Source organism: Dasypus novemcinctus, chromosome 26, assembly GCF_030445035.2.
Source record: "Dasypus novemcinctus isolate mDasNov1 chromosome 26, mDasNov1.1.hap2, whole genome shotgun sequence".
Lineage (NCBI taxonomy): Eukaryota > Metazoa > Chordata > Mammalia > Cingulata > Dasypodidae > Dasypus > Dasypus novemcinctus.
In genome coordinates, this window is record NC_080698.1 from 6,939,193 (window position 1) to 7,011,281 (window position 72,089).

Here is a 72,089-nt window from a genome sequence, read left to right on the forward strand (position 1 = left end):
CCGTCACCAGAGACCCGCTGTGGGTCTGAGTGCTCTGCTGAGCTGGGGCTTCTGGACACATGGCGCCATAGTGGACAGCCCATCTACTTTTACTCTCTGGGTACCTGGCTCCTGGCAACAGGAATCGAGCAAATCTGCTCCCTGGTTTCACCCCTGCCTGCCTCTGCCAGGGGCCATGCCCACCTCACCTCCTGGATTAGGTAAATCTACTTCCCTTCCCTGGACGGTCTCCCTTTCTCCTTTCACGTGGCAAAAATTCTGTCCTTCCTTCAGGGCCCTCCTCTGCCATGAACCTTTTCCAAATCCTTTTGGCCCATGTGGATCTCTTTTCCAAATCCCACAGCGCTCGCATTTGCTGTCCCACACGCTGGTGTGAACTGTGGGGCCTGATCCGTGTTTAAGGTTGGCTCAGTGCTAAGAAGATGCCCGTTTCTCAGTCAGCAGAGCTGTCGTATCAATGAAAGTAAATTTTGCCGTGGTGCTGTCCCCATGCCACGCACTGGCCTCCACATGTTCCTGTTCATTTAATCCTCACACAAATCCTGCAAGCTAGACATTGCCACTTCATTTTACAACAGAGGAAAGTGAGACACGCAGAGGTCAAGTAACTTGCCCAAGGCCATAAAGTCTTAACTATTACGTGGCAAAGCTGGGTTTTGAACCTAGGTATTCTGCAGCAAAGTCTGGGCACTTATTACCCCTCAAAATAATTGTTTTAGTCAATTTGAATGTGAGAACACTTAGGGCGTAGATTAAATAGTTAGGATTTTATTTTGCTCTTACTAAATTATATTTGAGGAGGAGAGTGTAAATTAATCCTTGCTGTGCAGCAGTGCTCCAAAATGTATTCATCAAATGCAATGAATGTGCCACACTGATGAAAGAGGCTGTTGATGTGGGAGGAGTGGGGCGGGGGAGTGAAGTGGGGTACATTAAAAAACGTTATATTTTTAATGTAACTTTTTGTGTGATCTTTGTATCTTAAAAAAAGAGAGACAACAAATTAAAAAATAAATTTAAAAAAAATTATACTTAAGCATACTTTGGTCTGTTGCCTCCACTCACCAACAGGTTAGAAACTTCTTAAGGTAAGAACGGGGCCCCTTGCTGCCGTCTTCTCCTCCCTCCCTCCTCTTCTCTCTGTGTCTCTCTGTCCGTCTCTCTCCCAAGCTCTCTCTCTCCCTCCCCTTTCCCTCTGCCTCCCTCCCTTCCTCCACGCCTCCTTCTCCCCATCTTTCCTTCTTCTCTCTTCCTATCTTTTCTTTACCCTTTGCAGCATCTGGTGCAGTCCGTGGTGAATTTCACTGACTTGTCCAGGTGGTCAGTTTATCAAAGATGACAGCCCGTAGAGCTTTTCACACAAATATAGTTGGACCCCCCACTCTACCCCCAGCACGCTGCCAGATCTCTGGGACACACCAGAGCAGATCAGGCCCTCGGCTGTGCCCTCGTGAAGTCTACATCACTCCATACGTTCACTTAGCTCTGTGTATCTTACGTGGTTCCCTGACAACCCTGTGAAGTAGGTATCACTGTTTCCAATTTAAAGGTGAAACATTAGCCCAAGCATGCAGCTGGGGGTGCCACAGCTGAGCCCCAAGCCCAAGTCTTCCCGGGTTGCCTAAAACCATGCGACCACTTGTCTCACGGACAGGCGACGTCTCCCCTTGGGCCCTGCAGAACAGTGAGGTTACCCCCTAGTCGTCCTCCTTCCCTCGCGCGGAAATTCTGACTTCATTCTTCATCTAGCTTCCACGGGGTCGAAGGCAGCTTGTTCCAGAACCCCCTGTAGCAGGCAAGCGGCGCTGAGGGCGTGCAGACCCCAACACTGAGCTTCTGCTGCGCACACCGGGTTACTCAACTATTTAGCGTAGCCTCAATAAGGGAAAAGAAGAACTGCACCAAACTCAATAACTTTCTGAACTTGCAAAATCTGAGAAGCTAGGCCTGCTTAAAACAGGAAGCTGTCGTGTTTCCTACCTTGCCGATGTTTGCGAATCATATGGTATCTGGGTTCCATGGTGACAAGACCGAAGCTCCCACGGATGCATGAAGGACTCCACTGAATTCGCAGGTACCGTCCTCTCTGTGCTGGTCTGGGTGAGAACTCACTGAAATGCAGCACAAGCTGCTTATTGAGAAGAGATTTCCAGGTAGACTGCCAGGCTTCCTGGAAAAGGGTGATGGAGCGGGGGGTCTGGGCAGGTGGTAAGCAACTACTCAGAGCCCTTAGACCACGGAGGGAGAGCCCCGGCGGTTGAGTTGGTAGTGCGGGGCCAAAGTGGCAGAGCGTGTTGCTAAATGTGGATCTTCATTTTCTTCTTGCTTTCTCCCATTTTCTCTTTATTTCTCTCATCCATATCTATATGACCGATATCTATATTTAACTCTATCTGTATAATCTCTACCTGTATCTATCATCGGTCTCCATCTCTATCTCAACATCGATGGATAAATATACACTTGAAGTTTTCATTGAAAATCCACGCTCAGACTGCTGGATGAATCAACTGATCGTTTCGTCCAGATCCAGCGCTTGGCTGGTTGCTTCTTCTGGAGCTCTGTTAGAGGGTGGCGACTGAGATCCTTCCCTAATCTTCAGGGAATCCCTGGATCAGGTGCTCATGGATGTTAGCCCTTGTTTGATAAGTGCTTCAAGCGAGGGCGGCGCGGGGGGTGGGTGTCTTTTGTACATGGGCAAGATGGGGGCTAAAGGGCATCGGTAGCTGTTTTCAGGAAGTGGTGATAATTACATTGCACCAGGCAGGCTGGGTTATTCTCCTGGCAGAAGAAATGTGAGCCCTCCATATGAGTCAATAAGAAAAAAGCAGTTATACTCTGCTCAGAGCACAGACTGATAATACAAAGAAAAGGAGATCTGAATGACTAATAACTCAGTGAAAAAAAAACAACCACCCTCAGTTACGATTAAATAATTAACTACAACAAAGACTTCGTTTTGCCTATCCAGGCGGCCAAGTATTGCTTTCTTTGAGCATTTCGCCATATTGATGGAGGCCCGTTGAGGACAGCGGCACCACCTGCTAGTGCCGAGTATGTAACAATGTTTTCCTGAAAACAATTTGACAAAATGGTATCCAAAGCCTTAGAAATAGGACTAGAGGGAGACACTATGTTTTGGGACATCTGCTTGAAAGAAATAACAAGAGTGCAGACAAAGATGTTCATTGCAGTCTTATTTATAATAGTGGGTATTGGGAGCAAGTTAATCACAGTAAGACAATGATTAAATAAATGGAATGCCACATGATAGTCATGACAAATTATGGCTTTGAGTAATTTTATTCACAAGGAACTAATGCAGGATGTAAAATTTAAAATATCAGAATACAAAATGATACATAGGTGTGGTACCAATTATAACATATGGTAAATGAAAAAAAGAGCTGCAGGTCTGTCTCGGGGACACAAGTGGAGGTGGAATACCAGGACCCCGCAAAAGGCAAGCTGAACCCGCCGGTCATGCTGGCCACCCCCCAATTTCAACTGCAGAGACTTACCTCCCTATGAAAAATTATTCTTCATGATCATCTCTCTCATGGAGAATCACCTTTCATCAAATAACATATCAGCTTTTATTTGTAAAAGTAAAAATCAGCTACATTTGTAGCACCTGCTATTGAAATACAAAGGGCAAGTCTAATTTTCCGAGGAGGAGATAGATAAAAATATCCACAATTACATGGCAGGTGTATGAAACCAAGTTACTTAAAACAAAGAGACCACAATTCAAGAATAAGTTGTAACCTTTGCTCTGGTCATTAATACTGATGATTGGCAGATGTGGCAGTCCATCTGCCACCCTAGGAAATGAATGTTGGGCAACACTTACGGCTTGGCCGAACACTGCATCGTTCGCATTTTCCACTTAGACAGGTTCTTCTTGGGAGGCCACTTTCTAGCCCACAGGGCAGCCGATTTGGCTCCTACTCCACAGTGGAGTTCTCAGAAAGCTCTTCTCCCTGTGTGGCTGAGTCCAGTTTCTACCAACGTCATCAAATCCTGCTCTCTGGAGAGTCTGTTCCCTCTTCTACAGGAAGAGCTATCACATCATAGACTTTTCTATCAGGAAGAAACTTAAAATACTGCCTAAGCCAATTCTCTAGTATAATATACTAGAAAGCTCTGGTCCAAGTCAAAGGCGTATAAGAAGTGGCAAAATTGAACTAAAATGAATTACTGCACACACAATTCTGAATCTCATCTACACAAGCAGTATCTTGCCTTGGCTTCTCCCCAAAGTGTTCCTTCCCCAGGGTGGATAGCCCTGGCTCCTCCACTCATCTTTTTTGGGCTAGGGTTTCCTCTTGACTGCATTTTAGTTTGTCAGTATTCACATTTATTGGCCTGCCTGGTATCTAACAAAATGTTCTGGAGATAGTCTGTGAAATGATCACTTCCCATAATCTGAAACAATACTTTTATTAATTAACCTAAATTCACATGCAGGAAGTTTTAGGTTTTTTTTTTTTTTTTATTTTAACCCCATCACAATTGAATCTTATGCAGTCAACTAGGATTTCAGGATTTTTTTTTTTCAGGAGTACTGATGGCCATTGTGGGTAACCTAAATGTCTATTAATAGGAAATTGATTAAAGTGTGGTCCATCCAGCTATTAAAAAGAATGGGTTCTACAAGTATTGATATAGAATGATGCCCAAGGTGCTTTGTATAGTTAAATGAGTCACAGAAAAACAGGTGTTTCATGCTTTTATTTTGTACAAAGGCTATCATACCCATTTATGTATATAAATGTATAAACAAATATCTGTAGGAACAGACAATAAACTCTCCTCTGGGGAAGGGAGGGGTTTGGGGGAGGAGAGAGAAAAGGAGACTTTACCTTTTATTCAATATTTTTGTATGAATTCTTTAAAACTAGTATATATTCATTTATTACTTTGGTAATTAAAAAACAATAAAAAGAAATACTGCTACCCTTCCAAAAAAAGAATAACCAAGAGTTTTCCAGGGAAACTTGTTGAGCTAATAGTCATATGGGAAAAGTATTGGGAAGCAGATGTGGCTCAAGTGATAGATTTCCGCCTACCATATGGGAGGACCTGAGTTCAATCCCTGGGGCCTCCTCGTGAAAAAGAAGAAGAGAAAGCGTGCCTGTGTGGCAAGCCAGTACCCACGTGGTGAGCCAAGTGCCTGCACGGTGAGCCGAGTGCCTGCATGAGTGCCCACATGGAGAGCCAAGTGCCCGTGCGGTGAGCCGAGTATCTGCATAAGTGCCTACACGGTGAGCCAGTGCCTGCACAAGTGAGTCACACAGCAAGATGATGACGCAACAAAAGAGAGACAAAGAGGAGAGTCAAGGTGAAGCACAGCAGAAACAAGGAACTGAGGTGGTGCAGCTGACAGGGAACCTTTCTCTACATCAGAGGTCTCCAGGATCGTATCCTGGTGAATCCTAGAGGAGAAAAAATGAGAAGAGAAGACAAAAAGAGAAATAGATACAGAAGATCACACAGCAAATGGCCACAGCAAAAACATCAGGGCGGGGGAGGGGGAAAGGGAAAATAAATAAATATTTTTTAAAAAAAGAAAAAGTATTAAAGTATCAGGAGTGTGTGAAAGAAAGGAAAGAGTGTATTAAAAAAAAAAACATAGAGGGAAACGGATGTGGCTCAACCAGCTGGACTCCCGTCTACCATATAGGAGGTCCTGGGTTCAATACCCAGGGCCTCCTGGTGAGGGCGAGCTGGCCCACTCAGCGAGCTGGCCCGTGAGGAGTGCCGGCCCATGCAGGAGTGCAGCGCCACACAGGAGAGCCGCCCTGCGTAGGAATGCCACCTTGCACAGGAAAGCTGCCTCATGCAGGAGTGCTCTCCCGTGTGGTAATTCGTTACTCCTCCTTCCCGTGCGCCCAGCAGCCTCCTGGCTGATCTCCTACCTTCTCAGCTGGTGCCTCCTCATGTCCCAGCCTCTGGCTTGGACCTGAGAACTTGGTCCTTTACGATCTACACTCACCACCCCCACCCCCCAGCCGTGATCCTGTCCAGCGTCACAGTGTTGATCACCATCACGAACTGACAAGGATCAAACTTAGATATCCAGCCCGGAGTTCTCCCCTGGGGCCATCTGTCCAGCTGCCTGCTGGATATTTCCACCCGAATGGCTTATAAGCATCTCAAACTTGACACGTGCCTAAGCAGGCTGGTTTTCCCACAGCCCTCCTCTTCTCAGCCAATGGAAAGAATTCTTCCAGCGGTCCAGGCCAACACTCTTGGAATCTTCCTTGACCACCCCCCCCCCCCCCATTTCTCATTTACCCTCCTCCTCTCTGTCAACAAATCCTGTTGGTGCTACCTACAGAACCTGTCCACTCCTCACCCGCTCTGCTGCTGCCCCCAAGGTCCAACGCAGCCCCCATCTGGGGCCTGGATGACTTTAACAGCCTCCTGTCTGGTCTGCTAGTCTCTAACGGTGCTTCCTCGGTCTATTCTCAACATGACTAGTGATCCTTTCTGTCCATATGTCAGAAGACATCGCTCCTTTAATCAAAACTCTCCAACGGTCACCACCTCGCGCAGGGAAAAAGCAAAGCTCTTCCACGACTCCGTGGCCCCCTTCGCCTGAACCTCCTGCCCACCCCCACCCAATTCGATGGACAAATTGGGCTGCTTCTGTTCAGCAATTGTGAATGATGTCACTACGCACATCCGTGTACAGGTGTCTGTTCACCGTATCTTTCTGATGCTCTCCTACCCCTCACCCCTTACTGCTTCTCTGACCACACTGGTCTTTTTGCTCATCCAGGAACACAGCCAGGCATTCTCCTATTCTGGAATATTTGCACATCTGTTCCTCTGCCTGGAACTCCCATCCCCCAGACGCCTTCCTGGCTCCTCCCCTCATCTCCATCAGGTCTTCGCTCTAGTGTCACTCAGTGAGGTCCTTCTTGATGACCCAATTCAAAATTGCCCCTCTCCAAACCCACCTCACTCCCTCTCCCACCTCCTACTTTATCTTTCTCCACAACGCTCGTAACCATCTGAGACACTGTACTTTTTGGGTATTTATTATCTGTTTCTCCTGACTATTAATAATAATGGTAATAAAAACTAAGCTCCATCAAACAGGGAGCTTTGTCTTCTGTTCATTGATGTGCCTTGTGCTCCCGGCACATCACACTGGTAATTAATATGTGTTAAACCACATCTGGGCGCTTGTCAGCCCCACCCAAGACTGAAGAGGAGACCAAGCAACCACCACCTCTAAACTTTGAAACAAAATTCAAATGCTTTGCCCCGTGCAGCTTTCACTTCAGCTTCTCAGGTCACGTGACAGTTGCAGTTTCGAGTTCTGATGTGCAACTCCTTCATCTTGTCATTTGCCTACGTTTTCAACCCAATCCCCTTGTAGAAAATGTGGTTGCCAAAGTCTTCCAGCTGTCCTGACTTGAAAGCACTTGCTTCCAGTTATGGTCTAATTGATAAGGGAATGCAGCAAAATGAAAAGTTTTATAACTTTAAAAATCACCAAAAACACAAAATATTATCCTTACCAAAACTTTTTTCATTTTTTGCCTATTGCTTTTTCTTTGTATATATTGTTTCACGTTGTTGCAGTCGTAGTTTATACACTTTATGCTCTCTTTCAGTTTTTTAAAATAGACTTTATTTTTCGAGCAGTTTTAGGTTTACAGAGAAATTACTCAGAATGTATCAAGGGTTTCCATACATTATCTCCTTCCCCTCAGTTTGCCCGATTATTAATACCTTGCATTAGTGTGGTACATTTGTTAACAACTGAGAAACAAATACTGATATATCATTATTAACTGAAGACCATAGCTTACAATAGGGCTCACTCTTTATGTTCTATAGTTTCTTGGGTTTACACAAATCATCATTATGGCATCATAAAGAATGCTTCTCTACCCGCAAAATAGCTTGTGTTCCAACATTGTGAATGTACTTAATATCTCTGAATTGTATACTAGAAAACGATTAATAATACATTACCATCATATACTTGAAAATGGTTAATAATTAACTACAGTTAATAATATAACTAATAACATTATTTCATAAATTGCAACAATAGTACCATATTAATACAAAATACTAATAATAGGGAAAATTGTAAGGGGATATATCAGGAACTCTGCTTTCTGCATGGCTTTTCTGTAAACCCACAACTATTCTAATTTTTTTTTTTAATTCAGTGCCCGTGCTTCACCTAGACATGCCTCCCCATCCCGCTTGAACCCCTGGCACCCACTGATCTTTTTACTGTTTTGGTAGTTTTGCTTTTTTTTCCAAAATGTCATATAGTTGGAATCATACAGTATGTGGCTTTTTTAGACTGGCTTCTTTTACCTAGCAATGTGCGTTTAAGATTCCTCCTTGTCTTTTTATAAATTGATGGTTCATTCTTTTTATCATTGAGGAATATTCCATTGTACGGATATACCATGGTTTTTTAATCCACTCACCTACTGAATGATATCTTAGTTGCTTCCGATTTTGGCTATTATGAACAAAGCTGCTATAAACCTTTGGTTGCAGGTTTTTATGTGGATATAAGTTCTCAACTCATGTGGGTAAATACCCAGGAATGCAATTGCTGGATAGTATGTGTAGCAGTTGGATATAATTGATGAATTCCAAAAAGAAATATTGGATTGTGCTTGTAATCTGATCTGTACCTGGGCATGACTGAGTTATGAGTAGGGCGTTGAGTCCCCATCCAGTCCCCTCCCCTTGGTGGGTAGGGCTTACAGATAAAAGGCATGGCAAATAACAGAGTTCAGGGTTTCTGATGCTGAAGACTTAAGCTGAAGCTCCAGGAAATAAGCTCGCAGAGGAAAGAAAAGCCAGCCCCAGGAAGGAAGGAACCTTGAAGCCAGAGAAAAGTAAGTCCCAGGAATGTAGGAACCCAGGAAGCCTAAACCCTTGCAGACGTCGGCAGCCATCTTGCTCCAAACAGACTTTGGTGAGGGAAGTAACTTAGGCTTTATGGCCTGGTATCTGTAAGCTCCTACCCCAAATAAATACCCTTTACAATGCCTAGCAGATTTCTGATATTTTGCATCAGTACCCCTTTTGGCTGACTAATACAGTATAGTATACCTTTGTTTGGCTCTTTTAGAAGTTTTTAAATTGCCTTCAAAGTTGTACCATTTGCATTCTCACCAGCATTTAGTGTTGTCAGTGTTTTGGATTTTAATCATTCTAGATCTGTGGTCATATATCATTATTGTTTTAATTTATAATTCTTTAATGACATATGATGTTGAGCATGTTTACATATGCTTATTTTCCATCTGTACATCTTTTCTGATGAGGTGTCTTTTTGGGTTTTATTTCTTCATTTTGCAATTGGGTCGGTGATTTTCTTATTGTTGAGTTTTTTGTTTTTAGGGATTTATTTTTTATTTATTTCTCTCCCCTTCCTTCCCCCCGCCCCCAGTTGTCTGCTCTCTGTGTCAATTCGCTTGGTGTTCTTCTGTGTCCACTTGCATTCTTGTCAACGGCACCAGGAATCCATGTCTCTTTTTGTTGTGTCATCTTGCTGCATCAGCTCTCCGTGTGTGCGGTGCCACTCCTGGGCAGGCTGCACTTTTCTTACACGGGGCAGCTGTCCTTGCAGGGCACACTCCTTGTGTGTGGGGCTCCCCTACGTGGGGAACACCCCTGCATGACATGGCACTCCTTGCACACATTAGCACTGCAAATGGGCCAGCTTACCACACGGGTCAGGAGGCCCTGGGTTTGAACCCTGGACCTCCCGTGTGGCCAGTGGACGCTCTATCAGTTGATCCAAATCCACTTCCCCTTATTCTTGAGTTTTAAGAGTTTTGTATATTTTGAATGTGAGTCCTTTACCAGACACATTTTACAAATGTTATTTCCCAATATATGGGTTGCATTTTCATTCTTTTAACATTGTCTTTTACAGAACACATTTTTAATGAGGCCCAACTGATCAATGGTTTTCTTTCATGGATCGTGCTTTTGTTAGTGTATCTAAAAAGTCATCTCCAAACTCAAGGTCATCTAGATTTACTACTGTGGTAACCTCTAGAAATTGTACGGTATTATGTTTTACATTTAGGTCTGTGGTCCATTTTGAGCTAACTATTGCGAAAGGTTTAAGGTTTGTGTCTAGATTCTTTTTTTTTTTTCCCACATGTGGATGACCAATTGTTTCAACACCAATTATTGAAAAGACTATCCTTTCTCTATTGAATTGTCTTTTTTCCTCTCGTCATGGGTCAGTTGACTATATTTGTGTGGCTCTGTTTCTGTACTCTCTATCCTGTTGTATTGATCTGTTTGTCTGCTCCCTCATGAATACTAAACGGTCTCAGTCACTGGAGTTTTATAGTAAGCCTTGAAGTCCAGTAGTCGACCAGTTTTGTTCTTCAGTATCACGTTGATACTCTGGATCTTTTTGCCTTTCCATATAAACTTTAGAATCAGTTTGTCAATATCCATAAAAGAACTTGCTGGGATTTGATTGGAATTGTGTTGAATTCATTGAGCAAGTTCAGAAGAACTGATATCTTAATAATATTGAGTCTTCCTATCCATGAACATGCAATATCTCCTCATTTAGTTGGATTTTCTCTGATTTCTACAATCCGAGTTTTGTAGTTTTATCATACAGATCTTTTACATATTTTGGGAGAGAGCATCTAGTTTCTCACCATTAAGTATGATGGTGGTTATAGGTTTTTTATAGGTATCCTTTATTGAGTTGAGGAACTTCCTTCTATTCCTAGTTTGCTGAGATTTTTTTTTATTATTATTATCATGAATGGATGGTGGAATTAGTCAAATTATTTTCTGCATCTATCAATATGATCAAATGATTTTTCTTCTTTAGTCTGTTGATATGATGCATTACATTAATTGATTTTCAAATGTTTAACCAGCCTCACATATCTGCAATAAATACTATTTGGTTGTGGTATATAATCCTTTTTATACATTGTCAGACACAATTTGCTAGTATTTTTCTTAAGAATTTCTCCACCTATATTCACGAGCAATTTGAATCTGTAATTTTCCTTTCCATTGCTCTAATGTCCATGGGATCAGTAGTGATGGTCCCCCTTTCATCTTCAATTCTGGTCTTAGTAATTTGTGTCTTCTTTTTTTTTTTTTTTTCCTTTGGGTGAGCCTGACTAGAGATATGTCAGTATTACTGATCTTTTCAAACAACTGGGTTTTGGCTCACTTATTTTCTCTATTAATTTTTTGTTTCCAATTTCGATGATTCATACTATGATTTTTATTATTTATTTTTATTATTTATCTTCTTCCATGTACTTTTGTTCTTCTCTTTTGAGTTTCCTAGGGTGGAAACTTAGATTATCGATTTTAATCTTTCTTCTTTTCTCGTATATGCATTTAATATTATAAATTTCCCTCTAAGGACTGCTTTTGCTGCATATCATAAATTTTGATAAATTGTACTTTCATTTTCATTTAGTTCAAAATATTTTAAAATTTCTTTTGTGACCTCTTATTTAAATCATGTGTCATTTAGAAGTGTGTGGCTTAATCTACAAATATTTTTATATTTTCCAGCTGTCTTTCTGTTGTTGATTTCTAGTTTAATTCCATTTTGATTTGAGAACTCAGAAAAGATTTCTATTCTCTAAAATTTGTTAAGGGGTATTTTATGGCCTAGGATGTGGTCTGTCTTGGATGTGAACGTGAGAAGGATGAAGAAGCTTGCTCGATCTGTTAATTACTAACAGAAGGATGTTGAACTCTTCAACCATTGTAGTGTATTTATATATTTTTCCTTGCAGTTCTCCCAGTTTTTACCTCAGGTATTTTGACATTATATTATTTAGGAGCATACACATTAAGGATTGTTACGTCTTCTTGGGGAAATTGACCTTTTTATCATTATGCAATGCTCCTATTTATCTCTGATAATTTTCCTTAATTGGAAATCTGCTTTGTCTGAAATTAATACAGCTATTCCATTCTTGCTTTTATTGGCATTAGCACAATGTATCTTTTTCCATCCCCTTACTTTAAATCTATCAGTGTCATTATATTTAAAGTGAATTTATCTATGCAGTCAACACAGAGTTGGATCTCAGGGTTTTTTATCCCCTTTGATAATTTCTCTTAATTATTGTATTTAGACCATTCACATTTAAAGTGATTATGGATATAGTTGGATTAATATCTACCATATTTGTCACTGCTTACTATTTGTTGCCCTTGTTCTTTGATTTCTCTTTTGTCTTTCATTGTTTTTCTGCCTACTCTGTTTTTGTTTTTTGAGGTAGCAGGAGCCAGGGATTGAACACGGGACCTCGTATGTGGGAAGCTGGTGCTCAACCACTGAGCCACACCAGCATCCCTGAGTTGGATTTTTCATTTGTTTTGCTTATTGTTTGTTTTTCAGGAGGCATCAGGAACCAAACTGAGGACCTCCTGTTAGAGAGGCAGATGCTCAACTGCTTGAGCCACATCCATTTCCTCCTCCGTTTTTTTTTTAAGATTTATTTATTTATTTATGCCCCACCCCACCCCATTGTCTGCTCTCTGTGCCCATTCGCTGTGCATTCTTCTGTGTCTGCTTATCTTTTCTTTAGGCAGCACAAGGAACTGTTCCTGGCACCTTCTGGTATGGGAGAGAGGTGCTCAATCTAATTATCTAAGAGCTATCTTGCACTCTTCATTATAGAGATCTCCTTCTTTAATGGGGTATAGATTGTTTTCTTTGTATTGTATGGGCATTTCTTAGTTTAGGGCAGTTTTAATGAGTCTTTGAACTAGCCCTCAGGTACATGGAAGGATGTAACATCCGACTGTTGTAAGCACCCCAGCTGAGATAATGAGGGAAGTTAGGATGGATAGTGCAACCCCTTTGCATTTTCCACACCAATTTTTTAGCCATCTCATGAGTGGGTTGCTAATGCCAGAATTCTCTGCTAATTCCTCAGATAGGGCTGATAGGCCTTGTAAAGCTTTAGTACAGTTCTGTCAGGGGCAGTGTTGTTGGAGATGAAGGTACAGCAACTATCTCCAATCATAACGCAGACTCCCCCTTTCTCAGCTAGCATCATATCTAAGGCCATTCTATTTTCCTATGCCATCTTCCTAGTAGCGTTTAGTTGTCCTGCAATTCCCTTAATTGTGTTTCTCATGTCATTAATAAATTTCTGTTGATTATAATAGATGTAATTAATGCAATCTACATTTTTATTAATGCTGATTCACCAGAACAAGAATGACTCAAACTCAGCTACGACTTGATTTTTAGCCTTAAATTCATCTGGGACTCTTTGGGGAACTCTTACATTGTCTAGATAGATCTGCTCATCAAAGGAACCAAGCAGACTCCTCTTTTCTCTCCCTCCCTGGGTTATTATTATTTTTTTTGTCTTTTCCAAATGTTATGGTGAATGGAATAGCCAATTGGACCAGAGCACAGGTCTCACCCCAACCTTCCAGGCAGTACCGGTCAGTGACGCCCTTTCCACAGTACCACCACAGGTCTGCTTGAGGTATGGCCAGACTGGAGGAATGGCCAGTGCTATCCGGGCTCACATTCCACACCTGTGTACACGAGCCCATGCTTTCGATGTCCTGGAGTCCTTTCCCTTGTCTGGAGAGACAGGCAGAGTGTTCCCTGGACCCAGGAGAGAGGCAGGTATGGCCTTGGTTTTTCCATTTCTGACCAGCGGGAAGAGAGATGACAACACACTACAATTTTCACGAGGAATAGCATTTTGGAAGAGGAGCACCATGCATTTGAACTCCCTGTCATGCTTTTCCATACCTAGTGGAAAGGGCACGATTTGAGCAGTGGGCCGGCCTGTTGGCATAAGCAAAACAGGTGCTTTTGTTCAGGCTCTGGGCTGTATATTTGGCCCATTCCACGCAGGCATTTTTATCTTCATACCCTATCTCTATTTCTAGTGTCTGTTTTAAGTCCTCTGCTTCAAGTATCCTGACCACCTTGGGGTCATTTTGAATTGGTTTCTGGCTGAGTCCTCTCTGACATCATTGGAGAGCCAACCAGAGGGGACTTCGCTGGTGTTTTGTGTAGTGGGGGAGGAAGGACCCACACCCAGAACCTCCCCAAAGGGTCTACACCAGCAACATCCACCCTCACCCCATAGACTCTTTCAGGGGAAGAATAATGGCAGTTGTTATGGAATCCATCTGCTTTTCTAATGGTCATTACGTTCGGGTTGCTCTAGGTTTTTGCAATCTGATGAAGTATTACCTTTATAAAAGGCTATTTTGCCTACCAGCGATTTCCACCATTCAGCATTGCCTCTCCTGGAGTCCCCAGCGTTCCTGGCGGTTCCCCGCCTTGTACTTGGTAGTCCACAATACAAGGGCCCAACTGATATGGTGGGGAGGTTGAGATAACCTTTTGGTGACTCTTGGCATAGATATTTATTGTGCCCCCTCAGCCACCACTGATATTCTAAATTCTTACAATATAGCAATTGGCAAGCATCAAACTGCCCAGTTTGGGACTCTAGGCCTTCAGTTATATTTATTATTAATTTAACAGAGCTCATCATGCCCTAAATCTGGAACATCATAGCCAGTACAATTATTTTCACTCTCAAACTGAGCTTTAAACTTTCCATCTGTCAGTCTCTCCAGGCACTGGGTCAAGTGGGGAATGACTGTAGCCTGTCTTCTAACTGGAGGGATGTTTTTTTGCAAAGTTTATTGATACAGGGGCCATTAGTCCTTCCCCCTTTTTGATATGCTCTCCCAACTATTGTCCTTTCAGATTGATCCTTCAGGGATCCAAGGTTGAAGTTTTTTTTCAGGATTTCAGTGAAGTCGGGGGTACTTATCGCCTGGTTCAGGTACTGGTCCCTTTCCTGGGGTGTAGTGAGTCCAACCTTTTCAGCTGTTTGGACGGCCGTTTCGGCTGTCAGCAAATTGTGGCAAGGTCCCTCCCAGGCCGGTTGGAGTTTGGACTTTTTCTATGACTTGATTAGGACCCACCTGCTAGGTTGGTGTTGGTAGACTGCAAATTTGAGAGGTGGAGTCTGAGCCAGCAAACTACGATGTCTGAGGGATGACAAAGTAGAAGACAAGGCCAGTACATACATGTAAAGAAAGAGCTCTTTCAACTGGAAGAAGCGGAGTTCTCGGGTTTCCCAGGGAAGGGCAGACCAGAGAGCATTTCACAAGGAGAAATTCCCAGTTCCCTCCTAGGCGCAGTCCAGACTCTTAACTGAGCTCTAGGTAGACATTTAACCCATGGAAATTTGGTTTCCAAGACCCATTTAGAGAGACTTTTTTTAAGGTTTGGTTCATTCTCTCCACCTTCCCAGAGGATGGCGGGTGCCAGGTTGTATGGAAGTTCCATGTGACACCTCAACCCTGCATAATATTTTGCAACATTCTGGGTGTAAAGTGACTACCATTGTCTGAATCTATATTTTCTCCTAGCCTATAACGGGGAATTATTTGGTCAAGGATAATTTTTGAAGTCCCCGATGCTGTAGCTGGGGCTAGAGGGTATGCTTCTACCCATCCTGTCAGGTGATCCACAATAACCAGAACATACTTTAGTCAACCTTCAGAGGGCATTGCAGTAAAATCAACCTGAATGCTCTGGAATGGTCTGAGGCCGGGCTCCCCCCGCCCTGGTTATTGCTTTCTTAAAGCTTTCTTATTAACTTTTTGATGGATGATGCACTGTTCGCTTATTTGTTTCGCTTTCATATAGAGGCCCATGCACTCAAAATGTTTAAGAACCAGATCACACATGGCCTGAACCCCACAGTGACTTCCTTGGTGCAAAACCACTAGCACTTCCCTCTTTATTTGTTTATTCAACATCTGCTGGCCATCTGGGAGGAGCCACTGCCCTTGGCTATCTAAGGTCATCCCCAATTGTTCTAGTTCGTTTACCTCCTTTTCAGAGAATACAGGGATTCCAGTTTCTTTGGGGATGGAGGGTATCAGGACCATCAGTTCCAGAGGGGAACAGAGAGAAGCCTCTTTGGCCTTTTCACCAGCCAATATGTTGCCTTTTGCTTCAAAAGGGTGATATTTCTGGAACCCATTTATATGTACTATGGATATTTCTCTTGGTAAGAGCAGACTGGCTAACACTTGTTTTACCAGTTCCACATGGACTAATTCCTTCCCTCTGTTATTGACCAGTCCCCTTTCTTCTTAAAATTTTCCAAAATGTGGACCGCACTAAAGGCAAATTTGGAATCAGTGTAGACCGCACCTTTTGTTTCTTCTAACAATTTAAGGGCTTGATTTAATGCATACAGCTCACAATTCTGAGCCAACCAATCATTGGGCAGCCAGCCAGCTTCTTTCACCTCACAAATTAGCCCATTCATAACAGCATTGCCACTGTGCCTTTTTCCTTCCAGGACCCTAGAAGATCCATCGATGAGCAACTTTCCCCCTGCATGTAAGGGAAGATCCTCTAGGTCAGGCTGGGCTCAGGTTTGATATTCAGTGAAATCTAAACTACCATATTCAGGAGTTTTTACCTGGTTGAGCCCTTTCTGGAGGAAAGAGGCTGGGTTCAGACTATGATCTACTGTCAGTGCTAAATTGTCTTTTTTCATTAGAATTGCCTCATGTTTTAGAATTCGGGAATCTGTTAGCCACTTTCTGCTTTTTGAGACAAAATAGTCCTGACCTGATGAGGGGTGCTAACAACTAAGGCCCCTCTGAAGGTCAGTTTTCTGCTTTTTCCACCAAGAGGGTGGTTGTTGCAACAGTCTGAACATACGCTGGCCATTCCCTGGAGACAGGGTCCAGGATTCTGGAAAGGAAGGCCTCCCCAGATCTGGGTTAGGACTCCCAAGGCTGTCCCCTTATCTACTCTAACAAACAGACAGAAAGGCTTTTTGAGGGAGGGGAGGGCTAGAACAGGGGCTTGCACCAATGCCCGTTTGAGCCCCTCTAAGGCCTTTACTTCCCCCTCCTTCCAGTCTAATTTGTCATGCTCCTCCTCCTCCAACAGTTTTTGATATAACCCCTTGGTTTGGGATGCATAAGAATCTATCCATAATCTACAACATCCCACCAATTTCAAAAATCTTAGTTCTCTTTTGGTCTGGGGAAGAGGTAATCTAGTAATGGCCTAAATTCTTTTTGGATTTATCTTCCTCCTTCCCTTACTAATGAGATGGCCCCCGTATTTGACTTCCCTTTCTACCAATTGTAGCTTACGTTTGACACTCTTAGCCTTTGCTCTCCCAGGAAACTGAGTGAGTTCTTTGTAGCTTGGACCACCTGCTTCTCTTCACCTGAGATTAGCAGATTATCTACGTATTATAAAAGGGAAGTTTCAGATGGGACTACACATTTCTCTAATATTTTTTCCAGTTCCTGCCCAAAGAGGCTGGGGGATTCTGTGAATCTTTGGGGTAGAACTGTCCACTTATACTGCTGTTTTCTTTTGTTAGAGGGGTCCTCTCACTCAAAGGCAAACAAGTCCCTACTTTCTGGATCCAGGGGACATCCTTTAGATCTATTACACTAAACCATTTATGATGGTAGGAGATCTTACTGAGGAGAATGTATGGGCTTAGGACTCCTGGGAGTTGAACGTGGACAATTTGATTGACTGGCCCTTAGATCTTGTACCATCCTCCAACTAACATCTGATTTCTGAATGGGTAAGATAGGAGAATTGAAGGATGACATACAGGGCTCCAAGAATCCATCCCAAAGGAGACCTCTGATGATGGGTTGAAGTCCCTGCCTCCCCTTAAGGGGCATAGGATATTGTCTTCTACAAATAACTTCCCCTTCTTTCTTCAATTGATCTTAATAGCGGAAACCTGCAAACCCCCCCCCTCCCCCCAGTACCTTCTCTCACCCACACATCTTCCCCGATATCTTTTTCATCTTTTTCGGTGATCATAGCTAAGACTACTTCTATCTGCCCACCCTTACTTCCACATCCAGACCCATGGATACTATTAAGTCCCTTCCTAGCAAATTACTCCCAGCTTCTGGGATGCACAATAAAGGACCTAAAATTTGATTGCCCTTCCAACAAATATTAGTGGGTGAAAGAATGGGGACTTCAAATCCTTCTCTTTTTACCCCTGAGACTGTAAGGGAACTGCCAGGGAGTTTGGCCCTTTCGGGGAGATGGCCCACAGAGGATTGCGCTGTCCCGGTGTCCACTAAAAATATAATTTCTTCCTGATATGGGCCCACTCTTAGATTTACTAAAGGCTCTGGTGGGCTCGCCTGGTGAGTCCAAGGAGGCTTGGACCCCCTAATCCCTCAAAATTCATCAGGGGTATGACTCGACCTTCTTTCTTTAAATTCAGGCACACCCCCTTGAAATGGCCAGGATTCCTACAGTGATAACCCCCTGTGGAGCCTTGCCTTATCTTAGTTGACCCAGCCTGCTCCCCTATCTCATCTCCGTCTGCCCCCTCCCTTCCTTGCTCCTAATCTTTTTTGGACCATGTGGTTAACTGTGCTCATCATGACTTTGGCTTTTTGCTTCTGCTTTTCCTCCTCTCTCCTTATAAATACTTTCTAGGACTCTCTCAACAACTCTTCCAATGGCTTATCCATCCATCCTTCCATTTTTTAAAAACTTCTTCTGGATATTAGGCCAAGACCCCTTCACAGAGCTGACTTTTAACTTTCTCTGAGCCAAAGGGTCATCGGGGTCCGTCCCTGAATATCTCCTCACTTGATCCCTCAGTCTTTGCAGGTAAGCAGAGGGAGTCTCTTCCTTCTCTTGAGTTACCTCAAAGGCCTTATCCAAGTTTTGAGATTTGGGTACAGCCAGTTTGATCCCCTGTATCATGAGGTCTCTAAGATCTTTCATCTGGGCTCTATTCCCCTGGTCATTATTATCCCACTAAGGGTCTGTGTTTGGAACTCCTGTTCTTCTGCCATTACGCCCTGTCTGGGCAGATGCTGCCTTTCCCACTCCTTCATAGCTGCCCTCCGCACCATTCCTTTTTCTTTCCCCATAAAGAGAATATTCTGTATGGACAGAGGTTCAGGCCAGGTATATAAGCTGGGGCCTGGGATTGATCTCCTTGTTCAGCCAGCCCTGCCAGATCTTCCATGACGGATTTCATCTCTTTGTGAAGCTCCTCACTTCAGAACTCATCAGTGGGGCACTTACATAGCCCATCTCCCTGGCCCCATCGGTACTTCTTTCAGTGGATATAGAGGCTCATTGGGTTCTGCTCTTTCACCCTCTATTCTTCAGGTGCTCTGGGGAATGAAAAATTTTGTATATCTTTCTTACAGTGTTGCAGTTCTTTCCTCAGAGCTGTTGGTGGGTTGTAACCAGTGGGGCTGTTGGCCCTGCTTGATTCTCTGGTTAGAATGGGCTCTATTGGACCCTCTAAGTCTACTGACATTTGCCCTGGGAGAGAAGGGGGAAAGTAAGGAGGAGGAGGTTCAACAAGGGGTCCCAGGCTTTAGTTTCTGAAACCTTAGTTTCTGCAGGCTTAGTATCTGGGTCTAGATTTTCAGCTTTCATAGGATAGAGGCCCTCTTTCCCTTTAACCAGCACACGGCGTAGTCAGACTCTTCTTTGGAGAAGGGTGTTTTCCCATTAACATACAGTACAAGGTCTGCACAAAGCCAATCCTCATCTGCCCTGTATTTTGGCCAGAATACGTAGCGTGGTAAAGTACTTTCCTTGGTCCAGGTACAACAGCAGTATTTCATCATTTTCTTCTTGTCTTTTCCCTTGGTCCAATCACTATCAGTCTAACGCCTTAACATCCTCCCTAATGGACTATCCAGAGGAATATCTCTGAAGAATCCTACAGATACTCCCTTTTCCTTTTTCCCAGCCAACCAACTGCCTCTATTTCCCATTCTGAATCTTGTCTGGGTTTCTTTCTTTTTAATCTTTTCACTTTGTCCGACTCCAACCCTTCCCCTCGCGGGGAAAGGGAAACGTGAATTGGAACTCCACACTCGCTTTGCACAGTATGTTGCACGTCTCAGGCACGCACAATCAACCTCAGACTCATCAGAATTCCTGACCACCAAGGCAATACTTAATAGCCTTTTTCTTACCTTGGTCCATGCATGGAGTTACCTGGTCCACAAGAGGCAGATTTTCATGTCCCTTTTTCTCATCCACAATCAGCAGATCTAAGCATCTGACCTTGGGTCCTTTGGCTGCCCCCATCAGTGGAGTTCAAGACCACTTAAGCAGGGGGGCATGCCTCCCTGTCATCCATCCCGGGGGTCCACTCTCTAAAGCTTCAGATTCCGGATGAGACCCCAAAGTTGTTAGAAAGAATTCTGGACCTGGAAGAAAAATAAGGCTTACCTGATTATGGAGAAGAAAAGAATTTATTATCAATTTTGCAAGAAGGGGCGCACAACCAGAAAATGTGGCTGGCATGCCCAACTAAAGAAATTGATACAAGTTATACCCCTAAGCCTATCATACAAGCCCTCCCTGCTTTCCCATTGATTGGATACTTCAGAGATTACATAGCCTGAGAGGTCTAACTTTCCCATGCAAGTCCCTCAGACTTTGATTAACAGTTTCTCTTATCACATTCCAGCAGTGTTAGCTTTTACTTGCTCTTTTACCAAATAAGGAATGGAATTTAGTCCTGATTTTGAATTGACATGGTTTTCTTTGTCTAGGACCGGCTTAGGCTGATTTCCTTCATTTCTGTTTAACTCGGGCATGGGTGGCTTATGCAATGGACTCCAGGTTACGTTAATTGTATTCTCCCTGCTTTATATTACCTTTATGTGAAAACTAAGCTTATCCATGTTTTTTACATATGTGGCAGGGGGAGGCAACCTTCCATAATCCCATGACTAGGTCTTAGTGTAATGGGCCTGTGTCCCTGGGCTGTGATCGTCACAGATTTTTCACCTGATAGGTGGGACAAGAAGGATAGAGCGGGTTGGAGTTGGGTATTTCCCCACCCCAGGTTGACAGGTTCTGGCAAAATAGTTAACCTTTGAGGGAGTCCCTTGATAAGAGGCAGAACAGTTTGGGCATATTTCACAATGGTTCCTTTCTTCTCCTCTTGCTGGAAGTCCAAGAGGAGTCTTCACCATGAGAACCTGGTTGGGGCTCTTAGAGATAAAACTCATGAAAGTGTGCACCCTTCCCCTCCAAGTCTTTAAGTCTCAAGCTAGTCCACACGAGCCTCCTGCAATTTCTCAACTGCAGTTTGAGTGCTCCTTCCTGTACTGCCTCTGGCAATCACGCTTCTGCTCCTGAGCTGTCTCTATATCTGCCTCTCTCTAGACTTCAGGGCAGCAGCTTGTCCTGGGACCTTAATTCTCTGATGGATCTACGAGGAGTCTTTTCCTGTTCTTAGGGTGGGAATGGTGACCTCCAAGCTCTTTACATGCCAGGATGGCAACCAGAAATCTGGATTCTACCTGGTCTCAGTGCTAGTTATGGGTACATAATGGTCTGTTGTGTAAATGAAACAAAATTTATTCAAACTACCCTTCAAGTGTTAAGCATTTAGGTTGTTTCCATTTTTTTCTATTATGAAAATGATGCAACAATGAACATTTTTGTTCATGTTGTTATTTTGGTTTGTTTGACTTTTTTTCTTTTAAGGTAAAAGCCTAAGAGTAGAATTATTGGATCAAAGCTATGAGTATTTTGATCATTCTTGTTATAAATGCGCATGTTATTTTAAAAGCTTATTGACATAAGTTATATTGTATCAGCTTTAAAAAAGTGTTCCAGTTTTATTGCCACCTCACCAACATTGATAGTTGTCACTTTAATAACTATTTTTTTTTTGCTAATTAAAATGATATTCAAAAATTAAATGTGTTTTCTAAAGGAGGGTCTCCAATTCTAGGTTCTAATTTCAATTCAGCTGTGCAACATCTGTTAAAATTGGTGAATGTAGATACATAGTTATTAATATGGAAGGTGTCCATTACATATTGCAGAGTAAAAATGTAGGTTAATGTAAGTTGCAGGAATATATATATTTATATCTATTTTGCATTTTAAGAGTGGGAGGTTGATGCATTAGACCATACAGATTCATGTTAAGGAGTACCTGGCCAAAGAAGAATGGAGGGGAGCAGCTCTATTCCTTCTGACCCCAGCCACTGTGAGAAGAGACAGTGGTGAGAGGGAGAAACGGTTGCACCTGTGGTCCCTAGCTCCCCCACCTGGGCTGTGGCCAGAGCTGAGCAATGTGAGGTGGCTGTTAGATAAGTTTAGGAGAACACCAACAGGCAGCTCCGTATCCACATGGTGTCCAGGGCAGGGAAGCTGGTGGTCAGGGAGAAAAGGTCTAGTTGGCACCCCTGAGTAGTCCTTGGTTTCTACGTGGCATGGGCAAGGAATCAAGAGCTGCGTTCTGCCTGGATACCTGCCAGTCCAGGAGAAACACATGGCCCGGGCCAGGGTCCTGCTGCAGATGTGGCAGTAACAGAGGGGCTTCTCCATTCCAGCCAGAGCTGAAAGGCTGCTCCACCAGATGGGAGAGGTCACTATGCTCAGAGAAGGCTGAGAATAAGTGGGCCATTTGTCCACTAGCCACAGGCCGTCACAGTGGACCAGGTCACCCCAACTCAGTGGACACCAGCCACATAAATCAAACACCAGGGCAACCCCTCCACTCTCGGCCCCATGCCTCAAGTCATGCTGGCCCCTCCCTCACATCCCAGCTGCCATCTTAGAAAGGACCAATGGGAGAAGATAAGTAACAGAAATTATCAGCTGGCAACAAGAAGGAGAATAAAGCCTAAAGTCACTGCTCAAATGAATGGGTCAGGCTAAGTTTTAAACCACTTAGGAGTAAAATTTATGAATCTTTTTTCTTGCTCCCCAGCAGATGGGAAGCTAGTAACAGAGATCAAAACAGTTTGGGAGACTAAAAAAACTTCATTTACATTCGATAACTGAGTTATACTGTGAGTAATTTAGTGAACCAGAAAAAAGGGTACCATCTCCTTTTTGGTAAACTTGTATACATATTTTGTATGTATGTCTGCATAAAGAAGTGTAACTGTGGTAAACTCTGCATGGCGAGATGCAGAATGGTTTTAATTTTTATGCTTTTCATTATTGTTGTTTATTTGTCTACTACTATCATATCATCTTTCCAAAATTCAGAAAAGGCAGTTTTAAAAGCTTAATTCAGGTCTCCTTACTATTTCATACTGGTTTAGTTTCCTGGCTGCTAAAACAAATACCATAAAATGGAATTCAGCCTACCACACAGACCTAAATATACGTGTCTTGATTTGCCTGGGTAGACTGAAGATAACCACATCAGTTTCATCTCTCTGACTCCATGTAGCCAGTCGTCAAGCTGCTCTAGAGAAGCTCCATGCTTTTCTAGGCTTGCCCTTTAGACCCAAACACCAGGATTCTATGCTTTGCCGTGTTGGTCACATTGATTTTATGGAAGTGATGTGTGACTCAAAGACACCTTCCCAAAGCTGAGCAAAGCGTTAGCGAGTTTCCAAAAAATGTTTGACCTGTTTTTAATCACCCTGGAAGAAAAAGTGTGGTACAAATAATTAATGGTGAATCAAGGTCACTATGCCTTTGCCCTCCCAAGGAAGCAGCTCTGTTCCTTTCTTGCTTTAGACACTAAAGTTTAGAAGGACATTCTGTGACTATAAATGCATAAAAGAAAAAATGATGGGTGCAGTTTTCTCAGCTGCTGTGGATGGTGCCACTAGAAATAAGAATGCTGATTAGATTATTCAAATCAGTTGCTCCTCGATTTCTTTTTTTACCTCAAAACCTCAGAATGTGTTACCAACCAGAGGAAGATGTGCTGGGACAGACCCACCAAAAAGAGATGAACAAGTTCTAGCTTGAAGCTGGTACCCCAGAAAAGCACGTCTGGCCAGCTGGGCTAGCTTTGCTATCTGCTTTTTTGTTAACTCTCCACCATCTCCATTCCAGTGGTGGGGGCTCTTGTAAATGGGACCTTTTGATGAGGTTATTTCAGGGAAGGCATGGGCCAGCAGTTAGGATGGGTCTGAATCCCACTATGAAGGCCTTATAGGCAAGGTCACTGAGAGAGAAAGAGCCACAGGGAGCGGCCAGACAGTGGACATCAGTGCAACCCGGAGTAGAAAGGAGAAGCCAGAGGCTGCCATGTGGTAGAAAAGCCAAGAACCAGGCATCTCCAGCAGCCAGCCCCACAATGCCACAGTCTTCTGGGAGGAAGATCGCCTTGATGACGCCTTGGTTTTGGACCTGTCCTAGCCTTGAAACCATGAGCCAATAAATTCCCACTGTTTAAGCCGAGCTGCTGCATGGTATTTGACTTAGCAGCCAGGAAAATGAAACTGAACCATACCTTTTCCTAATTTCATTTGAAATGATTTCCCATTGCCTTTCTTTCACTCCTGCTTCCTACCAATTTTACAGTTTCTTAGAGTGTAAAATATGATCTCTCACAGGCTCTCTCATTTGATCTTCATGATAACCCAAGTGGTATCATTATCCTTATTTTGGAAATAAAACGAGGCTCAGAGAGGAAAGGGCTTTCATTCAGCTGGCGAGAAGGCCTAGGAGTGGCTCTCTCAGCTCCAGTCCTCAGCCTGCACTCACTTTTGACTACACAGAACACTGGGTGCTGCCCTTGGGAGTCTCAGCATTCTTTTAAGAAGTAAACCGAATTCCTTGCCATTGGCCCCAATCATTGCATTTCTAAGACTCACCTTGAAGAAAGCCCATTGCCTTATATATTCATGTCCTCATACCCATCCCTTCCTCAGAAAAAGAAGAGAGCCAGTAGGACCTTCTCCAAGGAGGGGCAGTGCATGGGTTAACTGGCCTGCACAGGGCTGCTTCCCAGCCTGTTGATCTTTTTCTCCAGTGAAGCCTATAATCTTAAGAAAAGCAGGTATTGTCCCTAGCACCTGTGGTCTAAAAATGGTCAAGTCTAATAAGAAATCCCATTGACTAAACCCTCTTACTGAGCTCTTTTGTGAAAGAGGCTCTTGGCACATGATTGCCTTATCTTACATTTTCAGAAAATGGACGTATCTGGAGCTCCTTATAATTATACTTATTGTAATTGTTACAATAATTATAATAGCTTAGTCTTTAAAAATTAAACTTAAAAAATAACTGCATTCGAATCTAATAAGGAGAAAAGTGGACATAGGAGACTGAAGATCTAGCCCCAATATCTGTACTTGCTTATTAGAGGATTTGGGGTAAATTACTGAATTTCTTTAAGGTTCAATTTTCATTTGCCATAAGCAGTCTTGGAGAGGGATAGTTATTTGTAATAATAATCATTACCATTATCACAAGTATTTGCTTTTTATATAGGTAAGATAGTGATTTTGAAAGTCATCTATAAATTATAAAATACAAAAATGCAAATATCTTAAAAGACACAACATATTATTGTTATAAATATCCAATGGATGTATTTGGATAACCAACCTGTTTTTCCCTGTTTTGTATTTGCCCCTTCAAAATGCTTTCAGAAATCATGGATTATGCTGACTTTCGAAATGCCACATCTTTCCTTCCTGACTTCTCTTCGTAGTTTCTCTGATAAACTTTGAAATTTATGCTAAAGGACTTCTAACATGTACAGATATGGAATCTTTGTTGAGCAAATGACTGATGTCTTTCACAAAGAGTGATCACACCTAATTATGGAGCTTACCTTTTTTCTTCTTCTGTCACAGGAACAAGCCACATGATGAACTCAATGAATGAGACTGAAGGCAAAGTTGAGTTCTTTGGGACCACCTCCTTTGACTATGAGTTGGCGCTGCCATGTGAAAAACTCAATATCAAGGATCTAGGGGCCCAGTTCCTGCCCCCGCTGTATTCCCTGGTGTTCATCCTGGGCCTGCTGGGCAACATGGTGGTGGTAGTGATACTCACGAAGTACAGGCGGCTCAGAAGTATGACCAACATCTACCTGCTCAACTTGGCCATTTCTGACTTGCTCTTTTTACTCACTCTCCCATTCTGGATTCACTATGTTGCATGGAATGAGTGGAGCTTTAGCCATTTCATGTGTAAGTTCCTCTCTGGGCTTTATTACATAAGCTTGTACAGCGAGATCTTCTTCATCGTCCTCCTGACCATCGACAGGTACCTGGCCATCGTCCACGCGGTGTTTGCCCTGCGGGCCAGGACCGTCACCTTTGGTGTCCTCACCAGCATCGTCACCTGGGCCCTGGCCGGGCTGGCAGCCCTCCCTGAGTTTCTCTTCCATGAGTCTCAAGAGGAGTATGGAAAACTCATCTGCAGTCCCCTTTACCCAGAAGAGGAAGAGGACACCTGGAAGCGTTTCCATGTTCTGAGAATGAATATCCTGGGTCTCGCTTTGCCTCTGCTCGTTATGGCCGTGTGCTACTCAGGAATCATTAAAACGCTGCTGAAATGCCGCAATAAGAAGAAGTACAAGGCCATCCGGCTCATTTTTGTCATCATGGTGGTCTTCTTCATTTTCTGGACACCCTACAACCTGGTTCTCCTCTTCTCTGCTTTTCAAATTGTCTTCTTCGAGAACAACTGTGAGCGGAGCAAACAGCTGGACCTGGCCTTGCTGGTGACGGAGGTGATCGCCTACACGCACTGCTGCGTCAACCCCGTGATCTACGCTTTCGTCGGCGAGAGGTTCCAGAAGTACCTCCGCCACTTCTTCCACAGGCTCGTGCCTGTCTACCTGAGCAAATACATCCCGTTCCTCCTTAGTGAGAAACTGGAAAGAGCCAGCTCTGTCTCCCCCTCAACAGGGGAGCAGGAACTCTCGGCAGTGTTTTAGGTCAGATGCGGAAAATTGCCTAAAGGAGATGCGCTGGCAGGATGAAACAAACACATGGTCAACCACACCTGATTTCTAGACCAGTCCTTTGAACGCCCAACTGCAGCACTGAAGCTCTTGAAGACTTAAAATATGTGCCCATTGGTGGTAGCATGTACGTGCACCCTAGGAAGGTTTTCCAGAGGTCAAGGACTAGGCAGTTCATTTTATCTCAGCCCTGAAAAGCAGAGCTTTGCTTGATTCTCTGAAGAGTTGCATGAATTCTAATGTACCTGTTTATTAGATAGTTACTATATGAAACTACACATGGGTAACAATTTTCATATTTTAAATCTTCACTTCAGCCAGCTATTGATTTAAATGAAATATATTTCACAAAATACAGTCAATACTTTATCTCTTTATGTACCTATCTCTTTCCTTGTCTGATGAAAAGGCTTTTTAAAAAATACATGGAAATGCACCCTCAAACAACACAAAGGTGTGTCACACCTGTTCTAGGTATTCTTTTTTTTTTAAGGCTTTTTAACTTTTTAAAATTTTTTTTAATTTTTAAAGATGGTTTAGATTGTGTAAATGTTGCATTAAAAAAATAGGGGATTCCCATATACCCTACTCCCTCCCTCTGCCACACTTTCCCACATTAACAACATCTTTCATTAGTGTGGTACATTTGTTACAACTGATGAATACATATTGAAGCATTGCTACTAACTGAAGACTATAGTTTATAGTTTATACTCCATCCTGCACAATTTTGTAGGTTATGACAAAATATATAATGGTCTGTATCCATCATTGGAATATCATGCGAGAATGTCATGCAAGACAATTCCAATGTCCTGAAAATGCCTCCATATTACACCTATTCTTCCCTCCCCCACCCCTCAGAACCACTGGAGGCCACTGCCTTTATATCAATGATAAAAGTTCTTCCATTGTTAGAATAATAATGCCAACTTTAGTCCATTGTTCACTCCCCAATCTTGAGGATTTGGGGTGGTGATTCCCACTCTGGTTCTAATAGAGATGGGGCTTAGATCCCATGGGGTTGATGGATGGAAATATCTTGTTTGCAGTTACAGACACTCTCTGTTCCTTGGGCAGGCATTATCCATCATCATTTCCTAGTTAGTTGTCATGGGTGAGTCCAATGAACTGGAGATTAGGTGTTGCAACTCTGCTGAGATTCGGGGCTCAACTGGTACATGGACAGTCTCCAGAACATATATTTAACAAGTGTAGTGCTAATTATGGGTTCAAATAAGAGGGGCAGAAGAGCCATGTGTAGGGAAATTATAAATGAAACTAACCCTGTTACACTGGGGAGCATAAATTCCAAAGTAAAACCCACTGACAGGGTGCCAAATTCCTGAGCTTGTCTGCCCTGCTTATAGTGTCTGGATGTCTCTAGAGCCCTCAGGAGCCCTGCTGTTTGAGTCACTGTTGATAAGTGTAACCTCTACAATGACCACCTGACTCACTTTGAAATCTCTTAGCCATAAAAATGCATTTATATTTACTATTTCCCCCTTTTGGTCAAGGTATATGCGTTGCTAGCTAGCTGGTGCTTGGTAATAATCCCTCAGTGCCAGAGAGGCTCAACCCCAGGAGTCATGTCCCATACCAGGGGGAAAGTAATGCCTTAACATGCTGAATTTGGCTTAGAGAGAGGCCACATCTGAGCAATAAGGAGGCTTTCAGAAGGTAACTCTTAGGCAGTATATAATGCTAGGCTAAGTTTCAATTTCACCAGAAAAGGTTCATAAGTACAATCATCGAATCAAGGGCCTGGCATAATAATCTGGCTTCCTTCACCAGGCCCATGTACTCTGGGAATTCTTGCCATTCTATTGGAGAATGTATCAGGACTTCCCAGGATGGGAACCTTTTGGTTATTTTGTGGGTCTCCACCTACCAAGACAATGCCCCATAAACACTTGAACATATTCATATGCTATAGAGGCATGCCCGAGGTGACTCCCTCCCCCACATCCCCCATCACTGACACCCTGTACCAGTTATCCTCCCCTGACACAGTTGTGACATTTATGTATTCAAAACCTCCCCAAAAATGAAGCCAACAAAATAACCAAATAAAATTAAGAAGAAAATAGAACAATAAGAGTTTTTAAAACAACAAATAAAATACAAAAAAAAATAAAGAAATTTGAAATAATATAAAAATTTCTAGGCATTGTGTCTTTCATCACTGTAATATCTGTTGTCTTGCATGGGTAGTGACAATTTCTTCCTTTTATTCCCTCAGTGTCTTATTTTTTTTTCATTTTTTCTTCAAAGAAGCTTTAGGTTACTGTGATTGGGTTCAGCGGTGCTGGTGTGAAGGAAGGAGGGTGGGCCATTGTTTAAGTTTAATAATGGAACTGGGGGGAGGGATGTAGGAAGGTACAGGTGAACTCTGGGGGTTTGCAGGTCTGTAGTTAAAACTACAGTGTTGGGAATGTTCTTTTGGCAAATATGGCAGGGGAGGGTTACTGGGATAAGGCATCCGGTATGGGGTGATATATGGGATAGGGTTCACCTGGGGCACTTTTCTATGGGGGTATAACATGAAGCAAATAGCTCCAGGGCAAAGAGGCACTGACTTAATGTTATGGTTAAGCCAGGAAGGGAGAGACCATTTCCAGCTGGAATCTGGGGGAAGAAAGACTTAATGGAGGAAGTAGCTTTTGAAAAGGTCTCTGAAGAAGGGGCAGGATATGGAAAAGGAGAATTTGGGAGAAGGCACCCTAAGCCAAGAGAAAGGCCATGAGAAAGGGCATATTTGTGGACTGTAAGATGGGATGGGCAAAGTGGGGCCAGCCATGGATTTCAGGTGAAGGAATTTGGACTGTTCAAAAAGCAAAGGGCTTTTGAAGGGTTTTGAGAAGGGGAGTAAAACAATCAGTGTAGCACATTAGGAGGGTAAATCTGGTAACACGTAAGAATGGATTAGAGGCACCAGAACCATGGAGAGATGTAGGTTAGAAGACAAGTGTAAGCACTGAGGAAAGAATTTGGGCAAGAGGCAGCATGAAGGAAAAATCAAACCTCTAGGACCACATATGGCTAATTGCAAAAAGCAAAGGGCAAAGTAGGGTGAATCATATGTAAATAAAAATAAAAAGCAAGAGATACACAGGCACATTCACTACATATATATATATCTGTTTTATTAGATACCTAGGCCATCTCTTAAAGGATACAAATGAAACAGTGGCTGCCTTTAGGGAAGAATGTGGGTGACTGAGAACAATCTCCTCTGAATAACCTTTTGTGCCTTTCGGATTTTGAACTGTGTGAACATATTATCTATTCAAGAAATAAATAAAACTTTAGAATTATGTAAAGAATAAAAGGCTAGGCTACTATTCAGATGCACCCATCCTAGCAGCCATAAGGACATCAGAAGTCACCTGCCATGAATTAACCCGTGACCTGGCACAAATTATTTGGCATCTTTGGGCCCCAATTACCTCATCCATATAATGAGGAAGTTAATCAGATTAGATCATCTCTAAACCTCCTTGTATCGCAAATAGACTCTTATCTTGCTAAAATATTAGAAGCTGGAAGCTCAAAGTCTACAAAAATAGATAGTTAAAAAAAAAGGGGGGGGATGGTGTGAGATGGTGGACAATCGCACAGCACCGCCTCCCACTGGCCATGAGACCAGGTGCATCTCCCATTGTCCACGAAGGTGTCTTCAGGTCTCACTTGTTCACTCGTTCATCCAGGCGTTCTTCTCCATTCAGTCAGTCAACATTTGCTAAGTAACTGCCGTGTTCTCAGCTCAGTCCTCAGCTAAGTCCTGGGGAAATAAGATTGGGCACACGGTGGACCCTGCCATCAGAGAGCTCACTGTCAGGTTGAATTGTGCTCTGTGCTTCTCCTCTGTCTTCTCTGCTGCCAAAGGAAAAACCATGTCTCAAAAAAGAATTGTCATCCCATATGGGAAGTGGAAGCTCTATCACTTGAGCCACATCTGCTCCCCTTAAATGATACTTTTTGTTTGTTTGCTCTTTTTTCATTTTTTTATTAAATCACCAAAAATGTTACATTAAAAAATATAAGAGGTTCCCATATAGCCCTCTCCCCACACCACCCACTCCTCCCACATCGACAACTTCTTTCATTAGTGTGGTACATTCCATGCATTTGATGAGTATATTCTGGAGCACTGCTACACAGCATGGGTTACAGTTTATGTTGTAGTTTACACTCTCTCCCAGTCCATTCAGTGGGTTAAGGCAGGATATATCATGTCCTGCATCTGTCCCTGCAATATCACTGAGGACGACTCCAAGTCCTGAAAATGCCCCCATATCACACCTCTATGGGAGGACCCAGATTTGATCCCTGGGGCTTCCTGGTAAAAAAGAAGAAGAGAAAGCATGCCCACGTGGTGAGCCAGTGCCTGCGTAAGCACTCGTGTGGTGAACCAGTGCCCGCGCAAGTGAGTCACGCAGCAGGATGATGACACATCAAAAGAGAGACGGGGGAGAGTCAAGGTGAAGCACAGCAGGGACCAGGAACTGAGGTGGCACAATTGACGGGGAATCTCTCTCCACATCAGAGGTCCCAGGATCGGATCCTGGTGAATCCTAGAGGAGAAAAAATGAGAAGAGAAGGCAAAAAGAAATAGACACAGAAGATCACACAGAGAATGGTCACAGAAGCAAAAACAGCAGGGTGGGAGGAGGGGGAGGGGAGGAAAAAAATAAATAAATCTTTTTTAAAAAAGAATTGTCAATGTCCACAGTTGACTCCAATGAGAAACTTCCACAATAGGGCCAGAAACCGTTCTTCCACTTTCCCGTTCTGCTGGGCGTGGAGAGGGCTCTTGACCCTCCCTCCCTCCAGCCTCCTCTACTGAGCGGCCTGGAAGTTTCTTATGCTCACGCCGGGCTAAGCGCTCTTAGCTCAATCCAACCCCACGTGGGCGACACAGGATGTGAACTTTGAACCACGCAAAACGAATCTCAGCTTGGCTAAGAAACTTTGAAGTATTTTTTCTCTTTTTTTGTGGTTGAACCAAAGCATGAATAAAGCAATCATTTAAAAACTTAACTGGGGAAGCGGACTTGGCCCAGTGGTTAGGGCATCCGCCTACCATATGGGAGGTCAGCGGTTCAAACCCCAGGCTTCCTTGACCCATGTGGAGTTGGCCCATGTGCAGTGCTCATGTGCGCAAGGAGTGCCCTGCCACGCAGGGGTGTCCCCCACATAGGGGAGCCCCACGTCCAAGGAGTGTGCCCCATAAGGAGAGCCGCCCAGCGCAAAAGCAAGTTCAGCCTGCCTAAGAATGGCGCCACCCACACGGAAAGCTAACACAAGAAGATGATGCAACAAAAAGAAACACAGATTCCTGTGCCGCTGACAACAACAGAAGCAGAACAAAGAAGAACACACAGCAAATAGACACAGAGAACAGACAACCAGGGCGGGGGGGGGGGGGGGGAGGGAGAGAAATAAATAAATAAATAAATCTTTTTAAAAAAACTTAACTGGGCAGCATTGCTGGGTCTCTCTTGCATTTTGAAGTCATGTCTGCCCTTCAGATAAGCACAAGTGCAGAGGACAGGTCTCCATCACACTCCCCCATCTCTCAAACCTTACAGGAGTTTTGTGACCTGTGCTACGCTGTACATACTTGGGAGAGGATGTAGCTCAGCGGTTGAGTTTCTGCTCCCACATACGAGGTCCTGGGTTCAATCCCCGGTACCTCCTAAAAACATGACAAAACAAGACATAAACAAAAACTGCACTTACTCAAACCATGAATGCAGTGTGCTTCCTGCTTCTCCCCACATTTTCCAAAAGACCTACCTGTGATGATAAAAATGGTAAGTCTCTGCATCATCCGGTATGGTCACCCCAGCCACATGCAGCTCTTGAGCACTGGAAAGTGGGTGGCGTCTCTGAGGCACAGGATTTTTTTTTTTTTATTGACTTTGTAATAATATTACATTAAAAATATATATGTGAGGTCCCATTCAACCCCACCCCCCCACCCCCCCTCTCCCCCCCCCAACAACACTCATTCCCATCATCATGACACATCCATTGGATTTGGTAAGTACATCTTTGGGCACCTCTGCACCTCATAGACAATGGTTCACATCATGGCCCATACTCTCCTCCATTCCATCCAGTGGGCCCTGTGAGGATTTACAATGTCCGGTGATTACCTCTGAAGCACCATCCAGGGCAGCTCCATGTCCCAAAGACGCCTCCACCTCTCATCTCTTCCTGCCTTTCCCCATACCCATCGTCCACCATGTCCACTTTTCCCAATCCAATGCCACCTCTTCTATGTGGACATTGGATTGGTTGTGTCCATTGCACCTCTATGTCAAGAGGAGGCTCAGATTCCACATGGATGCTGGATGCAATCCTCCCATTTTCAGTTGTAATCACTCTAGGCTCCATGGTGTGGTGGTTGTCCTTCTTCAACTCCATCTTAGCTGAGTGTGGTAAGTCCAATAGATCAGATTGTAGGTGCTGGAGTCTGTTGAGGCTCAGGACCTGGCTATCACATTGTCAGTCCAGAGATTCAAATCCCCTAAATATATCTTAAACCCCAACATTAACTGCACCTCCAGCACATTAGCATGAAAGTCTTATGAGGGGAGATCCCATCTGAGTCCAGATTCATCACACATAAACTCCATTTCCAAAGAGGGGCCATCTGCCCTGGTAGTTAACCCCATCGGCCATGACCATAACTCCCATGGGTCTCTTTAGCCCTCAGAGGAACCAATATCTGGGGGGGCAAGGGGTTGCCTTTGGTTGGGGCTTTGCGGGTTTGAGGGTGGCTGGGGAGGGACGGATGGGTAACGTTGCCCAAAAGTTAGGCACAGGATTTTTAAAAATGTTATTCAGTTTTAATTCATTTGAGTTTGAATGTCAATAGCCACAGGTGGCTGGTGGCTCAGCTCTAGCCCTTTCGAAATCGCCTCTTCACCTCTATTCTATGTGCCCATCAAGCTAGTCCGCCTGAAACAGGGCAGATGGTGGTGAGAACAATCTGTCTCTAGACCACTCAGTTCAGAGGAGGAGACCCACATGACATGTGACCGTGTTGAAACAGTCTGCTGCCCAAAGGCCCCTCTGCGGAAGCAGAACGGGGGACTGAAGAGGGTACTCAGAGGGGCGACGTTGCTGCAAAGGTGGGTTCCCTCAGAAGCAGACCCTGAGTAAGGATTTGAGAGCTGAGAGGTGATTCAGAAAGTCCAGGAAACTGCGGTAGGAAAGCCGGGAACTGAAACCGGGCAGGAAAGATGACAATACAGGGTACGTTACCGAGCCGCCTTCCACTGGGGCAAGTGGAGCGTAAACGCACTTGACAACACCAGGAGATGCTGCGACACCCGTTCCTCCTTTGCCACACATGAATGGTGCAAGGGTTGGGGTAGCAGCTCCATACCTCTTCCAGCTGCCACACTCAGGCAGGGAGGCCTTCCCAGCTTTGGCGAAAGCTCCTCAGAGAACACGATGCAGACACTGGCTGTTGGAAGCTGTATTAATCAGCCAAAAGGGTGCTGATGCAAAATACCAGAAATTGGTTGATTTTTTTTTAAAGGTTTATTTTTTATTTATTTCTCTCCCCTCCCCCCCTCCCCAACTGTCTTCTCTCTGTGTCCATTCACTGTGTTCTTCTGTATCCACTTGTATTCTTGTCAGTGGCACTGGGAATCTGTGTCTCTTTTTGTTGCATCATCTTGCTGTATCAGCTCTCCATGTGTGCGGCACCACTCCTGGGCAGGCTGCACTTTTTTCATGCTGGGTGGCTCTTCTTACAGGGTGCATTCCTCGTGTGTGGGGCTCCTGTACATGGGGACACCCCTGCGTGGCAGGGTACTCCTTGTGCGCGTTAGCACTGTGCATGGGCCAGCTCATCACACAGGTCAGGAGGCCCTGGGTTTGAACCCTGGACCTCCCATGTGGTAGGCGGATGCTTTATCTGTTGAGCCAAATCTGCTCCCCTGGTTAGTTTTTATAAAGGGTATTTATTTGGGGTAGGAGCTTATAGATACCAGGCCATAAAGGGTAGGTTACTTCTGTCACCAAAGTCTACTTTCACGTGTTGAAGCAAGATGGCTGCCGACATCTGCGAGGGCTCAGGCTTCCTGGGTTCCTCCCTTCCTCAGGCTTCTTTCTCCTGGGCTCAGGGCTCCTCTCTTTCTGGGGCTGGCTGCTGTTCCCTCTGCATGCTGACTTCCCGGGGCTCCAGCTTAAGGCTTCAAACTCCAACATCAAAAACCCTCAACTCTGTCCTTTGCCATGCCTTTTATCTGTGAGTCCCCACCCACCAAGGGGCGGGGACTCAATGCCCTACTGCCACAAGAGGTTTACAGAATTCCTTAATCAAGTAAACCTATGAATCCAATATAATCTAATACGCCTAGAGGAGAAGATCAGCTTACAAACACAAGCCAATATTTCTTTTTGGAATTCATCAATAATATCAAACTGCTACAGAAGCCAACCAAGCACCCTCGGTTAAGGCTTGAGGGCCAAACCATTTGCTACGTCTTTGAACTGGTTTGTGAACAATCTTTTCATTAAGCAAAGGGCAGACATGAGAGTGGCATCCAGGAAGATGGGTCAGTTTGTTGGGCGACATGGTGATATGACAGAGCACAGCAGAGAGACGTGTGGTGGGTGAAGCCTTATGCTAGCGATGGCGCTCGACCTTGGCCGTGCCTCGGCAAGAACTGCCCTGACTTCCTTTCTACTGAGCGTCATAACCTGCTCGTTTTAAAGGTGGCTCATATTTTAAAGATGACCCGTCACATCTTTAACAAAGCAGGCTCCTGTCCTTGCCAGTCTATGAGTTTTCAATAACTTCACTGGGATTTCCTTCCACCTCTGCTCAGGTGGCTTCCCAGTAGAGTTAGGGTCAGCATTCCTCTTTATTCATTGATCTAATTTAGGGGTTGATAAACTCCCACCCACAGGCCAAATCTGGCCCACTGTCTGCTTTTATAAATAGAGTTTTTATTGCAACTTCATGGTAGAGGTGAGCAGTTGTGACAGAGACCATTTAGTACATGCACCCTACAAGGTTTACTTTTGGCCCAGTTTGCCGGCCCCTGAGAAGCCAGGGCTCGCAGGAGCTGGGAATTCAGTGCCTACAGCTGCGATGACGTATCAGATTGTGGGCCATAACTTGGGAGGTGAGACCCACGGACAAGTCACTAAAATCCCCAGGTTGCTTTAGCCTTGTCCCTGGATGCCTTCCAAACAAGAAAAACAGGGTTAGAATTTATAGTAACAAATGCTGCTCACTAATGCAAAACATTAACAGTATATACTCCATGCCGAACTGACGCAGGAATTGTTAGAAACAAGCTTCACAGCTCTTGAAACCTGCCCTACAGTGGGAAGAAAAGGGTTGGGTCGATGAAAATAAGGGAGTGTTCTGAAGAGAAGGTCCTCGCAGAGGCCTGCTGGTATGCACAGACGCCCCCGCCGTGGGTGGGGCGCCCTGACTTCCTTCCACCTCTGCTGAGGTGGCTTCCCAGTAGAGTTAGGGTCAGCCTTCCTCTTTCTTTATTCATTGATCTAATTTAAGGGTTGACAAACTCCCACCCACAGGCCAATTCTGGCCCACTGTCTGCTTTTATAAGTAGACACCCTAAGCCTGGTAGAGGGGTACCCAAGGGGTCACCCAGAGAGCTCGATGTGAGCACCTGGGGTTACAGAGCTCCACGTACTGGCATTCGACTTCCACCCGGGAGTCTAGACACAACAGGTAGGCCAGCCAGCTGCCGGTAGTGGAGGGGAGGGACCGCCACTACTTTGGGATGGATCTACACTTCCAGAGCTGATTTTGGCAAAAAAGGTGGTATTCTTTTCCATGGACCAGATGAGAGAGAGCTGGCTGGAGGGTTTCTAATCCTGCCCAAGAAGACTGCTTAGAGGGGGCGTTTTTGTGGGCTGCCAACAGAAAATGTGTGTAGAATGGATTGCCAAGGCAGCAGAGGATGATGGGAAGTTGTCAGCCGAGGAAAACACTTTTTACGCCTCCTGAGTCCTGTTCATTCAACACAATTATGGCTTATTTGAAGCCCCCAAATCTCAGACACCAGCTTTCTGAGGCCCACGTGGAGCTTACACGAATTTTCAGTTTTAAGTCCTGGTCTGTAGGACTTAAATGGATATTAGAGACCCAGATCCTGTCTGAGAAATAAGAGAAAGAGGGGAAATAAACTATTATATTAAAGATACGTAGATGTAAATATGAATGTGTAAACCTGCATATGGAAATACCTAGTAATGCCTTTAGAATCCTGCATGCATATACTTTGCCTCTTTCAAGGTTAACCTATCCTGGCTAAGTGAGAACCAGTCCACTGTCCACTGTCCAATGGCCATCAGCGAACGGTTACCTCTTGTAGTCTAGACTTCCTTGAGCTGAAGTAAACCTCTCAGTGTTAATATAGGACAAGATTTTTCCTGGATCAGTTTGAGGTCCTGGCCAAATCAGCACCAACTCTCCAAGTCCTTTACCTTATCACACCAGCTTCAGCTACACTCGCAAAGGGAAATGTGAACACTAGGGGGCCTTCGCCCATGCCAGAGCCTCAAGCTAGCTCTGCGCACAGACCTTCAGTTTGCAGAGACTACACCCATAGGCCGGGCAGGAGAGGAGGTTTTCAATATTTTACAGCAAGAGACTCAGAGACACCTCAATGTGATCCTGTCCAACTGTGTTGCAAAACTGTAGAGGATGCCGTTTATATCCTCAGAATTGTGCAATGCAGTGACCCCACAAAGAGCAACAGAAGAGAGGAGGCACGGTTCCACGTCAGCATCTGGGCTAACGCCTGGTTCCCTCTGGTAGAGGGCTCTGATAAGTCTGGGCATGGCTATAAGCCTATGAATTCCACTACCTCTCCTAAATCAATACCAAATCTTATCTCGGAGGATCTTGTCAAGTCAAAGCCCTGGGCATGCTGTGGACATGTGAATAGAATAGAACAAAGGAAAGCCAGGTGGCAGGACCTGCCCCTGCGAGGCACACTCCAGTTCAACACGTGAGGCTTGGAGGATGAGAACAGGTGAGACTTGCCAGTGTATGTGGAAGACCCTTGCGTACACAGAGGCCCCAGCCTTTCGTATATTTAGCTCAGTCTAGATTCTGAAATCCGATGATCAGAAGAGCAACCCCTTTGACCTGGGACAATTAAGAATGAGCAGAGACACAGATGTTTTCCTCATCCAAATTGTTCCATCAAGATGGTGCTCAGTTGTCAAACCTCAATAGGTCACCAACATTTCTTGAGCATCTACTAATTTCCTAGACATTGTAGGAGGTAAAGAGGAGGATAACACAAAAACATGGGTCCTGACCTCAAGCAGATGATAATCTACCTATTAAACTTGGTTCCTGACCTCAAGGAGATGATTATCTAATTAAGGCATGTACAGGGCATTTTGTGTGCCCCGCTTCTCTGGGTCTGAGAAGCTGCCCTACGTGAACCTCACCAATGTTCTCTCTTGGCTTCTGGGTTGGGCCCTCGGGGAGCACCAGCAGGAGGCCTAAGGAGGGAGGAGAGTAATGTCAGAGTATTGCTCTTGCTATAGCAGTCCTGGGAGCTGCCTCGTCTCCAGAGAGAAAGCCCCAGGCCCTGCTTCAGGCGGTCCCTTTAGACCTGGGGCTGTCACTTGCCTCAGGAGACGGTACTCTCCCTTCTCCCTGCTCTCACCTTTGTAAATGGTCCTCTCGTTAAACTTTCCTCAGATTTCCCGTTTCGTTGTGTCAGCTTTGGCATGCTGGGTCCCTGAGTGACACAAGGGGATGATATATAGCATAGGAAAAAAAGTTGGCAATAAAAGAAAAGCATCTTAAGTGTCACTTATGTGTTCAGGGAAGACTTCCTGAAGGAGGACGCGTTAGGCTTTAAAAGGCAGGGAGCTACAGCGTTGAGGAGAGCTGCAGGAGGGGCTGAAGCTAAGGCAGAGTTGGGAATGAACACAGAGTATTCAGGGCTCAAGGACTGACACTGGTGTAGAACAGGGAAACTGGGCAAGTTAGGAATGAGATGCCTGGAAGCAAGGGTACTTTGATGCTTGAATGAAGAACCTTAAATTCCAAGAGTCTGAATTTGCCCTATGAGCAACAGCAGGTGACACTGCTAGAGACATGACCTGGGGCGAGGGGGGGATGTTGGCTCACAATGATCCTTGCAGAGACTGTGATTATGCTCCTCCAAGCTCCCTTCAACATGATTGATCTAAGGGTGGTTGATCCTGGCCTGACCTAAGCTAGGTCACCCAGAATTTGAAGAGTTAAATGAGGACACACAGAGAGGGGTGCAGCTGATTCATCGTGTGGCCATGTCCTAGAGAGAGGGCCCATGAACTTCCAGAGCTGAAGTTCCTTTTCTCTTGAGGTCCAGTGGTCCTTCTTTCTTCCATTCTGCAAGCTATCCAAATTCTGCCCATACAGACTTCCCTGGCTGAAGTTGTCCAGATTCAGTCTGGGTTATTTACAAGATAAGAAGATTCATGATAAGGAAATGAGTGCTAGAGAGAAATGCAGACATCAGGTTTCCAGAGAGGTGCTGAGTATTTGGAATTAGTACCCAGGAAGTGAGACTCCCCTCCATATTTTAGGAGGGGAAAATGGCAGTCCATGCCATAGAGTGATGAAACAATTTGTCAAGTTACCATCTCACAACGCTTACCCACTGAAGACAGAGCCTGGTCAGGCGTCACGGGGTGGGTGGCAGGAAGCTGTCGTCATTCACTGATCTAAAAAGAATGAGAAATGCTGGACCAGAGGATAGAATGACTGATTCTGAAGGCACTGAGTGACTTAAAGCAAGAAAACAACACTCAAATACTGCAACTCTCACCTTCCAGTTACAGCGAAATTTAGTCTTTCAGAGACCATGTTGTTAAAAAAAAACTTCATTTCTCAAAGACGCAAGGCTCAAACCACTGGGAACTAATTCAGAGCATAAATTGTCTTAATAGTAACAAGTTGAATTCACAGATTTGCCAGAAGGCTCATGTCAAAGTCAAAGCATTGATTGAGACAGAGTGAGAACCAGGGGAAATGGGATATATGGGAGGAGACAGAGGAGCTGATCCTGCTCATTCACTGACCTCTGGAATGGAAATCTACCTCTCTTTCCTAAGGAAATAATTTTTCCTTAGCAGGAAAAGTTAATAATTCACTCCACATTTTACTATTCATTGTTGCTCACCTGATTAACAGGATTTGAATTGAACATGGCTCAGAGGGTAAAATGCAAAATCAGACTAGGAAAGAAAATTCCACAAAGAATAGAAATTGGTTAATACATATTAATAAAAATCTATGTTTGGATTTTGAGAGTGCTTAATAAGAGTAGAGCAGATATTGGGTTGGACTGAATTTCTTAACATGTGCACTCATTACTGTCACTGCACTGAACGTCTGAGGTCCTAAAAGTTTTCTGACTAGGCTAATACAAGCTTGGACCAAATTCTGGTCCATGGTTGGTGAGTGTGAAAGGCCAGGTATCCCCTGAAAGTCTTCCCCTAGAGGAAGACTGGAATATTACCATACCTCTATAATGTGAGTTCTGTCCAGTCTATCTCTCATTCTCTTTCTTTCTAGAGAAGAGAAGATCCTTCACTTTCTTTTGTCATGAAGGTGAGATTGGAGATGAAAGGTCAACTGGAATGATGGTGGAAGGTGCTGTAATTGAAACACAATCCTTGATCCTACTGGGGAGGAGTGTAGACTAAGTATGGACTTTTTGCCCACAGAAACACCATGGGTGTGGCCATCATAAAAATCAAAGGAAGGTGATCAGGGCTCAGGGAGTCATCTGGCATTCAGAAACCTCTGGCTATGTTTTTTATTTTATTTATTTATTTATTTATTTTTAAATATGGAATGCTTCACGAATTTGCTTGTCATCCTTGCGCAGGGGCCATGCTAATCTTCTCTGTATCGTTCCAATTTTAGTATATGTGCTGCCAAAGCGAGCACTGGCTATGTTTTTTAATCATGCTGATCCCAGGAATCATATCAAGTCTTATTCAAGAAAACCCAGGTCTGGCACTCTACAGACCTGTCTTGAGTTACTGTAATGGGAACATGGGCTCTTCCCAAATTCGCACAAGTGAGTCATTTCACAGGACCTTTGAAGAAGGGCTCTACAATACTATCGCTCAAAGAGCCTTCTTCCTAGCCTTTCCCAAATGGACCTGAAGCCAATTTGGGAGTAATATGCACTGGGAAAATAAGAGGACGCCAAGGGCAAGCAACAGCAAATGATGCAGGAAATTAAGGTGGGTAACCTTAGAGTAGGTACTCCTGAGAGACAGGTGGTAGCATTTTGACATGACTCATTCCGCTGCAGACTAAACAGAGCCCTGGGCCGACCTTGTGAGTCCATGCTTCGAGAGCAGGACAACGGAAGAACACAGCCGAGGGTGGACTCCACACTGGCTTTTGGACTGTAGAGTCTTGGCTATCGTGAGAAAGGCCTGTGGTCTCTATCACAACTCCTCCACTCGGCCGCTGCAGCTTGAAAAGCAGCCATAAATGATAAGTAAATAAAAGGGCGTGGCTGTGTTCCAAGAAAAGTGTTTATAAAAACAGGTGGCTTGAGGGGCTTTAGTTTGCCGACCCTCAATCAAGAAAAAATATTTTTCTCCTTTTGGCACAGAGAGGTCACGAGAAGCAGCTTGCTTTCAGCTGAAAGGAGGATGGTAGGCTTTGCCATCTTGCCCTGGGGCAATGTTACTTTCGGATGATTTGCCTCACTCTGATCTGACATCTCACCATCCAACAGACATGGCTTTGTTCCACCTTGCTAATGTCATGCAAAAGGACCTGGAAAGCAGGAATAGCAAAAACCTTAGACGCTGTGATAGAACAATGTTTAACAGAAAATGGAAGATAAATCCAGAGAAAACTCTGGAGTTGCTCCCTCAGGGAAGATTATGACCTCCAGCGATCAGGGCCAGGTAGGACTACCACCTCCAAAGTGAAGGGCAAGTTACTCCAATGTGTTACTTACCTGTGGTTGCATAACTACTTCCCCTAAAACTTAGTGGCTTAAAACAATAACACTCTTTTTGTTTTTCTAGTTTCTGAGTCAGGAATTCAGACACGGCAGGAGGGAAGCAGCTCGTGTTTGCCCCACATCCAGGGCTCCAGCTGGAGGACTGGAAGCCCGGGGCTGGCAGGGGTTGAAGGCTCATGCACTCACACGCCCGGCGCCGCGGGCCGGAACACCTCATCCCCGCTTCCCCACAACATGTGCGGGGCTCCCAGGGGGCACAGCTCACATCCTCCCTGAGCTGGCCTCGTGGGTCATACAGTAGTATCACTTTCAGCCCACACTCTAGGAGAGGGGAATTAGACTTGAAGGGAGGAATCTTAAAGAATGGAAACTACCACATAACACTGTGCCCCCCCAGTAAAGGAGTATCAGGGCCGAGGGGTCTTTTGGGTGATTGGAACAGCACATACCATATTTGTGTGCTCTGCTCGACCCATATGCTGGGTAAACTGAAAGTTTCCCTTTTGGGGTCCAGAGCAAGAGAAAATTCTAAAGGTAGCCGGAGGTGCAAGGCTAGTGGCTCTGTCACTACGCCCTCGTGGCCCTCCAGATGAAATGCTGCTGGAAGTGCCCGGGGCAGAGCAGGATGCCCTGTGGAGCCCGCAGCAGCCTTCTCGGTGCACGGCAGCTGTCCCTGGGAGGCTGGAGCGAGACCGTTGCTTCTCGAGCAAGACAGAACTCTTGGATAGCTCCTGGGCTCCAAGGGAAACTGTGCCAGCTTGCCGTGACACTCTTGCTGTTTATTATGAACTGGCTACCATCTGACCTAGTTAACCTTAAGCAAAGGACCGACAGAACTGCATCATGAAGTGGAAGTGGTATGCAGAGGACTAGTGCAGGCGGGCTTGCTCCCACAACGTGCCTAATCTCGACAGCCTGACACCCTCCTCTCTCCACCAGGCCCATGACCTCCCAGGAAGCTCTGGGGAAGAAAACACTCGTGTCTGGCTAGGGATAGATGGCTGTGCACTTTGCTTGCAGCAGCCTGAACTAGAGGTGCTCATCGTGGCCCCTCTCAGCAGTCTCAGGAACGTCCTTAAAGGATAGTAAAGAAGGTGGTAGAATCCAGTAAGTTTATCTTCTTGACCACTTTGCCCAGAAGGAAAGATGACCCACGGTCAGAATCTACACCTATGCCAAGGCAGTAGCTTGTGCCCTGGCCAGATGTTAAGGGAAATGGAAGGAATAATATTTTAAAAATTGTTGTCAAGAAGTTTTGGAGAAGAACACCAATAAATCTCTTGGAAGGGGCCCCAAATCTGAAATATCTGTATCTCCTGTGAATGCTCACCAAGATGGAAGAGACTGATAACACAGGAGGCTGATTGCCTTCCCCGTGGTCAGCAGCTGCTTCTCATGGGCTTACGAGCAAAGCAAACAATGGCACGAAGAGGGAGCCCACGGTGGGCTCAAAAGCGTGGCCTTCACATCAGGCTGGCTTGGCTCCCACCATGGCTGTGTGCCAGTTTTCCTACAACAGCAGTCAGCCTGAACCCCCAGTATGGCATCCTATTTAGAGCAGACCGGCCAGGGAAGGCAGCAGCTGGAATTGATATCCAGAAAAAGGGAACTCAGAGGAGAGAGAGAAATATGGGGCATGAAAAACTAAATAGGGGAGCAGGTGTAGCTTAGTTGTTGAGCGCCTGCTTTCCATGTACAAGGTCCCAGGTTCAATCCCCAGGACCTCCAAAAAAATCATTTTGGGAATGAAGGTGGCGCATGCCATTGGGCACCTCCCTCCCACCTGAGAGACCCCAGGTTCGGTTCCTGGTGCCTCCTAAAAAGAAGACAAGCACCCAGAGAGCAGACAGTGAGTACAAAACAATGGGGAGGAGGGGGAATAAATAAAAGAATAAATCAAAACAAACCAGGTAATAAACATTCTCAGAGAGAATTTTTTTTTTAAATATATGGATCGCCAAAACAAGAATAAGATGGAGGTGGGAGGATTCAATCAGAAAGCAGGAAAATCTCCTAGAAATTCAAAATATAATATCAGAAATTTGAAAGAAATATTTCAAATTAAAAATATAATAGAAATTTAACAGAAGGCTTGAAAGATAAAGTTGAATAGAAAAACTAATAGGAAAAAAGAGAGTAATAATTTTTATTATTTTCCAAGGAGCTGGCCTAAGAGTTTCATAGACAATAATTTTTTTAACTCACGGTTCTCTGAAGCAGGGAAGAGTATGATCCCTATCTTACAACTAGGGAAACTGAGGCACGGCATTTACACAAACTTGTCAAGGCCTCCCAGCAGGCAAGAAGCAGCCAGGCTTTGGCTCCAGGGCGCAGACCCTCAGCACCGTGCAGTATTGCCGCTCAAAGAAAGGTCCGACAGGAGCAGAAAGAGAGAAATTAGAGGCCCTTGGTGCGGGGGGCACATGGGGTGGCGTCCAACCCGTGACCAGAGGAATTGAAGAGCAGGACAGAAGCCGAGAGGGCCTTGTCATGGGGCGTTCTCAGCAGACGTCCACGGGGCTGGAGAACGAAAGGGCATCCATGCCCAGCGGGGCCCAGACGCCCCCCGAGCGCATCGTGTTGGGGTTCAGATCGGCAAGGATGCGTTTCTTGGACCTTTTCAAGAAGAAAAGGGCAGTAGAAAAGAACGGAAACGGACCTAGTGTCAGACAGCGGCGGATGGAGCGCAGTGGGGCGGCAGCTTCACAGGCTTGGGGAAACGTTGTGCCCATCGGACCCTGCACCAAGCCCGAGGACCGGTGCAGCATGAGGGTAGAGCCCCGTACATTCGAGACCTGGAAAGACGTTAAAATTTACCTCCAGTTTATTTACCCTGTAGGGGAAAGGACAGAATATGGGCTTCAGTAAAATGAGGGGGTAACCAAGAAAGAGGAGCCCCAGGATCCTGGAGACGGGGTTCAGCTCAGAAGAGTGGCAGAACGAACTCCAGAACGCTGAGCAGCCGGGCCAGGCCGGTCTCAGGGAAAAAGCCGGAACTGGTGACGTCTGACCCCATTTCTGAGCATTTGGAAACATTATTGTTGGACCCATGACAGATTTTATCAGAGTATTTTGGAAAATTAGGTATAAAAAAGCTGGGCGGATGGGGAAAAAATGAAGCTACTACCTGCTCCAGAAAAACAAAACAGTGGCTTCACAGTGAGTAATGTTTATATAGTGGTAGTAGTGTAAGATGATTGACTGGTGATTTAACCCAAACTGTGAAATAAGCATGTTGAGAGGATGTGGGGAGGAGAAGGAAGTGCGAGTGAGCTGAATCCTGGGCTACCAGACCAGGAAATCAATAATGTCTAAAACCGATACATCATGAGCTAGCAACAGATACACATTCTCTAACCGCCTTAGGAATGGCCAGAAGTAGCCTTGGAGAAGTGGGGAGGCGTGGGGAGGGTCTGGGAGGGGTGGGGCAGGAGATGCTAGTTCTAATTTCTTAACTCTGCACTATTAGAACTCTGATTTTTTTTTTAAAAAGGAACTTTTAAAAATTTTATGTTATTAGATGAGGAAATAAGAGCAAAGAGAAAACAAGAATAGGAGAGTAAGGTTAAACCGGACACAGAATTCCTTATTGTATACAACGAGGCCCTGACAACTGAGAGGAGCACAAACTTGGCTGTGTACTTCCTAGTCATCAAAACAAAGAGTAAACACTGTCACTTGCAGTCACGAAAATATATCGATTATTAGAACAATATTAAGTTAGAGGTCAACCCACTACCCATGTTGGTCAAATGCCGAATGGTCCAGTGTTAGCTAAAAATCAATATTGGACCACAGCTAAGGCCCAAACTGATTGTCACCATCATAGACAATCTGAAATTTTATTTAACAATTTAATTATAACTGTGATTATATTAATAAAAACGCATGCACTGTTCCTTTAAGTCTGACGTCGTGGTGCAGGAGCAACCACTCCTCGGCACTGGCACTGTCAGCGTTGGGCGGTCCCCGCGGTCACTACAGGGCACACGTGATCCAGCCACCCCAGCTCAGCCGAGGAGCAGGACGTGGTGTTTCTTCTGTCAGTATGGGGACATGCACATGGTGACGTTATCCTTTATCTCTTGCGGTAACCAACAAAGGTAGCAGCTTATCTCCTTTCCAAATAGAGAGGCCATGGCTGGTGAGACTGTAACTTCATTGTTGTGCATCTTCTGAGTATTTACAGAAGCCAGCTCTTCCAATCCTGTTCCGCTGCAGGCGATGGTCAGCTTTGCACAGTGCTGCCTCTCCTGGCCCCTCCGTTGACACGTAGCACCCACACGTGTGCGGAGGGGCATCGCCGGCCTGCGGGGCAAAGCTTTGAGCAATGCAGATGGAGAAACGTGTCCCCTGTCTTCCCCAGATGGACAACCCTAGAAGCAACTCCTGTCTTCTCAGGCAGCCGCAAGCCCTCTAGCAGCCGGGTCCGCCGTAGCAGCCACAGCACATGCTGGGACCCGCCCTCTCCCCTCCCCTCCCCTGCTTGACTCCCAGGCCCTCTTTCTGGTGGCCTGAGACCACAGGCCCTGAGGATGTCCTCCACCCAAGGTTTCGCCTCCGCCTCTGCCTTCTGGAGAACCCAAGCTCAGACACAGGCTTAAGACGATTGCCTTCCCTTCCATTTTCTCATTTCTAGTATTTGTCCATGCATCTGCAGTTCCACACCAGCGCTGGAGAACAAGGTTTTCTTAAAGCTCAAATCTAGCAATGTGCCATGAAGCAATGTGATTGGTATTAAATGCTTTTAAAAATTCTCAGACTCCATCTGCATTTCAGCTTTCATTGCGTATACCCATCGGCCATAGAAGGACCGGACAATCTTTACAGCAGTGTCGTGTAAAGGATCTTTGTGCTCGCAGCAGGCTGCAATAAATGAGCTCCTTTTCCTTAAGCAACCACTGATCATTAGTGAATTCTACTATGCTAGTTCTATTATCTGCAAAGTTTAGCATTATGCTTTTCTTTTTTTTTTTTTTTTTGATAGAGTGGCTTTTCTAATGCATCTTAAGTGCATTAGTTTGAGCACTTTGTATAAATGTGTGTCAAGGCAATTCCAATATATCTCCTTTTTTTAAGAATGTACTGCGGATTGAACCCACAGCCTTGGACATGGGAGGCATGCGCTCAACTACTGAGCTACATCCTCTCCCCAATGAAAGTTGGTGTTTTCGTTTGTTTTTGTCTGTTTTCAGGAGGGACCGAGGATCATACCTGGAACCTCGGACGTGGGAAGCCAGTGCTCAACCACTTGAGCTACATCTGCTCCCCCCATGATATGTCTTAAATGTCATATAGTTTACCTTTAGCTAAAACTGAATGATGTCAGTGGCCCTCTACCTTTCTGCTAACAACCCGAAATTCTGCTACATTGTGCTGCGTTGTAATTACTTTCTGAAAACACAACAGAAAGGTGTGAACAAAAGTATGATTGCAATTTCTAAACTACCCATAGTCTTCAGCATGTGTTTTCAATTACTAATGACAATTTAAGATATTTTTCTTTATTGATTTTTCATTTTATAAATAAGTCTTACTTCAAATTCACTGTTTGACAGTCTGAAACTGAGAAATCTCTTGACAGGTAAGTAAAACAAAAGTGAGTAGAAATCAGGCTATTCCACTGTACTGGCAAATTAAGAAGAAAAAAGGACATCTGGCTATCTCTACATGTCTGACTATCTGGTGCATCTGATTCAAAACCAGCACACGGCATTTCCAGTAATCCTTGTGGTAACAGAAGAATGCTCAGCAGTCAAATGTTTTTTAGAAGGATTTTTGTATCTGGAATTCATTGCCTGGGCAAATCTCAAAATCTTTCAACTTCTGAAAATGGTGGGCAATCGCTAGTCATCATTTTGACAAGCCTTTGGTTTGAATTTTAGCCTCTATGTTTTCAAATGTCTTTTCAAAACAAGGATTGTGTCTTTGTAAAGCATTCTCACGAAGTATCTTGTTTCAAAGTCTGATTGGTGAGATAAAACATGGTTTGTGGTCCCTCTTCCCCACCCCCAACACTTTCTTTATAGTTTCTTAGTTTATAACTTAGGCTCTTTATAATGTCTGTGTCAAAGTTAATTGAGCATGGATATCACTGTATATTCTTCTGGAATCTCTTTAAGGAATTTTGAGTTGGCAATCTTGATGTTTGCTTTTATTTCATCCTCACAAGATGGGAAGAATTCTTCAAGAGAAATTTTCCTGGAAAGATTCCTGAGACTTGAATCAATTAAAGTAAAAATGAATACAGTTCTTAAAAAGGTTATTTTCCTTAATTTTATGAATAATTCTAGTATGTCAAACAACTCTACAAAAATCAAAATTATGATATAAATTCACCTCCATAATCTCTACTTTTTTCTAATTCTACCTTATAATGTTATTGATATGTTTATAAACATCTCTCAACCCAAAGCTGATACAATATGTTCCCTATAGCATCTGATAAGACACATTGTTTCTTAATAATTGCTTACCTGCCTATTTATTTTTTCTACTTATTTAACCATCTGAAAGCTCTCTTTTTTGCACATGAAATTGACAGTTTATATCAGCCTTAGTTTTTGCAGCATTTTACTCTTGCAGTATTAAATGTACATTTACATTTCAATTGATTGATAGAATTTTAACAGATAAAACACATAAGGAGCTTTTTGTTCTGTATTATATCTAAATGCCTACTGATTTAGTTTGTTAAAAGCTGCTGGGAGCCATGTACCAGAAATGTGTTGACTTTTACAATGGGAGTTTATTAGGTTAAAAGCTTACAGTCTGCAGCTGTGAAAGTGTCCAAATAGAGGTATCATCAGAGGTGCTGTCCCCAAGCAGCCGCCCTGGGAGAGATAAGCCATGTGCCCGGTCGCCCACCGCTGCCGCTTGGTGACAGCATCTCTGATGATGCCTCGATTTGGACACTTTCACAACCTCAGAAATGTAAGTTTTTAACCCAATAAACCTAATAAACTCCCAGCAGCTTTCAGAAACTAAGACAGAAATTGGTACCAGGAGAACAGGGTGTGTGCTGCTATGCAAATACCAAAAATATTAGAACAGTTTTATAAATAGGTAAGGGGTAGATTCTGAAAAAAATTGTGAGATGCTTGATGGAAAGGGCCGAGACTGCTTTGAAGAGACTGTTGGTAGAAATATGGGTGCTAAAGAGACTTTTGATGAGGCCTCAGGAATAATGAAAGTGTCACTGCAGACTGGAAAGAAGGCGGTCCTTGTTTTGAAGGGGCAGAGAACCTGGCAATATTCACTCCTGATGTCAGATGGAAGGCAGAATTGCAAAGTGATTGAGTTCGGATATGTGGCTGAGGAAATTTCCATACTAAATGTGCAAAGTATGGCTTCTCCTTGCAGCTTAGAGTAAAATGCAAGAAGAAAGGGACAACCTGAGCACAAAGAAAGCAGAAATTGATATTTTGGGAAATTCCAAGCTTCCAGAAAGTGAGTTCCCAGAGAACAGTGCCCCATGGGAGGACTTCACTGCCCTGGGGCCCAGCCAGTCACGCCAGCGTAAACTGGAAATGCAGTGATCCGGGAGGGACTTGTGGAAAGTCTGATGGCTGGAACCCTGTGCACGGCGTGCAAAACCAACACACTCACTTATATTTGGAACTGAATATTATTAACAGTAAACATGTGTTTGTGTTACTGACATTGCTACAACCATTCTTATGATGAATTACAAAGTCACATGATCACTGATCACACTAAAGTTTAGAAATCCCAAAAATGACATTGAAGTAGGCATCTGGCTTTTTAGCCTTCAGAAGGTCAAGGCCAAAGCTAAAGCTAAAAATCAGATTCTTTTAACTGTGATTTTTACCTGCCTCATATTACCTCAAACCCATTTTTGAATGGCACTGAATTCTTATATACATATTTTCATATTAAGTACATATCAAAAAGCTTTGTGCTGGGGGAGCAGATGTAGCTCAAGCAATTGGGCGCCTGCCTCCTGCATGGGAGGTCCAGGGTTCAGTTCCCTGTGCCTCCTAAGGAAGATGAGCAAACAGACCAGGGAGTCAGCCCAGGGGAGGGGAGTGGAGTAAGAAAAAAAAAAACCTATGTGCTGGGAAGCTGCTGTGGCTCAATCAGTTGGGCTCCCGCCTACCATATGGGAGGCCCTGGGTTCGCATCCCGGGGCCTGCTTGTGGAGGTGGGCTTGCCCGCACACTGCAGAGAGCCACTGACCAGCAAGCGCCATGGAGAGCCAACTCAGCAAGGCGATTTAACAAAAAAAGGAGACAAGCAAAAACAGAAGAGCCTGCAGCGAATGGACACAGAAAGCAGACAGCAAGCAAGCGGCAAGTGGGGAGGAGGGGAATAAATAAATACAGACAGACACAGAACGCATAGTGAACGGACACAGAGAGCAGATAGTAAGCAAAAAAGCTGCGGGGGGGATAAAAAAAAAAAAGCTATATGCTCTTTTGCTTCCTGTGACTCATAAGGAGTTAAAACAGAAAAAAAAAAAAAGAACCACATCTGTATGGTTATTTCAGGAAACTATAGATATGTCTGAAAGTCTTATAAAAAGCCTAAAGATGCATTGGTATAATGCTTTTCTTTTTCTAATTATGTCTTAAAAATCAATATATTTTTTAACATGGCATGAACACTCGGCTAAGTTACCAAGACAACTTCTTACAAGGTTGAGATACCATTTACAGGACATGGTCTAGCCTCTGAAACTGCGCTAGTAAGGGGTCTCCGGGAAAACACCTGACAGGAAATGTGTGTGTGTGTGTACAATGAGATTTATTGTAAGAATTTGCTCATTAGATCACAGGGATTAGCAAGTCCACATTCTGTAGAGCAAGCCACAAATTGGGAACTCCCAGGAAGGTTTTAATGAATTCCCCAGGAGAAGCTGGCTGGCTGAAGAAGATAGAAATTCTTCCTTCTGACTGCTGGAATCATCACTTCTCTCTTTAAGGCCTTCAACTGATTGGATGAGACTTCTCCCATTGCTGAAGGTAGTCTCCTCTGTTGAGTGCAGATGTAATCAGGCATAGATGTAATCAACTAATGAGATAAATCCACAAAACACCCTCACGGTAGTAATCAGGCCAGTTCTTGCTTGACCAAACAACTGGACACCATAACTTGGCCAAGCTGACCCATGGATTCAGCCGTCACAGAACCAGAGCCAGAATGCACAGGTCTGGAGACAGGTGGAGAGAGGCAGGAGGTGGTGACCACCTGCCGTGGAGGGGTTGAGTACTTCTGTGATCATGGTTTTACCTAGTGATCTACTCACAAATGTCGCTATCTGTCTTCATATCTCTAGGCTCTGCTCGTCTCAAGGTTTTAGTGCCCAAGCAAGAATGCTTGTGCAAGTGGACCCAGCAATAGTTGCCCTAAATTGGAAACTGAGAATGCCACCTGACCATTTCCTTACACAGAGGAGAAATAGTCACGTAGTTGATTTTCATTATTTGCAGTAATCATGATATAGAAAGTCACCAAAAGCCCTGAATTAGTGAATACTGAAAATTGCCCCGAGGAGAAATACAGGGTTCCTGCGAGCCTCTGGTGACAACATTCTCATCAACTGGTCAATACATACCCTTCTTTCATGTGAGCTTCTGTTTAAAGACACCGTATTTAATATATTGTTGATTCATTAACATTGAACTCATGGCCAACAACACTAAAATTCATGCCTGAATGACGTTATCTAACACACACATTTTCTCCTTAAGGCATAGCAAAGCGTTCTTAATCTTAGGAACACTAGATAACACTTCAGGACTATGTTTGGGAGCCATTTTAAACAGGAAAATCACAAGAATGTATAAAAATGTGAAAAAAGCACAAAATATACCACAAAAAGGACACTTTTGTGAGAGCTGGAAAAGAAGGCAGAACATAGCCTTGTTTGACTTAGGAACATGCACATCAGCTGCTCAAAGTTTTCGTCACTCTGTGGACATCTGCAAGTGACTAAAAAATTGCTCAGAGCATTGACTTGGGGGTTACATATAAATGTTAGTGAGTAGGCAAATTCACAAATATGGAATCCACAAGAGATGAAGATCAAATGTATAAATGCATGCCAGGGTGGTTTAAATGGATTCCCAAGAAGAAGGAGTTACTAGGGGAGAACGGGTGCAATCTAGGAGAAACTTTTGTTCTGCTTGTACTATCATACCCAAAGGTAGGGGTTCACAGAAACTACTGCAGTCCTATTCAGACAAATCCATGACTATCTCAGATGGCTGAAGAACGAAGGGCAGGGCCACCTCAACGGCTCCCCCCTGGGAGGTCACCAGCGGAACAGGAAATGAATGTTGGAGAGGGATCTTAAATACCAGTTACAGAAATAAACACTGCTGTCTCCTCCTGCATTTAATTTCCCGCTGTATTCCTCCCATTACTACCTTTGGGTTATATTTAAATATTATGTTGTCTTACACGTTGCAGATTATCAAGTTGGGGCTCACATTGAAAATCCACGGAGACTGGCATCTCTAGGAGAGTATAGACTTGGAAGACTGTGGATTCAAGAACTCATCTCGAAGTGCGGTGGTTGATGATGGCTTTGGGCTGTTCCCCACCACCGTGGAGGGGTTGAGCACGTCTGCGACTCGAGTCTGTCTGGTGTCTAGACTGGCCCGAGGAGTTGAGGGCTGGTTCGCTCACATATTTGGCACCTTGAAGGGGGTGGCTGGAAGACGCCCATCAGCTGGTTCACGTTACCTCTCCAGATGGCCTTGGGGCTTTCCACGTGGTCTTTCCATCAAGATAACTGGACTTCTTGCAAAGCTACTCAGGGCCCAGAGGGCAAGTGTTCCAACAGACAAGCTGCCAGGCCCAGGCCTGGAAACACCTAGGATCACGTCTGCCACAGTCCTTGGTGAAGGCAGTCACAGAACCCACCCCGATCTAAAGGACAGGACATGGCCCTCATCTTTCAAGGGGAGGAATGCCAAAGAGCTTGCAGCCACTTAAATCTACCCCACTGTGAGCATGTGTGTGCATGTACGTGAGTACGTGTGTAAAGACTAGTGGAGGAGAGGAGTTCTCTCTTCATGGAAGTAGTCCAGCTAATAAATGAAGGAGAATCATTGAATGATTGTTTCACCATTTTGCACCTAATGAATTAGTAGATTCAGGCAATGATCATAAGTATCACAAGAAGAGGGACAACCAACCATCACTGATTATCTGAAATGTTTTTATAGAAAAAAGACTGGAGGAAAATACTTTTAAATGTTATAATAGTTACTGCTTGAATTTATTTTCTAATTTGTGCATTCTTTTCATCTTTTGATGGTTTTCAGGCTACAAAAATAATACAAATATGTTGTAGCAAGTGAGATCTTCGTATATAAAGGTGTATAAAAGCAAAGGTAACTGCCATCTCTTCTCCCCTACCCTTGCTCATACAAACGTAAATGCAAATAAACAAAAAAAAATTGCAAACGCAGCTACACATGTGGAAGTCTCTTTGTTTGCTTTCACTAATATATCATCATACGGTACTTACTTCTCTTCAACTTGCTAACTTACATTGTTGTATGTTATGGATATCCTCTCATTAATAGAGGTACTTAACTTTACATCTTTTTTTTCTAGATTTTAGGCAAATATACAAATTCATATATGAATTTCATATCTGATATTGTATTATGCACAAGCTGGGGGTGTCTTTTCCTTTGTAGTAAAGTCTTTTGTTTCTCTTTTTCTTTTTCTACCAACCTGCCACACTCCTCCCCCTTCCATCCAATGCCTGCAGTCCCCCCCAGTGACTCAAGTCACAGATTTCTCGGTGCTAATGTATCCATAGTCACACGCAGAGGGTTTTGCACCTTCTTTTCATCTTACTTTTTTCATCCAGCAATACCTTGTGGAAAATTTTCCAAATCAGCTAGTGTAGCTCTAATTCCTTCTTTTTAAATCCTAAGCAATATTCTAGGGTGTGGATGACCATAATTTACTGAATCTTTCTAGCATTTAGAATCTTTCTAGTCATTTTCTTTCCAGCTTTTTGTTTGTTTGTTTGATGTTTTGGGTTGTTTTTTTTTTTTTTTGCCACTTAAATATCCTTTTATTTCTATTGTATAGATTTCCAGGAGTAAAATTGGTGGGTCACAGGATACATGCTTTAAATTTGAAAGATCCTGCCAGATTACTTCCTGAAACAATTACAAAACTGTAACATTTTGCTTTACTTTCCCACACAGCACATGAGGAAACTTCTCACTTTTTCCTCCTTCAACGCACTAACAGCAGGCTTTTCCACTCTCCCAAATGTGGTTAGTACGACTGGTATAAAGTGATATTTCACTTTTAATGTAAACTCTGTGTTTGAGCATGTTTTCATGTTTGTCAACCATTTGGATCTGCTCTTCTGTGAAGAGACCATTCATTAGGAAGGAGAAAGGAGACGTAACCATAAATATGGAAGGGGGAGCAAATCAGAGGTGAATGCTGCTTAGGACACTGTGGCGACATATTTTAAAACCCTGAGGAAATGCAAGATCTAGAAGAATGTAAATTATCAGAATTAACTTAGCAAGAAGTGGAAAGTAGGAATAGGTCGATTACTATAGAGAAAAATTAGAAAGTTAAAACTAATATCAACTTTTCAAATGGTAACAGAACCAGATGGTTTCACGGAATTCTGCCTAGTTCTTAAACGGGTTATTTTTTTAATATTTAAATCATTTAAGCTCATAGAAAAAGACGTAAAATGCTCCATTCATTTTTTTTAAATCCATCCCCCCCTTGTGGCTTTTTGCTTGTTGTCCGCTCTCTGTGTCCATTCGCTGTGCGCTCTTCTGTGTTTTTGCTTGTCTCCCTTTCTTTGTTGCATCACCTTGCCGAGTCGGCTCTCCGCGGCGCTTGTGGGCCAGGTGGCTCCCCACGGCATGCCAGCCCGCCTTCACAAGGAGGCCCTGGGACGGGAACCCAGGCTCTCCCATGTGGAAGACGGGAGCCCAGCTGATTGAGCCACTTCCCTGTTCCATTTATTTTTATGAAGCCAGCCTATTTTAAAGATAGAATATAAAAAGGCAACTATGTCAATCTCATTTTAAATTGGTAAGTTATAATCAAAATATTAGTGAATAAAATCCAATAGATCAAAAGAATAGTCTGCCTGGTCAAGCAATGCTATCTAAACGTGAAGGTGGCTCAGAATAGGTAGTCATTCCTCTTAACTCGCTAGATCAGCAAATTCAAAAACCAGTGATACTTGGTCTTCCCATGGTAGGCCGGCCCCTTTAACCAGCCTAAATCGTGTTTTGTAAGCCCTGACCTACTTTTAGTTTGACCCAGAACAGATCATGTCTCTTTTTTTATCACCTCGGTATATACGCACATACTCTGCTTTATGATTTTTTCCTTGCCACCCTAGGAGATCATTAATTTGACCCCATTGCAAGATTAAACAATAAGAATTTTCATTGCGAACAGTGATTGAAATAAAGGAAGGCTGTATTTCAATTGAGATACTTTAGATGCCAACATATCACATTTTCAGGAAGTGATCACACAAATTGAAATTATTTCAGATTTGAGGTTTGCAAGAATTAAGACATTATTAGTGGGAAGGGGACTTGGCCCAGTGGTTAGGGTGTCTGTCTACCACATGGGAGGTCCGTGGTTCAAACCCCGGGCCTCCTTGATCCGTGTGGAGCTGGCCCATGTGCACTGCTGATACGTGCAAGGAGTACTGTGTCACGCAGGGGTATCCCCCGTGTAGGGGAGCCCCACGTGCAAGTAGTGCGCCCCATAAGGAGAGCTGCCCAGTGCAAAAGAAAGTGCAGCCTGCCCAAGAATGGCACCACACACATGGAGAGCTGACACAACAAGATGACACAACAAAAAGAAACACAGATTCCCGTACTGCTGACAACAGCAGAAGTGGCCAAAAAGAAGAACACACAGCAAAGAGACACATAGAACAGACAACTGGGGTGGGGGTGGGGGGTAGGAAAGGGAGAGAAATAAAAAATAAATAAAAAGAAAGAAAGAAAGAAGACATTATTAGTAATTTGTAGTAATTTTATATTTTTGCCATTAATACATTGACTCCACAATTGTCCTGTTCTGTAAGTGACAAATCTATAACAAAAGTTGGCTTTATTGGATGCCAGCAAAATCTTTTATCATATCAGGTGTTTTGGCAAATATTTCTACTACCGAGTCTATCTGGGATTGATCAGAGAGCTCTCTTGCAAAATTACCTAAATAGGTAAGAGTCAGAGTAAAAATGAGTGATGATCTATTAATGTTAGTTTTCTTAACAGTGTCTAAAACATTAGCTTCTACTAGGAATCGATTCAAGTATCTTTACTTTTTTTGTCAAAATAGAGTCTTGAAAATAATCTTTTGCTATAAGGCTATGAACAAAATGAGTATTTTTCTAAGGGTCTTTTGTATTTTTATATTCCAGCTCAGTCACCTAGAGTTCAAGTTACTCATAACCATACTTTTAGATCTCTATACAAATGATTGCACCATGTCTTCCCTTCAAATCATCATCTGACTAACAGTTCCTTCATTTGTGAGGTAGATTTTGGGGTTTGGGTATGGGTTTAGCTAATTTCCTTTATTGGAGGAAGAGCAGGCAGATCTTAGATTCTAACCTCATCAAACAATTTATCATCTAAGGAAAAAAAAAAGCCAAATGATATTGAAAAGTCTTTGATAAAAGTCAGCAATTCTTCCCCATAATAACTCTAAATAAAATAGAGGAAATCATGGATCTATTTATGATGAAGCCTGTTACAAAAAATCATCAAAAAATATCACCCCGAAGGGTAAAATATTAACATTAATTCAATTAAGATCAGTAACCACACAAGGTTGCCTACCACCACCATTATAATTCAAGATTACCTTACATAGCAAAAACAGTAAGTACAAGAAAAAAATTGTTAAAACCTTGCCTGCCAATAAAACCCAAGAGGCTCTAGGAAAAACACTTCTGGATTACACAAAAATCAACTAGTTTTTCTTATACTAGCGTAAGTGACACAGGTATGCAGAAGCTATAAACGAGAAGAAACACATTCTTGATTATATATTAGAAAGTAATTTTGTAGAAGAAAATAGACCATGAACAAAGTCAATAGACAAAGGATGGCTTGGGAAGAAAAGATACCTTCAACAAAGATGACCCATAAAGTATTGGTATCTACAACATATAGAATTCTTACAAATTTGCAAGAAAAAGACAACCCAATAGAAAAATTTGTTGTAAGTCACACCTTGAAGAGATCAAGAACTAAATTTCACACCGCAGATTGCAGGCTTCCCCTCAAAAGAATGATTTCTACCAAAGCATGTCCTGCAAGATTTAACAATTAGATTGCAGCTCAGCTTTCAACACACCTGAAACAATAGAACAACAAAGGGTGAAACGTACCTCCTTTCAAAGCCCCCTCCCACCCAAAACGCCCTCAAAATGCCAGTCCCATACCTTACACCAGCCTATCTTCATTGCGGAGGAAAGAGAAGCTCGCTCGCTCTTTAAGTCTCTGGGCCAGTGGTTCCTGACCCTGGCCTGATAGCTCCTCCTGTGAATTGGAGTCCATCTGGGGGCCCTGAAATCGTGCCTAGCTCTGCCTTCTCCTCTTGCCCTGGATGGCAACTGCCAGTCTGCAGTGTGGCCCTGAAGGGCAGATCACCTGGATTTGGGGTGTGGATTTGGATGAGCATCACCTAGGGTCTGTACTTTTGCCACCAGGTCCCTCCACTTGGCTGAGCTGTTCGGATGGAATCAAGGCTGCTGGGTCCCAGTGGCCCCCGTGGGGGATGCTGTGTATGGCAGCCGCATGTTCAGAGGCGATTCAACAGCCCACCACTCCCTGCCCCAGCCCAGCTCAGTCTCCTCTTCTTCCCGATACCCATTGATGCACACGTGTCCACATGACAATGCAGGACACTCTCCAGTGTCCTGGGTGAGGTTCTCCAGGGTCTGAGCTGCCTCTAGTCCCGTCCCTTACTTCTAGTGTCCTTGGCACATGAATCATGCCCTCCTCCTTGAGGTTGTGCGGGCTCCTGCCAAAAGCACAAGTAACACAAGAGCAGCCGCCAAGGCAGTGAGCAGACACGGCCAAGAAGAGCCACTATGGTGCAGATGGGGGCGGGCGTCCACGGGGCCTGTGCCCCAGAGAAGAGGGCAATATGACAAAGGCAGGCGGGGAATCTCCTGGGAGAGGGCAAAGCAATTGTGACACATTCCAGGAAAGAGTGGGCTTGGGGTGCGCTGGGGAGAGGGAGATGGGGCACTGAGTAAGTAGAGGTAGAGATGAGTCATGGAGACAATTCAAAAACTGCAAGAAGGAAATTACTCTAAGGTCTTAGCATCAAAGGCTGTTAGTTTCAATCCTCCTTTAGAAGCTAAGATAGAAAGGCAAACGACCAGGTGAGAAGAAGGGGATTTCAACACAGGAATCGAAACCGAGGCCCGGGGGCGCTGAGAGGGTCAGAGACGTCTGCTTCTCTTTCTTCGTGTGTCCTGCTCCCCAGCCCGTCATTCAAGGCTGGCCTCGGACCCCAGGGGAGACTGCCTCCGAATGCTCGCCCGGAATCCTCACTCTGATCCCTTAAACGCTGAAGGCGGGGGCCGGCTCTGTGACGTGCTGCCAGCCCCACGGTGCCCACCGAGCATTTAGAAAGCCAGTGGCCGCAGCACCGAGCTCGGGCACAGAAGCGCAGGGCACCGTGGGCTCTGGTCTCCGCAGGAAACCTTGGAAGGTCATGACCCACGGCGCTAACCCATCTGTCGCAGGGCCTGGCCGCCCAGAGGGAGGTCCGAGGACAGCGGCCTCAGCCTCACCTGGGGGCTTATCAGGGAGACAGGCCCTCAGGGCCCCCTGCAGACCCCCGGGATCAGAACCCGCACTTTCAGGAAGAGCCCCCCACGATGTGTAGGCAGGTTAAAGTTTGAGGGACTCGGATGGAGGCCCCGAGGCAGAAGACACTGCTGAGAGTGGGGGTGGCTGCAGAGCGCGACAGGCCGTGCTGGGGAGGGAGAAGCATGCGGGCCCTGGAAGTCCGTTTCCAATACTGCCCACGTGCGAACCAGGGGGGCTGCCGGCCTGCCCGCCCCCTCCCCAGCCAGGGGGCTCTCCAACCCCGGCGCTGGCACTCAGGAGTGAAGCCCGGCAGGGAGGGGGCGTCCCAGCAGAGATAGGGTGCCACGGGTCCATGCCTGCCCCGTCATAGGAATAACCTGGGACTTGTCGCAATGCAGATTCCCAGGCCCCTCCCCTGGATACTCCGCTTCGGCTCGGCCCCGGGTGCAGCCCGGCCGTTGGGGTCTTCAGCACGTTCCCAGGAGGGTGGCGCTTGGAAGCAGCGCTCTTTCAGGTCTTCCGGTCCTTGGACAGGACGCTCCCAGGAGCCTCCGACGGCGGGTCTTGACACCTGCAGGCTGCTGCCCCGCTGAGAACAGGCCGGCCTCCACCCGCCTCGCCCTCCCAGCGCGACGAAGGGCCGGATCACAAGGCCAGAGGACCAGAGGTGGGAGACAGGGGCCGCGCTGAGAGGCCGCCTCCGGTTCCGTAAAAGCCACCAACGGACCTGCTCCAGGCCGGGCCGGGCTTTCCTTTCTGGCCGCATTCCCGGAACGGACGCCCCTGGCCTGGCTGGGTCCTGCTCCCCCCACTCCCGTGACCTTCCTGTCCGGGCAAACACGTGTTTAGTCACAAGGAAGACGTTTCCCTTTGATTAGGCTTCAGGTGCCTGGCCTGGTACTTTTGCTTTTGGCAAACCCGTAAAAGAGAAAATTTCAAGTCATGTCATCAGAAGAGAAAGCAATAAGTTATACACTAAGAATGGCCCTAATCTCGTAACAAAGGCCGGGTCTCTGGGTCCAGACAGGGGTGATTAATAAAGGCACGTTTATGCAATGCCCAGCCTGAGCCCGGCGCTGCCCCCTCTGCCCCTGGAGAACGCCTCTTCCCGAGATGTGCCTCAGCAGGCCGCCCCTGACCTTCGCCGAGGAGTATTTCATTCTAAAATCACCCTGTGAAATGCGCTGCTGTGCTTACTCCAGGGCCCTTGTGAAGGACGTGGATTGCAGGGCCCCTGTAGCTGCCCCCGTGTGCTCCCTGAAATACCGCTTAACAGCCAGTGCAGAAGAAAGGAAGGAAAACAGAAGAAAATACCCTTCTGTGCTGAAGGAGTTTCGGAAGCTGGTTTGTTGGCAGTGAGACTTGCAAGGCCTTTAATACGCTGACGTGGCTCTCCGAGAAGGGCGTCCAATAGAAGGCGATTCCTAAACTTATCAAACCACTGTATTCAAGGTTATCTTGTCGGAAAGGCTCAGGACAACCTTTCTCTCTTCTACATCTTCTCGGAGAAGACCTGTAATAGGCACATTTCTCTGTGAATCCAGTTCCAAGAACGGCTGTGTGTCTGCCAGGGCACTACCTCGCCTCATTTTGTGAGTCCTGAGGCGAGGGCACAAGGCGTGTTTCCCTTTTTGCATTGGCTGCTGGAAAACTTAGAGCCAGATTGTTGGAGGGCTCCAGCCAGTGCAGGGAACCTTGGAGAGGTCCCCTGTAGCACACTTCAGCCTGTTTTCCTCTATTTCCTCATCTATTTTATGTTTTCCTTGATGGATGTCCATTTGAAAAGAAGATAAAATCTTTTTCCCAACAAAAACTCAGAGAGGCTAATTGGCTTGCCCAAGGTCACACAGCTAACCAGTGAGTCCAGGGTTCAGACTCAGTTCTCCCAGCCTTTAGGCCCAGGCTCTCCCATGCCATCTCCCCAGTCCTGTGTGAGGTCAGCAAAAAACCTGGGTGTGTGGGTGGTATGGTGGTTGGTAGGAAATGACTGTTGGCAATAATTCGACTTACTCTCCGCCGTTTCCTAGGCTTCTTTCCTGTTGCGTAGTCTCCCTCCCTCACCCCTTCGAGCCCCTTCCGAACTTTCCAAGGGCCTCCACCAGCTCCCCCAATCCGAGATCCACGTTCTGCGACTCGGAGCTCCAGCCCAGGTGCTTCCAGAGGACCAGGCATGTCAGGACAACACACGGGTGGTCAGCACTGACCTGGCCCTGACAACGGGCATGGCCATTCCAGCATGTTCCACGCAGCAGGGACCCACCCCGGGAACTTATCGAAGTATGGCCCTGACTGACTCCCATAAGCACCCCAGCCACTGCGTCTCTCTCTCTGGTTCTCCGGCCTTGGAGTGAGGCTTTTGTCCCCACAACGGCCGCCTGAGCTCAAGATGGATGCTCCACTGCCAGCCCCATATTCACATATTCACCAGGAAGGAGGAAGGGGCAGCCACGGTATCAAGACAGAAAAATTTCCCAGGCATTCCCAGCAGACTTCCACTTAGCTCTCATTGGCCAAACTGCTGTATGGCCACTCCTAGCTGCAAGGGAAGCTGGCCTAGCTGCACGGGAAGCTGGCCTAGCTGCAAGGGAAGCTGGCCTAGCTGCAAGGGAAGCTGGCCTAGCTGCACGGGAAGCTGGCCTAGCTGCAAGGGAAGCTGGCCTAGCTGCAAGGGAAGCTGGCTTAGCTGCAAGGGAAGCTGGCCTAGCTGCATGGGAAGCTGGCCTAGCTGCAAGGGAAGCTGGCCTAGCTGCAAGGGAAGCTGGCCTAGCTGCAAGAGAAGCTGGCTTAGCTGCAAGGGAAGCTGGCCTAGCTGCATGGGAAGCTGGCCTAGCTGCAAGGGAAGCTGGCCTGCACAGCCTCGGCAAGGAAGGAGGAGAGGTGGGGTTGGGGTAGTCAGCTGGCATGTTCTTCCAAAACAGGGAGGCCACCCCAAATGCCTGGGATGAGTGCAAGGGGCAGAAAGCAGGACTTGGAGCCCTGGGCCGAGAGCTTGGGGATAGCCATTTGAGAGGACGCCTCACCCCACCTGGAGCTGGGAGGGCTGGAGGCCGCCTCAACTGGCACCCCTCTTTGAAATCACCTTGGTTGAAAGAGTCGTCTTGCCCAAGGTCATGCCCCCTTCCAGGGGCAGCCCTCTTCCGCTGTCTCTAGACCACCCTGCATGGCCGCCCCAGCTCCAGAGCGCCCGAGGAGGTGGCTGATACCTTAGGGGAGACTGCATCACAGCCCGACTTCTCCCCTACCTGTCCCGGCATCTGCTTCCCGGGGACACAAAGTTCACCTCAGCAGGGGCCTGTCCGCTGAGGCCAGGTGTGTTTGCGGTAGGGTGCCAGGGGCTCTCAGGGAAGAGGTGGGTCAGGGAGCAGGGGTCCCCACCTGGAGGAGCTTCCGTGGTGCAGGGGAGCTGAGCAAACACAAGCCTTGACTACCTGACAACAGAGGGCAGGATAAGCACCAAGTGCGGAGCGGGCTCAGAGGCAGGTGCCGGAACATGGTGCAGGAGGGGACAGCGGTCAGGAAACGTGGAGAAGCTGGGTGGGGAGGGAGACTGAAATGACCTCCAGGTGGGTCGGGCGCAAGCAGAGGGTCAGAGGCCTGGGACGCGGGCCAGAGAGCAGCCGCCGATCCGGCCCAGCCAGCGTGGGAAGTGAAACCCAGGTCTGGAGTCCCAGGCAGGGGCTTCCCGGGCAGGGAAGTGGGAAATGCCTCCCGAGGCAGGACCGGGGACATGTGACTTAGCATCTCGAAGGCACCATTTTCTCACCTATAAACTGTGGGCTTTATCCCCCACCCCAAAGGGGGGCTGTGGGGACGGGCTTAGTTAAACCAGTCCAGGGAAAGCCGGAAGGAGCGAGGCTCCCCCGCAGCCCTATTTGTTGTTTTTGTTAGGATTTATTTATTTACAGGCAGAGACCCTGAGGGGACTACGGTTCAATCCAGGGTTTTTCCGAGCACATTGTTAGCAAAGCAGATTCTCAGGCCCTTGTGACTCAGAATCTCCGGGTGGTGCCCAGCAATGGGCTGTATGAGCCCTCCAAGGGCAGCGTTGAACTTGAGCCGCTGGGGGCAGCCAACAGAGGCCTTTACTTTAAGGAAACAGGGGCTCTTCGTGGAACCGAAGAGAGAGCCACAGCTCAGAAGATGGCGCTTCCCAGTGCCCTGAGCCGAGGGCGCTGCCGTAGGGTACAGGCAGACCAGCAGGTGGACTCGCTCGCTCCCGAGGCCAGGTAGCCCTGGGAAGGAGCTTCTCGGCCCAGCTAGACCAGGTGCCCGCACCCGGGGGCTGGGGCGCCTCATCCGGGCACAGGTGGATGGAGGGGAGGGTCTCCTCGGCTTGGTCCAGCCGAGAGGCACCGCAGCCGCGGGGTCCCAAGTGCCCATTTCTTACCCTCTGCTTTGCTGGACAAGCTTTGGTCAGGCGTCGGACCTGAGCAAGTACTAACGGGAGAAGCGGGCCCCTTATGGGCGTCTCCTGCAGCTCAGTGGACCGTAGAGACAGACCCCAGGCTTGCTTTCTCCTCTCTTGCCCTGCTTCCCCTTCTCTGCTCTTATCCTTACCCTAGAAAAGTAAAATTTTTCCTGTTTGATTCCGAGATGTTTGCAGATTTCTGAGAATGGAACATTCTCCCTACTGCCATAGTGTTTTTTCCTGAACAAAGTCTTTCCTTATCTAAATACAGATTTGTTTTTATCTGACACCCGCTTTGAGCATAATCCCCCAGAGCAGTGGTTCTCTGTGACAATCCCCAGACGCACAGTGTAAGCAACATGTTAGGAATGCAACTTTTGAGCTCCACCCACCCCAGACCTCCTGAACTAAAACCCTGGGGTGGGGCAGGCACGCCGTCTTCTACAAGGAAGACTTTGAGAACATTGTCATAGAGGACTTGGAAGCAGTTCAGAAAACCCATTTGATTAGAGAGACTAATCATTTCTGTAATCTTGTCATCTTTCCTTCGAGTCATAGCGAAATGAGCAAAAGAAACATCAGAATAAAAATCATCCAGGTGGGAGTTCCCCTTAACTTTTCTTTCTTTAATGCACAGTGTACCCAGCTGGAGACACCTCCCCAGGTCCAGACACTTAGGGCTGGGGTAAAGCCCGAGCGTCCCTCTTTACAACCCAATTTACCTACGAGTACATGGCCATGCCTCGAGTTCCACCCTTAGAGTCCTTAGAGCTTTCCACTCACTGCGAGCCAGGTAAGCATAATCCTACAGCCATCTCAGAATTAGAGCAGCCAAGACTTTAACATGGAGGCGAAGGAGGAGGAAGAATATGAGCAGAAGGAGATGGAGTTGGACTCAGATGTGACTTCTCCTCACACGCCTCTTCTGTCCCTTTCTTTGAAACTGTGGTTGGTGCTGTGGATGGTATATGCCCAGGAGACTGAAATCTCTGGACTGTCCATGTGCCAGCTGGGCCCTGAGCCTCCATGGTGTTGCAGCACCTACTCTCCAGCTCATTGGTCTTGCCCAGGTCAGCTGACAGGGAGGTGAGGATGGTCACCCACCACACCAAGGAACCAAGAGAGTCTACAGCTGCGGGTGCAAGAGTCCCATCCACCAGCTGTGTGGGATCAAAGCCCCCTCTCAACTGAGAGGTGGAGTGGGCATCACCATCCCAGAGTCCACAGGCTGGAGGAAGAAAATATGGATTAGAGTGGACTTACTGGTATTCTACTATAGAATTATTGTGACCCTAGCAATGGAAGAAATTATGTCATTGATGTGGAGACAGTGACCACAGGAGTTGGTAAGGGCAGGGAGAGGGGAAAGGAGGTGTGATAATGGGGTATTTTTGGGACTTGGAGTTGTCCTAATGATATTGCAGGGACATATGCTGGACATTATATATCCTGCCATAACCTACTGAATGGACTGGGAGAGAGTGCAAACTACAACCTAAACTATAATCGATGCTATGTAGCAGTGCTCCAAAATGTACTCATCAAACGCAATGAACGTACCACACTAAAGAAAGAAGTTGTTGATGTGGGAAAAGTGGGGGGTGTGGGGAGTGGGGTATAGGGGAACCTCCTATATTTTTTGATATAACATTTTGTGGGACCTATTTTTAAAAAATATATTAAAAATATATTTTTTTAAAAAAGAGAGAAGACATTTTATAGAGCTTTAACAAATGAAGACTACGGCTCCTGACTTCTTATATTTATATAGATCCGTGACATATCCTGCAGGGAAAAAAATAGCTAAAACATTGCAAATAGAGCTGCTTCAAATTATCTACTTCAGTAAATCTGAACTTTGAAAAACTCAAAAGAAGGTAGATACTCTTGGCTATTGATGCGTGAGCCATAGAAAAAGGAAGTGGCAAGTGTGGTGTGAATTGTGGATCAGTGTCCCATGCAGGCCTATGAGAGACGTGGAAAGAGGTCAGCATGTGACTAAAATAATAATAACAATGGGAAAAAAGAGGAACAAGACTAAACCCAAATGAAGGCATCTTTGGTTGCTTCTAGCTCTGGGTTTTACCAAGACGTTGATTAGAAGGGTAGGCAAGAACAGCTGTTCAAGTTGTGCACTGCACAAGTGTGCCCTCCAGCCCCTGGGGAGGTGCCATTAAAACCCACCGGGTGTTCTGTTCACTGGCCCTACTGGCCCAGTCCAGGGCACCGCATGCTCCTAACGTCCCAAGCCAGTGGCACCCTTGACTGGCTTGCCTTTGTGCTCTTTGTAGCTTGGTATAGGTTTGTTCAAAGTTCAAAGCAACTGCTTGGCAACCCATTCTTTTCAGAATGACTCGTTTTTTCCAAATAATGCCCTTGTTTTCTCTCTAAAGCCCCAAACGCAGGAGATCCTTTAGAGTCGGTATCTTGGTGCCAAGACAGAGCTAAGCGAGCATCTCCCCTCACTGAGGACCGAGGACAGGGCAGTCCTTGGTTGCTTCTAGAGCCAGAGTCAGAAACGCCCCTTGATTTTTAGAAATGTCATCATTTTTGTGTCTGAAACAACTTTTCTCGAGATCCTTAAGGATTTGTATGGCATGTTCTGGGATTTGCTTTCGACTCCATTCCAGGAAAGCGCTTCATGTGCTACGTGCCTGGAAATCACCAGACCCCTTCGCTCTGGCAACCCTCTGCCGACGTGGACTCTCTAAGTGGTCAGAGCCCTCGGTAACTTCCCGGCCAGTCCCCACAGGTCCGAGCCCTCCCGGGGCTGTCGCCTGGCCACCCCCTCTCCACTCCCGCGGGCTCCGCCGGCTGAGCAGCCCCGTCCCCGCCTTCTCCCTCCACGCACGCGTGTGGAAATTTCTCTAGGCCAGATAAATACATGCAAATGGAAGCGCTCAGTTAGAACAGGTATCTGCACATTTTCTAGATGTTGCCAAATCTCTCTACCAATGGGTTTGCAGTTTACACTCCTATCCACATTACGAGAGAGATGCTGTGTTTCCACACCCTTGCCAGCGCTTGGACCTTTCAGCTGGCTGATCAGATGGGTGGGGGGTGCTCGCCCAATCCTGGCTCAACGGCTGCTTCCTCGATCCCGAGGGAGGCGAGCGTGCGCTCACGGTTACTGGCCATTTGTACTTCCTATTCTGGAACTCTGTTGGGGAAGAGAGGAGATTTTATTCATTCAGTTTCCTTAAAGGCTTATTCATTTTTTTCTATTCTTCATGAGTCAATTTTGGCAATGTGTGATTTTCTAGAAAATTATCCATTTCATCCAAATTTTGAAGTGACATAAAGTTGCTTCAGGTGTTCTCTTATGATGTTTTTATCTTCTGTTCTGTCTAGTTATGTTTCCTTTACACGCTCATATTGCTTACTTGTTCCTTTTCCTTTTTCCCTTCGTCAGTCTTCCTAGAAACGGGATGATTTAAACGATAAGCAACCTCAGGTCAGGTTTTGCAACCAAATGAGTTACGAAAAAAAAAAAAACTTTCAGTTTTCAGAATCTTTTGGATCTCTGAATTGTGGACTAGAGATTATGGATGTAAGCTTTCATTTTCATTCGGTTCTAAGCAGTTTGTAATTTTTGTTCTGCTTTTATTTTTGACTCGTAAGGCATTTAGAAATTATTAGTTTCCAAAAAGCTGTTTTTAAAAAATATTCTATATAAGCATGACTTAGTTTAATAACTTGTGGTCAGAGAATGTGGTCAGTATGATACTGTTTCTTTCAAATTTGCTAACAACTCTCTTATGAAATTGTACATGGTCCTTTTTTCCCCCTTCAGTTCCACATATATTCTCTGTTTCAGAATCTCTCAGCTAGTGAGCCATGGATGGCTTGTGGATGTGTTTTGATATTGAGTCCTTCTGCCCTCAGGCCAGCTGGGCAACCACATCTGGGACCTGTCCGAGGCAGCCCCTCCCTCAGGAAGCCACCTGGGAGTCCCCGCAGCATCGATCCCAGCGAGCTGCCGCCAGCCCGTGCTCAGGTGCAGTGCACGAAGTCCTGCCAAGGGCATGTCTCACCGCGGACCTCCACGCCACCTGCCAGCCGCAGCACTCACGGCTGCCCACTGAGGACAAGGGGTGTGTGAGCTGCAGGAGGAGTTTGTCCATGTCCAGGTGCCCAGGAGACAGTGCACAGCCAAGGGGCCTGGTGGGGCTGGGGTGGGGAGGCTCCGGGGCTCCTGGCAAATCCTGCCCCAGGCGGGCACCAGACTCAGGTTCACAGACATTGGTCCCTTCTGTCCACGTGTGGCTGATGACCTTCTGCTGGCATCTAAATCAGATGAAGGGGACTGCTTTCACAATCCAGGTGTGATTTGTAAATTGGAGCTTCATCACTTTTTGAACTCTTACTATGAAAACACTTGACTCCTTTTGATACTCATTTGTATTTCAGTCTACAACAAATGCCTACATTACATTTGTTAATAGAAGAGAAAAATAAGAACTATTAATATTAGATTCTTAAAATATAATTTCAACGGTAGGAAAAGTTTGAATGGCTGTAAACATTTTGCTTTTATTTTTATCACCTGTTTCTGTGAATAAAGTTTCTCTGGGTGGTGATTATCAAAATTTTGAAAGTAGTTTCATTAAAAATCTTGATCTGGAATGAGTATTACAATTTCAAGCATAAAATATGATAAAGATTTGTGCCTATGGAAGTAACCTCATTTCTCATTTAAAAATTGGAGAATTTTTATATGTAAAATTTGTTTAAAAATTCAGTATTTAATATACTTTAATATTGTGAACTTTGTATAATCTATGGAAAATGAAAATTACTCTCTAAATAGATTGTTTCTTCAATGTTACATAATTTTCCTATTGCCCAAATTAAAGTTTTGCCTTAAATTATATTTAAACATTATACCTCAGCATTCTTTTGGTCAATTTTTTCCCCAGATTATCTCTTTCCATTTCTTTATTTTCAGCTTTTCTATGTGCTATTGTTACAGGAGTTCTGAGTTCAACCTCTGATAATGGGTGTCTTTTAAATGATGATGTAAATCGATTTACTTGTTACCTTTTTGAGATTATTGATATAATCAGACTCACTGTAAGCATTTTATTTTGTGCTTCCTGTTTATCAACTTTTTTTCTTTATTTCTTCCTTAAATCTCTTTCTGTCTTTTCTTATTCTCTGCCATTTTGGAAGTTCTAGATTTCATTTACTCTTACTGTTTTTTTGTTGTTGTTTTTGTTTATAAAAGACATTTACTCAGCATCATTATAGACTATTACATTTAGCAATTAACAGCATGGGTGCAAAAAAAAAAAAAAAACTGCAGTAAAACCCTTTGTTGGAATGCTTTCCCCAGAACAGAAACTAAAATAACCTGTTGTACAATTAGCCACAAATACAGTCCTCGAGCTTTTTGCCCACACACGAGTATTGTCTAAAACACGTCTTCTTTGTAGCAGTGAGACCCTGCCACCACTGTGCTGGCTGAGTTCACAAATCTGTTGTAGCCTGTAGCTTCGCTGTCACTTCTCTGGCTCTCCTCTCCTGCTCAGCTTGTTTCCCGGCAGTAATTAAAACCTCCTGCCACTGCCGTAGCTACTGCTGCTGCTGGGACCACCGCGTGCACCTCGGTGTGGTGTTTTGGCAAAGTATTGGCTTCCACCTCCATAAGGGCCAGAGCTTCTGCTTTCAAACTTTCCTCCTGTATGGGTACCAAATTTGAAGTTCAACTGTTAAAACTGCAAAATCATTGTAGCTTCTGCCACCTCCAAGATTGCTTTCGCCAAAGCCGCCTCTACTCCTCTGTGTTGTAGCTGCCATAGCTACCACTCCCGCCATAGCTCCTGCCCTGGTTTCCTAACCCTGTGCTCCAGCACTTGCATAGCCTCCACTTCCTCCTGTGTAACTAAAGCTGTCCCCTCAATAGCCACCATCACCACCAAATCCATCAGAGCCATCCCCACTGTCACCATCTCTACCACCACCTCAGCTGCCACCCAACACCATGACCACCGAAGTTATATCCATGACCAGAGTGGTCATTCCCACCAAACCACCTCCACTACCACCACTGAAGTGTCCAGAACCACTTTGATCTCTTTGGTTGGATGAAGCACTGACCATCTCTTCCTTTCTTTCTTTAATTCACAGTATGGTATTTCTGAATGACAATCTTATCCACAGAGTCATGGTCACCAAAGGTTACAAAAGCAAAGCCTCTTGACACTGCCTCAGTCCGTCATGATTTCAGTCACTTCAGTTTTCTAGGCAGCTCAAAATAATCTCTTCAGTGTCTTCCGAAAAAAAGACCACCCACAAAGGTCTTTTTCACCACCAGGCCTTTGAGAGTCTTCTCTGGAGGTAGCCCTCTTTGGTTCCACACTCTTCCATCTACCTCCTCCACAGTATTCAGGCTTCATCCCCTTCCTCCACAGTAGCAAATGTGGCCAACTCTGAGCCTCTGGAGTGCTTGGTGTTTGGATCTCTCGTTACCACTCAGTCCGCGAGGGTTCACTGTTGCTCAAAATGGCTCTTCACTCTCGTCTCGGTTGTTTCAAAGCTCAACCTGCCAATGAAGAGCTTCCGCGCTCTTCAAGCTCTTCAGGAGATCCTTAGACATGATGGCAATGGGAGGAGAGACTTTAAGTGAGGCTTCCTCAGTGGTATTCATGCGCAAAAAGCACTCTTGCTATTGTTAAACGCAAACTTAATTACAGATTGCTCCGGAAAATTCTGAAGTTATTCAATATTTCTATTTTCCTCCTAAACACAAAAAGGACTTTGCACACTTTACCCGTTGAACACCACCTGCCTACCATGTCAATGTATTCATGGCTGCCTTGAGTTTTGTTGCTGATGTTTTTTACATTTAAAATAACAAAAGATTTTCTCCCATTGACAGTTAAATTTACCAATATATTTTATCAGTTTCTGTGCTTAAAACCGTTTTTGTATCCCATGATTTTCTTCTAAAGAAACTCCATGTTGATGGTCATTTTCCATAAACAATTGAATGATATTGTTCCACTGTCATCTGAAATAAAACCAGTCTTTTCTCTCTGACAGTTTTTAGGAGTTTCTCTGTATATCTAGCATATTTTAACTGGAACATTCCCATCTTTCTCTAATTCTGAAAAAAATACTAGCTATAAATTTTTAAATGTTAGTTTTTACGCATGCCTCCTTTTTTTTTTTTTACTGAAACTCCCATTAGATAAATATTCTCAACTTATTCTCCATGTCTCTTACTGGCTCTCTCACATTTTAAAATATCTATGTCTCTTCTGAGCTGCTTTCTGGGTGAGTTGCTCCATATTATTTCTCAATCCACTGATTTATTCTTTGTGTCTAGTTTGGAGAACACTTTTTTTCATTTTGATGACCATTTTCTTTTCTGGTATTTCAATATTTTATATTTGTTCTGTCTCATATGTTTTTGTGTTCATTTAATTTCTGCCCCTATTATTTTGTAATCATTGCTCATTTTTAATAGAAATAATTTCTCAGTTTATTTTTTGAGCTAACTAAAAGTAGTTATTTGAAAGTCTTTTTCAGTTGATTAATAATTAGTTTCATCTGCAGTAAATTTGAATCAGAATGATTTTGGAAATAACTAACAGAAAAGTCAATGAAAAATAATGGCTCAAACAATAAGAAGAGTTGTTATTTTATATAACAAAAAGTCCAGAAGTAAGATTGTGATCTGACAATAATCAGTCATATACATTGTCTTAAGAAATCTACCTGAATCATTCGTTCATTTTACCTTATGCCTGAAGACTTTTATAGCTATTTAAAAAATCATAAATGCACTTTTTATTAAAAGTGTTTATGCTTTCAGAAATCAGAAAATTCAATTTGAATATTATTACCTCATGCATTGAATTATCAATCAAGAGAATCAATTTAACAATCAGAATTTTGGTACTGAAAGTCGCATTCATAGTAATTACAGTAGTATTTCAAGTCTAGAGGTCTTGGAAATGTTCTTTATTGCAGATGCACTGCAAAGATGATGTTTTTCTAATAGAAAACCAAAGAAGGTATCCAAAACTGCAAATTTTCTCATCAGGTCCCTTATTAGACAAACGAGTAGGACCAATACTCTTGTGACTGTTTCCAGCTTAATACATTATTAGAACGGTTTTTTTAAATTACCTTTGTCATCTGCATACAGGGAGAGTTTATTTCTTACTTTCCCATCTGTACTTTTTTAAAATTTCCTTTTCTTGCCTCCTTTCACTGGCTAGAAGATCCAGCAATATGTTATATAACAGTGGTAAAAGTGGATATTCTTGCATTCTTCCTGATCTTATGAGGGAAGCATTAAGTCATTCACCATTAAGTATAATGCCAGCTATAGGTTTCTTCTAAAGGCTCTTTATTGGTTGAGAAATTTCCCTCCTACTCCGAGTTTTCTGAAACATCCTGCTGGAAGATGGTATTACTGAATTCTTCTATAACCTTACTGATTTTCAGTCTAGCTGTTCAATCATTTCTTGACAAAGGATGTTGAGGTCTCCAACTAAAATTGTGGATTTGTCTATTTCTCCTTTCACTTCTATCAGTTTTCGTTTCACGTATTTTGTAGCTCTGTTGTTTGCGACATACACATTTAGGATTGTTACTCTAGGTTTTTTGTGGTTACATCATATATACATAACTTATCACAGTCTACTGGTGTTTACACTATGCTAGTTCAAAATAAGTATAGAAATCTTACCTCCTTTTACTTCCCTTTACTCTCTCCCATTTTTATGTTAATTGTCTTAAATAGTTCCTCTATGTATATTTCAAACCACACCAGTGTTATAAATTGTGCTTCAATTTTTGCTTCAGTTTTAGAAAACCCAAGAGGAAAAGAAAGTGTATTTACCCATATATTCACCCTTCCCATTTATCTTATCTTCTTCCTGATATTCCAAAATGCCTTATTTTATCACTTCATTTCTGTTTAGAGAACTACCTTTAGCCATTCCTTTACAGCAGTTCTGCTGATGACAAATTTTCTTTGTTTCTCTTTGTCTGAGAGTTTCTCAACTTCCCTTTCCGTCTTGAAGAATAGTTTCACTGGATATAGAATTTTGGATTGATAGTTCTTTTCTTTAGACAC

At 44.7% G+C, this 72,089-nt stretch overlaps 1 protein-coding gene and 1 non-coding gene across 2 annotated transcripts; one reads left to right on the forward strand and one right to left on the reverse strand.

Annotated features, from left to right (window-relative positions):
- Window positions 1-2,003: 2,003 nt before the first annotated feature.
- Window positions 2,004-28,831, forward strand: CCR3 (C-C motif chemokine receptor 3). The gene is made up of 2 exons (XM_004453172.3): window positions 2,004-2,074; window positions 25,639-28,831. The coding sequence occupies exons 1-2, from the start codon at window positions 2,050-2,052 to the stop codon at window positions 26,727-26,729; spliced, it is 1,116 nt and encodes a 371-aa protein (XP_004453229.2). The 5' UTR covers window positions 2,004-2,049; the 3' UTR covers window positions 26,730-28,831.
- An 11,787-nt stretch (window positions 28,832-40,618) lies between these two features.
- On the reverse strand, window positions 40,619-40,725 carry LOC111762898 (U6 spliceosomal RNA). The gene has a single exon (XR_002795900.1). It is a non-coding gene; the product is annotated as a U6 spliceosomal RNA (small nuclear RNA).
- Window positions 40,726-72,089: the final 31,364 nt, after the last annotated feature.

What these genes read in the sequence shown, in the direction of transcription:
- CCR3 (XM_004453172.3), top strand. Translation starts at nt 2,050, where the DNA reads ATGAAGGACTCCACTGAATTCGCAG. An exon ending in GGACTCCACTGAATTCGCAG is followed by an intron (nt 2,075 to 25,638) that starts GTACCGTCCTCT and finishes CTTCTGTCACAG; the next exon opens with GAACAAGCCACATGATGAAC.